General features: G+C 40.8%; 2 protein-coding genes and 1 pseudogene across 4 annotated transcripts; all 3 read left to right on the plus strand.

Annotated features, from left to right (window-relative positions):
* The first annotated feature begins 5,008 nt into the window (after positions 1-5,008).
* Positions 5,009-7,920, plus strand: LOC117258103 (nuclear factor 7, ovary-like). Its single transcript, XM_078170285.1, has 2 exons — positions 5,009-5,329; positions 5,889-7,920. The coding sequence occupies exons 1-2, from the start codon at positions 5,063-5,065 to the stop codon at positions 7,161-7,163; spliced, it is 1,542 nt and encodes a 513-aa protein (XP_078026411.1). The 5' UTR covers positions 5,009-5,062; the 3' UTR covers positions 7,164-7,920.
* Positions 7,921-8,229: 309 nt separating this feature from the next.
* Positions 8,230-14,833, plus strand: LOC117258102 (uncharacterized). Of its 3 annotated transcripts, none has more exons than XM_078170284.1 (3): positions 8,230-8,706; positions 10,590-10,730; positions 12,030-14,833. In XM_078170284.1, the coding sequence occupies exons 2-3, from the start codon at positions 10,623-10,625 to the stop codon at positions 13,566-13,568; spliced, it is 1,647 nt and encodes a 548-aa protein (XP_078026410.1). In that variant the 5' UTR covers positions 8,230-8,706; positions 10,590-10,622; the 3' UTR covers positions 13,569-14,833. The 3 variants fall into 3 exon arrangements, with proteins under 3 accessions (XP_078026410.1, XP_078026409.1, XP_033484489.2); XM_078170283.1 differs by having other exon boundaries at positions 8,232-8,706; positions 10,590-10,759; XM_033628598.2 differs by lacking the exon at positions 10,590-10,730 and having other exon boundaries at positions 8,240-8,706.
* Positions 14,834-15,182: 349 nt separating this feature from the next.
* On the plus strand, positions 15,183-21,905 carry LOC144464198 (zinc-binding protein A33-like; annotated as a pseudogene).
* The last annotated feature ends 50,184 nt before the right edge of the window (positions 21,906-72,089 follow it).

The raw sequence follows: 72,089 nt of genomic DNA on the forward strand, positions 1-72,089 counted from the left end.
ATGCACCAAAAACCACCAGGATGCCAGCGAACGAAACAAAGAGAGTCTGCGGGGATTTATGTTCGAGCAGCCAGGGAACCCACTGTGTCCTGTCGCTTCACTGGAGAAATATCTGTCACTGCTGCCACCCAATCCACCGGCCTTTTATCTCCATCCAAAGCGGAGAAACTACACCGACGATGTATGGTAAGTTAACATGTAACGTCTGTTTGTTTTGTTACAGTGTAGCTTAGTTACTTTGAAACGTTTAGGGGACTTATTTTTCTCTCTCCTAACGGTTAGGTATACTAGAGAGCCCATGGGGGTGAATTTTCTCGGCTCCATGTTGCCACGGATCTGTAAAGCAGCCGGCACCGAGACCATCTACACCAACCACTGCCTGCAAAGCACCACTGTACAAAAACTCTCTGACGCTGGCTTAGAGGCGAGAGAAATCATGTCAGTAACGGGGCATAAATGTGAATCCTCCCTGCAGTCATACTGGCGCCCAAACTACAATGAGAGATAATCCTGGAGCAACATCCTTGCTTCTGGCACAGCGCAATTAAAATGCACCTGTCCAGAGTCAGACACCCCCCTACTAGCAAAGAGGAGTGCTAACATAACACTACTTCAGCAATTGCACAATTAATGGAGATATCCAGATAAATGTAGCTAAATAGTCAACCTGGATAAACGTTATTAAGCTTTAAGCATGCTTTCCACTGTGTTTCTGTAGCTCCTGTGTATTTTTGCGTCCGTCTGTTGCTTGGTGAGGAACTATTTCTTTGGCGGAAGAGTGAAAGAATGATTATTTCTCATTAATAAATTATTGCAGCTCTTATTAATGTGTGTTTATTTTATGAAACCCAGAGCAATTAGCCCCGTGAGGCCATGGTTCGCATTGTGCCTAACAACGCCCCTTAGCCGCCAACAAACCACGGCCTCTTGGGGCTAATTGCTTAAATTCTACACCCTAGATGAGTGGCTTATAAAGTATGCATACGGTACGCTGGGCCTAGGTGTGTTCAGTGGGAGAAAACAAGACTATGTTAAAGGGATGGAAAATATTTTTTGAAATGGGGTTGTATGGAGTACTTATCCGTAGTCAGTGTATTACATACAGTCGATGTCAGTTGGCATGCCCCCAGTTTGGAGAAGCAGGCAGGATTCAGACACTGAAGCTAAGCAATGTACTGCTGTCAAGAGGTCAACAACAAAACATATTTTAATCACCCAAAATTAGTATCTAAGTGTATACTATATTGAGAGCATTATCACTGCTTTACCTAAATGTCAGACATTTCCAACAGGAAAATGAAGCCATTATATCACTCTCCTCAAAGCCAGACTTCTTTGAGAAAAACAAGAGCTAGTGATCTGCCCCTGCCTTGATCAGTTAGTTTGTTTGTGTCATTGTGTGACTTTGGCTTTAAAAGGGTTTGTTCGGATTCACCAAAGTCACACAATGACATAAACTCACTAACTAATCGAAGCAGAGGTAGACAAACATGTAGCAAACCCATTTTGTTTTTGTGCTTGCTGTTTCTCGTTTTGTCCACCAGAGATCAGCTTGCATTGTTTGCAGGTCAATTTTGAAAAAACAAGTACTTTGTGCTTTAGATGCATTTTTTGACATGATTTCTTTAAAATACAAATTCCATGATTTGTGTTGCTATTAAGAAGATGTAATTTCATTCATTTTTATATGTATATTTTTGTTTTGGAGATAATGGTTCCGTTTTTAAACAGTGAGATTTTATTTTGAAGACCATTACTTCCTACTTCCTTCCTGTGTTGTACTGCCGAACAAAACAAAGCCACTTGACTACGTAATGAATGGTAAAACGGTAAAAGTTCAAGGTAAACAAAGGAAAATAAAACAGCAACGGCAACTTAATGATAAAAACGTCGAAGGCTGAGTGTATTTTGGCAAACCCCGAGGAGGCATAAGGTTGGTGTGTGTTGTGCCTGTGGTGATTATTTTCTTACTTTATGATTTGTGTCAAAAAGTATGCTAACTCTTTTGCCCACCTGTTTGGTGAATTGGCGATGTATTGCTTGGTATAATGTTGAGTTGTCTGAGAAAGTACTGTGATCATTTACCATTTATTATGGACAGAAGTGGAAACAGAAATGTGATTGCTTTGTTTTCTTTGTTTTGTCAGTTCTCATGTTGGTTTATGGAGCTGGTTTTGTGGAACAGCAATAAATGTTAAAACCATCAGTCGAGTCTCTTACCATCTTTCGGAGGGTATGCTACAAACAGCTACTGCGCTCAGCGAGCTAAAATTACCGTTTTTGTCAGTCGAGACTGGTGGTTTTGACGAGAGCAGAGATGGGGAACTGAGGCAGTTAAGGCGCTTAAGAACAGGCTATGATGGAAAGGTAAAGCGGTAAAATTACTCTCAATATAGCATACCCTTAAACTGATAGTGAGTTATTTAAGTGGAACTTTTTTTAGTTAGCTAAAAGACATTTTGTGGTTAACCTTGTCCACAGTGGTACATTGCTTATCTTCTGTGTCAGACTCCATACCTGCTTCTGCAAACCAGGGGTTTGCTGATTGACATTTACTGTGGGTCCTACACTGACTAATGGATAAATACCTCATACAACCTCACTTCAAAAAATCCAGACTATCCCTTTAACTTTCAAGTTTCAAGTTCTACACTGTCATGCTCACACCAGTTACAAAGAAGCCGTCAGATCGACAATGTCTGGTGCCACCATGGCGCATGAGAGACCCTCTCTGTCTTCATGATACTGATATTGTAGACTAGAGCACCACATGCTAATGTTATCTCACCAGTCTGCTAAGAAGACACCCTTAAGCCACGGATACAATTAAAGCAGGACTTGATGAACCCAACCCTGACCCTTCATTTTATGAGGGCCACATTTAACTGCCTCTGTGGTGGTGTCTCTATGTCAAGATAGGGGCTCAGCAGGAATCTGGAACATGCATTTCCCCAGAAAATCATAAAAGTTAAAAAAAAAAAAAAAAAAAAAAGTCTCCTGTTTAGAAAGGGGACTGCACAATTGCTTTATTAGTGTCACAATTCAACAAGTAAGCTAAAAGAATTAATGATGTAGCCTATATTTGCAAAAGTTTGCTCAAACTGGTGTCTCACTGATGACTCTCAGGAAATACAGGAGTCTGGACAGAGCCAGGCTATCTTGCATGATACTTGTGACCATAAGTGTGGACAATCAGTGGGGTGCAGAGGTTCCTCTGCATCGCCCATGAAGAGTACAGCAAGAGTCGCATGGATTAGTGATGCAGCTACTAAAATCCAGTAACAACCCTTGCTACATTTACATACGCACTATTTTCTGTCAATCAAATTGGCTGGTGTTAGCTTGACGATGAGGTCTGAGTGAACAGGAAGTAATTTGTGCAGAGCAGAGTGAAATCTGACTTGAGTGTGCAGCGATATTGAACAAAGTGGCTTGAGCGGGAGAGCAAAGGGAACAAACAGCTTTGTGAGCCAGAAGCAGAAATTCTCGCTGCTCCACTCTGCTCACATACAATCCAAGGCTGAGAAGTGAAGCCAATGCTGAAGTGCCAAAAACTGCAGTTCCTCAAATAGCCACTTCAGGCTGGCTCCAAAACAGGGTAATTCCCCATATACCCCATATTAAAATGGCCAACTTTACAGCAGCAAAAAACATGTTTACATCCTGGTACAAAATACCTTCATGATAAGTGGACAGGAGGTGAAATGTTTTGATAACTCCCTCATGTACATTTCATTAAGGCACAAAGTTACAAATGTTTAAGGGTGGGGCTGCTTGAATGACAGGCTTTCTGTGTGGCATCACCACAGTCTCTGAGTCAGATCCACCCCTGGCTCCTCTACAGCTCCAACCTAATATCCTAATATGGTCTCTTCTGGGTCCAGTAAACCAAGATGGTGAACTTGAGGCTTCAGAATGGCAGTCTAGTAGCTTTGTCCATTATTTAAACAGTCTCTGGCTCTAACATACACAACCAGGGGATGGGGTGCCAGTGGCTCAGTTCAAAGGGGCTTGGCTTGGCGTGGACTGGTAGCTGAAGAGGTGCCAGTTTGTCTCCTGGGCACTGCCGAGGTGCCCTTGAGCATGGCACTAACCCCCCAACTGCTTGGTGCGCCTGTCCAAGGCAGCCCCCTTGCTCTGACATCTCACTACTTAACACATGTATAGGTCCTGTTTGTGCATGTGTGTGTATTTCAGGCCTGTGTGTATATGAAAACAGAGTGGAGACAAAAAGAAGAATTTCCCCTTGAGTAATAAAGTATATGAAAAAAAATTCAAAAGGAAAAGAAATAAAGGGCTGTCCACAGCTCAGCCCCAGCATAGGCGGCTCGCCCAGGTAGATAAAATCCAAATTCCAATTTTCACAGTGGGCTGGTAGCCAGCTGCAGCGCTGGGTCTGACCAGCAGCAGAACGTTTGCTGATCTGAGGGGGGTTTGGGTCCATCCGGGATCAGAATATGTATTTTGTGTTGCATCACTGGAATTATTTTGTTTATTCTTTTATCTTTTCTTTTCTTTTCTTTTTTACAGCAGTTCTAAGCATTGGGGAATGTGAGACAAAGAATGTAAATAAAGATACTTGCCTGCTGTTAGTGTTTTCAGGTCACCGTGCTGTGTGTGACAAGTTCAGGTAGGCTGATGATCCTGAGATCTGTATCAGGTGTTTGGGGTTGTAGTAGTGCAGTTTAGATGTGAGGTTAACTGTTGTGCTGAGCTGCATGTGAATAAACAGAACTGTTCTGAGAACCAGCACTTTCAACATATGACCACTAGAGTGTGATGTTACACTCACGTATCTGACTGGATCTAATAATGATCTCAGAAAATGCAAGTGAAATGATTAATATTTTTCCAGTTTGTAGAGGTGACGTGAAATTCTGTTGTGGACTGTTTTTTTTTTTTTTAAAGAAAAAAAAAAAGAAAAAATATCATGCCATAAAACAACATCGGATGACTACCGCAGTGAGAGACACATGGGGTGTGGCTTTTACAGGAAACTGAAACTGTCAGATCAATATAATGCCAAGTCACAGGCTGGCAGAGCAAAGCCAGAAAGTGAACCATGGCGTCTGCTTCCTACTCCGAAGATCTGACTTGTCCTATTTGTCTGACTATCTTCACTGATCCAGTGAATCTTCCCTGCGCACACTCTTTCTGCAGAGGATGTATTACAGATGCACTGAGTTCACAGCAGCAGTGTCCACAGTGTCGGACAGCTGTTCCAACAGAAATAAAAAGTCTTCCAACCAGCCATATTTTAAAAAGACTGGCTGAAAAGGCAAAAGAAGCAGAGAAGATAAAGACAGAGCCTGCGAAGGAGAAAGCAGGGGTACGTTGGTGCTATTTATATGGCAGTCAGTGTTTATGTGGCCACTTAAACGATGTAGAAATTGATCATTTCGGGACTTTGCGCACATCATGTATATCCTTAGCCTAATAGTACACATTTTGTAGTCCCATGTAGCCTAATCTGTCAGGCTTTAATCTCATACATTACACTTTGTGTGCCGCGGTCAGTTTTTACATCCAACTGTAAGCACAGCAGCGTCAAACTATCAGCCATCAGAAGTGCGTCATTATCTGTGGACGGTGTTTGATCAGGCCCAGATTTTTCATCAAAACAAATGTCGGTGTGCTTGAAAAAATAAAGTAGGCCATCTACTTCTTAAGTAGGCGGTTTATAAATGATCCTATATGGTGGCTTAAATGGACTGATTTTACATTTTGCGCACAAGACTGTATGTGCATTTTTTCGAACATAATGATTAAGTTTTTGTTTTTAATATAACTTTTAGAAAAAATAAAATAAAAAGACTGTATCATCATCTTTAAACTTTTGCATTTATTAATACATGTATGTTTTTTTTTTTGTTTTTTTTTTTTTACAGGTGTGTGAGTTGTGCCCTGAGCATGAAGAAAAGCTGAAACTCTTTTGTGTCACAGATCAGCAGTTGGCTTGTATCATATGCCGAGATGGGGAGAGACATGAAGGACACAAGTTTAAACCAATCAAAGAAGCAGCTGCATCTGTGAGACAGGAGCTGGAGAAGGGGATGGAGAACCTTCGTGGTGATATCCCTGCTATGGAGAGCGTAGCCAACACACAGAGGGAAGAAATAAGAAAAACCAAAGCAAAGTCTGAGCAGCTGATGACCCAAATCCACAGACAGTTTGAGGAGATGCACCAGTTTCTGAGAAAGAGAGAAGATGAGATAAAGAATGAGCTGAAATTCAAAGAGCAAGATGATGTTGAGAAAATGAGCAAGAGCTTGAAGGTTATAGAAACAGCATTGTCTGAGCGCAGAGAGCTGGAAGCAAAGGTAACATCAGTTGTGAAAATTGAGGACTCAGAGAGGCTGTTAAAGAGCTGGACTGAAGGGAAGAGCAGGACAACTGCAGAAGATTTAATCAAGCCCAAGGCAAATGATCTCCAAGTGGTGGATAGCTCTCTCTCTCTGGGGCCTTATGAAAGCCACCTGCAGTTCTTTATGTGGAAGGAGATGCTTCAAGTGATCCAGCCCCGAGCAGAGCTGCTCTCACTCAAAAGCAACAGTGCAGATATAGCTGTGTCTGAAGATGGGCGGAGTTTGTTCTGTACACCCAAAAGCAACCAAGCTTCATTAGGTTCCTTCTCTACTTTTGGCTCAGCCACAAGCCAAGCCAGAGCCTCTGCTTTTGCTGATTTCTATGGAACACCCAAAACCCCTGATTATCCTTCCTTCTCTGGATTTGGCCAAACCACAGCCCCTGTTTTTGGCTCCACCACAGGATTTGGCCAAACCATGACCCCTCCTTCTTTTGACAACAACTGTGTCATCCACACAAATCCCAAGTTCACTTCAGGGCAGCATTATTGGGAAGTAGAAGTTGGACACAGGGACTATTGGGAACTGGGGATAAAAGATAATTTCCTGAAATATGATGGCCAACAATATTCCATCTGTGGTCCAAATATAATCACAGAGCTAGGCTGTGAAGACAGACCACGAAAGATTGGGGTTTACCTAAACTGTGCATTGGAAAAGCTCTCCTTCTATGATGCAGACAACATGAAGCACATTCACACTGTGAGCTCAAGCCTCATGTCCATGCCACTGTCAGCATATTTTAACATTAGAGTCACATCACCTGATCGTAACCCTCTGACAGTGTGCTGGTACTGAAGTCAAGATCAGTATCATAGCAAGTACCAGTTGTGTTTTCAGCGTTTTCAGGAGTAGAAAATATCCAAAAATTAGCATCTTCCAAGCTGGATATAAGAGGAGATAAACAGAGTGAAACATCAACAACAACTTCTACTTACGTGATCTTTTGCAGTGTATCAAGTATATGTGTAGGTCTGTCTTCCTATCATTTCTAGTATTGCTTATGCAGGCTACATTATAGCCAGAATAAATGTTGGCATTGTGCATTTCTGCAAACCATGGATATGTAACATTTGTACGTTACTATATAGCAGACATATTGAAACTTAACGTTTTTACGTTCTAGCAATGCTGTGGTTAACATGTGGTTATGTTTAGGCACAAAAGCGTTTTGGTTATGATTAGTAAAAGATCTTGTTTTGAATTAAAGTACTTACTTGGCACAATCGCTTCTAAAAGTACTTCTGGATATATTGACTATTGAGTGCAAATATTTTTTCTCAGGCCCTTGCCTTGTCCCAAACACAAATACATGGACACACACCAGGGCATGTGAGCAGAGTGCATACGAGCTGCAGCACTGGGTCTGACCAGCAGCAGATTGTTTGCTGATGGGGGTTTGGGGCAGTCTGGGATCAGAATATGTATTATTTTGTATTGTATTACTGGATTTCATCTTCTTCCTCTTCTTTTTTCACAGCAGTGCTAAATATTGAGAAATGTGAGATTCCAATTGTGGATAAAAATGTGAATAAAAGATACTTCAAAGACAACAGAGATATACTGTGATGCTGCCTGCTGTTAGTGTTTTCAGGTCACTGTGCTGTGTGTGACAGGTGTCAGGGGACAGCTGCTGTCAGTGTTCAGGTAGGAGAGTTGATCCTGAGATCTGTATCAGGTGTTTTGGCTGTAGTACTGTAGTTTAGATGTGAGATTAACTGTTGTGCTGAGCTGCATGTGGATAAACAGAACTGGTCTGAGCTCAGTTTTGAGAAATGTGTCACGATCTAACTTGCAGTTTCAACATATGACCACTAGAGTGTGATGTTACACTCGCGTATATCTGACAGGGTCCAATAATGATCCCAGAAAATGGAAGTGAAGTGATTAATATTTTTCCAGTTTGTAGAGGTGACGTGAAATTCTGCTTGGGATTTTTAAAAAGTAATTATCATGCCATAAAACAACATCGGATGACTACCGCAGTGAGAGACACATGGGGTGTGGCTTTTACAGGAAACTGAAACTGTCAGATCAATATAATGCCAAGTCACAGGCTGGCAGAGCAAAGCCAGAAAAGTCAGCCATGGCGTCTGCTTCCTACTCCGAAGATCTGACTTGTCCTATTTGTCTGACTATCTTCACTGATCCAGTGACTCTTCTGTGCGGACACTCATTCTGCAGAGGATGTATTACAGATGCTCTGAGTTCACAGGAACTGTGTCCACAGTGTCGGACAGCTGTTCCAACAGAAATAAAAAGTCTTCCAACCAGCCATATTTTAAAAAGACTGGCTGAAAAGGCAAAAGAAGCAGAGAAGATAAAGACAGAGCCTGCGAAGGTATGTTAATGATATTTATAAGGCAATGCAGTCGGTGTTTATGTGGCCAGTTAAGCGATGCAGATGTTGATGATTTCGGGTTTTTTGCGCACATCATGTATATCCTTAATAGCACACACTTTGTAGTGCCAGTTAGCCTAATCTGTCAGGCTTTAGACTCATACATTACACTTTCTGTGCCACGGTCAGTTTTTACACTAAACTGTAGTTAAGTGCAGCGTCAGACTCACAGTATCAGCCGTCAGAAGTGCGTCATTATTCATGGACGGTGTTTGATCAGGCCCAGATCATTCCTTCAAAACAAATGTCAGTGTGGTTAAAAAAAAGAAGAAGGCCCTATTAAGTAGTGAATAAGCCTACGTGATGGCGTAAATTGACTTATACTTAATATTTTGTGCATTAGGCTGTACGTGCAATTTTACCAACCAAGTGAAAAAATGTTGTTTGTTAAGATAGCTCGCGAGAGTGTGTGAAGTGACAGCAGGTTGAATAAGGAAGTTCAGATAGCCTACGTGTTAAACCTGCAGTATTTTTTTTTTTTTTTTTTTTTGTTAAGTCATCTTTATTGCAAAAAGTGGTTTGCAGTTCAGATGCATTGTTCCCAGGTGTACAACATCATTTGGACAATCTGCCTTCTCAGTAAAAGGCGTTAACCTATGGAACACTCTACCCACTCACCTGAAACTGGAGACTGATACAAATGCTTTTAACAGAGGACTAAAAGCATGGTTAAAAGCAAAACAACAATGTTCACATGTATAAATATGGACTTAGTTTAATATTGTTACTAATACCACGGTTGCGATCATGAATTTTGTTTGTTTTATCTCCTACTGCTGATCATATGCTCTGTGATCTTTGAATATTACTGTTTGCAATCATAACATCTGTTTGTTTTATCCCATTTGTTAATTATATGCTTTGTGTTTTTAGAATGCCGCCTATGGACTGGTGTTGAAAATTAGCACGTGTGCTACATACACCTAAGCAAAGGCATCTGGTCTGTCCACTGGGACAGTCTCAATGTATTTGTGATGTCCATATCAAATAAAATAAACCTAACCTAACCTATGTGACTTACAAAGATAGATATATATAATAGTGAACGAACATATAGAATACAAATAAGCACAAGTGAAGCTTTGCCAGGGGAGGCTTATAAGTTATTAAAATAAGCCTCTGTACAACTTCATGGAGAAAATATATAAAATTAGGTTTTTTTACTGGTGAATTTACATTTATGAATGTGGAACTTTGCCAACAGAATTAATAAATTTATAATGAAGTACATATTTTCTTTACTTTGACTTCTATAAAAGCAAAATACTACATTCTCCCACAATAAGGTAAAGTCTTTATAAATATGGTACCTGCAGTATGTTTAGTCAGCAGCTGAGCTTGTTGCAGCTCAGTCGTATGGATCATACTGTTTATCCTGCTTTAATGCCGTTTACATCATTACCTGTTAACCTGTCAGTGGTTTATTCTAAACATTAATACACACGGGCATGCACGTGTGCAGGGCAGCCATCCCTACTGAAAATACTATGCTAGCGCAAGACTATAGGATGAGAAATTAGACACTATGTTGTCATCCATCTGCTACAGTGCAGTAGCAGATAGTGGAACGGGGGTGTGTCAAGGACTATTTTCTCGTTGATATTTCCTCCTACCTAAACCTGACCCAGACCTTACCTCTGACCATAGGGCGCGCTACACATTAAGTGAAGAGAAACACTTTTCAATGGGGGAACAGACTTCTATACAACACCTGTGTGGCTGCAATGTGGTACAGTGACAGTCATGTTAGCACTGTTTATTGTAACGCTGTGCTCTCCCCTTACGTTATATTGCTTCAAGTTGTTTATCTTATATTTACTCAGTTTCCCGTCAATTAACCTGCGTGTCTTTGGACTATGGGAGGATGCTGGAGTACCCCGAGAAACCCCACGCTGACACAGCGAGAACATGCAAACTCTGCACAGAAGGGCTTGCCACTCTTGGTTTCAATTCCCCTACCCCAGGTTCGAAACAGGAACCCACTTGCTGTGAGGTGAAAATGCCAACCACTGCACCACCATGCCACCCACTGATTGTATCCTACCTAAAATTATCCACAGATACAGTATGTATTAACTTGCACACTGCGGCTGATCAGTTTGTCATGCAATTGGTGGTGTTTTTCTGTGCACAATAGACTTTGATCAGCTAACTTTAGGCTGTACCTACACCCACCCAACAGATATGCCATCCTAAAACAGCACCAAGCCTGGGGAGAAGCTCTGTTCCTTCCATTGCTGTAGTTCTGTAACTTAAAAGCTTCACGGCAGGCATGAAAATGAACAGGGTTGCCAACAGAGGGGGATATGGCCATTAAGTAAGGCCATGTTAAGTGAGGCCGTCACTTCTGCTGTAAAATACTGTTTTATTTGTTCAGGTTTTGCGATACCCATTTCTGCAATACCTTCTTCCATCACAAGCAATGGAGGTGAAAATTTAAACAGACGCCATTATCAACAGTTTTCAGAGAAATCATTTATTCAGTAGAAAATATTGTTTTAAAAATTGTGTTAATTCAGTGGTTAATTATCAATTCATTACTTTTTAATGTTTTTTGTTTTTTTTTAAATGCTGTCAAGACCACAAATAAAGTTTTCCTAGCCCCTATTAGCACTGGAGTGGAGACAGGAATCTCAGATTCAAATGTGTCAAAACCTGGTCAAAGAAAAATATCTGGATGGATACTGTATGTATCAGTAGGGGCTTGCCTACCTCTGAAAATTCTTCACTATTAACATAAATAAATTAATAATACACTTGACAGAATAGAAAAATATATTTATGGCTTTTCAGAGGAAACATGATTTTGTCTTCAGAGCTCTGATGGAGGTCAGGACTTTGTGTAGTGGCAGCTACGTGACAAATGGTTTGACGGTAGCCGAAAAATTTGAAATCAGATGTGTAAAAGTAGCATGAATTACTGTGAGATCCCGAATTGATTTTGTCGCTGTGATGGGGACAGTTGATGTTAATTATAGAATATAATCATGATTAATTAATGAAGTTATGCTGCTGTGCCACGTGTGTGATAAATACTTGCAGCCATCACTGAGCAACAGGTGTGTGCACACTGAAACTCAGGGGAAAGAATATATTATAGAATAAAATTGTATTGTATTCATCTGTAACACGTTTCATTACAGCAACTTTAACTGCTTTTTATCAGCTTATATTCTTTTTACATTTGTAATGCATCATGTTTTAGTTGTTGTATTCAAGTTTTTCTATTTCATTGTGTTGTATTTTTTTTTTTTTTTTTACAGGTGTGTGAGTTGTGCCCTGAGCATGAAGAAAAGCTGAAACTCTTTTGTGTCACAGATCAGCAGTTGGCTTGTATCATATGCCGAGATGGGGAGAGACATGAAGGACACAAGTTTCAACCAGTCAAAGAAGCAGCTGCATCTGTGAGACAGGAGTTGGAGAAGGGGATGGCGAACCTTTGTGATGATATCCTAGCTATAGAGAGCGTAGCCAACACACAGAGGGAAGAAATAAGAAAAACCAAAGCAAAATCTGAACAGCTGATGACCGAAATCAACAGACAGTTTGAGGAGATGCACCAGTTTCTGAGAAAGAGAGAAGATGAGATAAAGAATGAGCTGAAACTCAAAGAGGAGGGTGATGTTGAGAAAATGAGCAAGAGCTTATATATTATAGAAACAGCCTTGTCTGAGTGCAGGGAGCTGGAGGGAAAGGTGACATCAGTTGTGAAAATTGAGGACTCAGAGAGGCTGTTAAAGAGCTGGACTGAAGGGAACAGCAGGACAACTGCAGAAGATTTAATCAAGCCCAAGGCAAATGATCTCCAAGTGGTGGATAGCTCTCTCTCTCTGGGGCCTTATGAAAGCCACCTGCAGTTCTTTATGTGGAAGGAGATGCTTCAGGTGATCCAGCCCCGAGCAGAGCTGCTCTCACTCAAAAGCAACAGTGCAGATATAGCTGTGTCTGAAGATGGGCGGAGTTTGTTTAGTACACCCAAAAGCAACCATGCTTCATTAGGTTCCGTCCCTGCTTTTGGCTCAGCCACAGGATCAGGCCAAACGACAGGATTTGGTTTTGGTTCCACCACAGGATCAGGCCAAACGACAGGATTTGGTTTGGGTTCCACCACAGGATCAGGCCAAACGACAGGATTTGGTTTTGGTTCCACCACAGGATCAGGCCAAACGACAGGATTTGGTTTGGGTTCCACCACAGGATCAGGCCAAACGACAGGATTTGGTTTTGGTTCCACCACAGGATCAGGCCAAACGACAGGATTTGGTTTTGGTTCCACCACAGGATCAGGCCAAACGACAGGATTTGGTTTTGGTTCCACCACAGGATCAGGCCAAACGACAGGATTTGGTTTTGGTTCCACCACAAGATCAGGCCAAACCCTAAACGTTGGCAAGGCCTTCTCATTTGGCCAAACCACGAACGAGTCTTCCAGGTCCTTCTTACTTAGAAAACCTGCATTTAGTGTCAATAAGTTCACTTCAGGGCAGCATTATTGGGAAGTAGAAGTTGGACACAGGGACTATTGGGAGCTGGGGATAAAAGATAATTTCCTGAAATATGATGGGCAACAATATTCCATCTGTGGTCCAAATAAAACCACCGAGCTAGGGTTTAGAGACAGACCACGAAAGATTGGGATTTACCTAAACTGTGCATCCAAGAAGCTCTCCTTCTATGATGCAGACAACATGACGCATATTCTCACTATGAGCTCAAGCCTCCTGTCCATGCCACTGTCAGCATATTTTAACATTAGAGTCACATCACCTGATCGTAACCCTTTGACAGTGTGCTGGTACTGAAGTCAAGATCAGTATCATAGCAAGTTATGGTAACCAAGTGTTTTCAGCTTTTTCAGGAGCAAAAATTATCCCAAAATTGGGAAATTTCCAAGTTCTTTATTGCAGGAGATAAACAGCATGAATACATAAAAAGACTTTGAATTAAAACATATTTTGCAGTGTAGGCCTATCATGTAATTTTAGAGGTCTGTCTTTCTATGATTTCTTGCATTGCTTATATAGGCTACATTGAAGCCAAAATAAATGTTGGAAACGTACGTTTCTGCAAACCACAGATATGTAACATTTATATGTTATGTAGCAGATATGAAAGAAAGAAACTTTACTTTTGTGTGTTTGAACTCTGTGGTTAACATGTGGTTATGCTTAGGCTCAAACAATACTTGGTTATGGTTACAGAAAGATCATGTTTTGACTTAAAATACAGCCAGTTTTGGTGCCACAATCACAACTGGAAATCCCACTATGTCCCACTAATAAGCCCCAGTTTTGTTTGCCACTGATGCCTTAGTAAAAAGAACTGATATTGGTGGCACAAATACGGCTGGAAATACCACCAATTTCTGGCTAAAAAACAACAGGTTGTGGTGGCACAATCATGTCTGGAACTGTCACAGATGTCTCACTAAAAAACACCAGCTCTTGGTAACACAATCACAACTGGAAATGCAGCCAATGTCTCACCAAAAACCAACTCGTGTTGTAGTCACAATCATTGTGGGAGCTGCTGCTGATGTCTTGGTAAAAAACAACTGATTTTGGTGGCACAATCATGCCCAGAAATGTTGCCAATGTCACGCTAAATAATAATTGGTTTTGTTATTTGTTGGTCTTGGTAAGATATGTAGGAAATGCACAAATGTAATGTAGCAGTGGTTTGGAGAAACGTATTATGCAAACATTTTCCCCTGGTAACTGGGCTTATTATTGGTCTTGTTGATATGGTGTATGTGGAGTACCAGCTAAATGAATATACATTTTGTTGTCTATATTTGAATGATATGTTTTGTGTTTGTCATCTGATTTTGAATGCTAGGACTTAATTATTTGGGATTCTGTGTGTTTTATACTAATGTACTGACGTGGATCTAAAGTATGTATCTGCCATCTGTATGAGATATTCTATGCCGCCTTCTCACCACTGGAGGTTGGTGTTATCATGTGTCACCAGACCTTGGCTATATAAGCTCTGGAAGATCTCATCAATTTTCAAAGAATAAAAAAATAATGTGACAAATATGTTTAATAAAATTGTATCTGCTCAATCGTGTTGAACATGTCCTTCCACACAGATACTGAGAACCACTGCCTCCAAAGAGAACTCTATTTAATATATCCTCTAGATACTCCTTAGTGCATAATTCTATCCAACCCTTTTTATAAAGACTTAGACAGCATCATTTTCCTAAACATGTATCTTGCTGTCAAAGATTATTTTTATTTCAATCCTTGTTCCTGTGCTCCAGTTTCCTGTTTCAAGTTTTTTAATGTTATTTTTTGGAATTTTTATTTCAGCATTTTCTTGTTAATGCTACTGTTGTGTTGATTCTCTGTGGATGCTAACAAGACTTTCTCAGGGACTAATATTGAATTTTGGGGGGTGATTTAGAGAGCATGAGCCAGAGGTGGGACCAAGTCATTGTTTTGCAAGTCACAAGTCACAAGTCTCAAGTCGTTGCACTTAAGTCCAGAGACAAGTTCCAAGTCAAGGTAGGCATGTCAAGTTGCAAGAAAAAAGGCTGAAGTTCATGTGAAGTCATGAGTCAATGGTTTTAAAGTCCCAAGTTGACTTGTAAGTCTTTTGCAACTTTGATTCCTGTGATTATGTCAAGATCAAAGACATCAAATCTGTGACTTGAGTCCACACCTCTGGCATGAGCTTTAAAGATCTATAAGATAACCCGATAGTTGTCTCCCTGCTGGGTCGAATAGAATCCATTCGTAAAAACGTCCTCCCAAAGTTGCGCTTCTAATACCAATACCTATTCCAATACCATAATCAATATTCTGTACGTTAGATAGCTTGATATCTCACATTTGGTAAGGTAAAAGGGCTCAAAAGTCTACAACTTTGCAAGTCAGATGGGGGACTTGCTCTACCAAATCTAAGATTTGATTTTTGGGCAGCAAAATTAAAAGTTGTGGTGGTTTGGGTTACTAATGATATTACAACTGTAAGGTTGGGCATCAAATAATCAAAATGTGAACATTCAGTTGAACGAAGATTATTTTCAAATACTCCCTTGAGATCAAACAAGGCAAATATATGGACAATAAATACTGCTTGTATGTGGACAGAAAAACAGAAACATATAAATTACTTGTCCTATTTTGCCCAGAAATGTATCATATCTGGGCAAGACAGGGTCTTATCTATGTACATCAACGTATAGTTTCAAATTACATTTAGCCATTTGTCCAGATTGAGGAGGATTTTTGCCTCCCAGATACTGATTTCCTTAGGTATCTACAAATTAGACAATGGCCTCTAGTTTCGCAGACCGGGCAAGGCGGAGGCGCAGCGCACCTGCAGGCAAAACCGCCAAATGACATCACAGGAGCTTCAGCAGCAGTGGTCAAACCAAACTGGTGTCCAGTGTTCCACCCGCACTGTACGTGGCCGACTTTTAGATCATGGCTTAAGGTCCTACAAGGCTATCAAGAAGCCCCTGATCAATGAGAGACAGAGGTTAACCCGGCGTCGTTGGGCCCAGGCACACAAGAACTGGACAGCCAGGAATTGGAAGAAGATTTTGTGGTCAGATGAGTCCAGTTTCCAGCTTTATCTTCCTCCTACTAATGTGAGGGTACGCAGAAGGCCAGGCAAAGCATTATCTCCAGCATGTACAGTACCTACTGTCAAGCATGGTGGAGGCAGTATCATGGTTTGGGGATGCATGAGTGCTGCTGTGTTGGTCATCTCACTGTCTGTGATGGCACATTGAACTCTACCAAGTATTGTACCATTCTCGAAACCCACATGCTCCCTTCTGCACGTGCACTGTTCCATCGAGGTAAAAACTGGATGTTTCAACAAGATAATGCCCCTTGCCACACATCCAAGGCCAGTAGAACTTGGCTGCAGGAGCACAGTATCCAGGTCTTAGAGTGGCCAGCTCAATCCCGGACATGAGCCCCATTGAAAATCTGTGGTGGATTATCAAAAGGTCTGTTTCAAAGCACAAACCAAATAATTTGGAAGAATTAAAAGCAGTAATTCAAGAAGAATGGGACAAGATTAGTTCAAGTTCAAGTTCAAGTTTGAAGTTTATTTCGTTCATGAATGTGTTCCAATAACAAAACCTTTTTTTTTTTTTAACATCTTCATATCCATATAGTTTACACAGCCATGACGAAAGGGAGGCAGAATGAAGAAAATCTTATATTTTCTACCCCTCAACAGTGTGAAAGGCTCGTGGGGAACATGCCAGCCAGGATTAGAGCTCTACTACGTGCCAATGGCAGGACTACTAAATATTAATTTGATGATGTGATGGTTTATTTATTTTTTGTTCAGTTTTGAACACATTCTCTGTTATTTGTTGACTTTGATACCAACAATGTTGAGAACTGACATACTGAAACTGTCAAGAATTTAGTTTTGTTAGTTTTTCTTGTAAACAATAAACAAAAAAATATAATTTGTATTTGTTTGTATCTGTCTAATGCAGCCACACCTTTTGAAACACAAAAAAGATTTTTCCACAAATATTTCATGATAATATTTGAGATTGTGTAAAATTTTAAGGGTGTCCGAAAACTTTTTTCCACCACTGTATATATATATATATATATATATATATATATATATATAGATAGATAGATATAAACATCACATTTGGTGTGAACACAACATAAGTAAGATCTACTAGACATTTATTTACATACATGTGGCTGCTGATTGGATAACACCTCTGATACACCCACCAAATGAGCAAAAAAACATACCTCAATTCCTCACGTACCTTGAGGAATTGTTTAACCTTGAAACCATAGCAAAAGGGGGGCATGCTGTTTCAAGACTGAATGTGCCTCTGTGCTCTATGAGTCTCTTCACAATTCAGGTGAAAAACAAATAATAACAAAAAAAAAACAAATAGCAAATAGTGTCCCACATTAACCACTCTAATACACCTGACAAGACAGATTTTTTTTTTTTTTTTTTACAATTTTCCAGAGGAATCAGAGTTTGGAGTTTTACTTACACTAAAATAAAAGTGTCCCAACAGCTCTGGTGGAGGTCAGCACTGTGACATAGCAACTATGTAACATGATAATATTTAATTATGTTACTGCTGTTGTGCCATGTATGTAAATGTGCAGACACTTGTTGCTCTGTCAGGGCTGCAAATAAGTATTAAACTCAGGGGAAAGAGTTCTTTATCTGTAACCTGTTTCATTACAGCCAGCATCACTGTATTATATCAGCCTACATTCTTATTATGCCTTGGCACAACAGCTGTGGCTGGAGGCATTTTGTTTTTGGGTTGTCCATCCCATTCTCATAAACACTTAAGAACGCATTAAGGGAATATCTTCAAATTTGGCACAAACGTCTACTTGGACCCAACGACGAACTGATTCAATTTTGGCAGTCAAAGGTCACTGTGGACTTCACATCCCTCTCATTCTCATGAAGGCAATATCTCTGGAACGCCTAGTGGGAATTTCCTCAAATTTGGCATAAACATCCATTTTGACTTAATAATGAACTGATGACACTGTGACCTCACAAAACATGTTTTTGGCCCAAACTCAAGAATTCATTTGCTAATTGTAACACAATTTCACAGAAATTTCTAACAGAATAGAATGATAGTGACAATGTTTTATATCCAAAAGGTCAAAGGTCAACTTCACTGTGATGTAATAAGGTTCTGCATAAACACTTTACTGGCCATTATTCAACGCCATTACTCAGGAACAAAAGGGAGACATTTGGTCAGATACTGAATTGGTGATACTAATCTACCCATTTTTGTAACTGTGCTGATTGTATAGATCTTCTGTGCTGCCGCGTTGCAGATGTGTGTGAAGCATTGATGTTTTAGAATATGTAGCTTCTTTGCAGCAACATCCATATTTGAAGCACTGTCACAGCCTAGACAGTGATCCAGTTGGAACTTTTCTGGTTCATAGAGGCATACATGCTTTATTAATACATATATGTTTTGTTTTTTTACAGGTGTGTGAGTTGTGCCCTGAGCATGAAGAAAAGCTGAAACTCTTTTGTGTCACAGATCAGCAGTTGGCTTGTATCATATGCCGAGATGGGGAGAGACATGAAGGACACAAGTTTAAACCAATCAAAGAAGCAGCTGCATCTGTGAGACAGGAGTTGGAGGGGGGGATGGAGAACCTTCGTGGTGATATCCCTGCTATGGAGAGCGTAGCCAACACACAGAGGGAAGAAATAAGAAAAACCAAAGCAAAGGCTCAGCAGCTGACGACCCAAATCCACAGACAGTTTGAGGAGATGCACCAGTTTCTGAGAGAGAGAAAATGAGATAAAGAATGAGCTGAAATTCAAAGAGCAAGATGATGTTGAGAAAATGAGCAAGAGCTTGAAGGTTATAGAAACAGCATTGTCTGAGCGCAGAGAGCTGGAGGCAAAGGTAACATCAGTTCTGAAAACTGAGGACTCAGAGAGGCTGTTAAAGAGCTGGACTGAAGGGAACAGCAGGACGACTGCAGAAGATTTAATCAAACCCAAGGCAAATGATCTCCAAGTGGTGGATAGCTCTCTCTCTCTGGGGCCTTATGAAAGCCACCTGCAGTTCTTTATGTGGAAGGAGATGCTTCAAGTGATCCAGCCCCGAGCAGAGCTGCTCTCACTCAAAAGCAACAGTGCAGATATAGCTGTGTCTGAAGATGGGCGGAGTTTGTTCTGTACACCCAAAAGCAACCAAGTTCCATCACGTTCCTCCTCTGGTTTTTGCTCCAACACAAGATCCCGGCAAGCCAGGGCCTCTGGTGTCGGCTCCTCAGGATTTGGCCAAACAATGACGCAGCCTTTGAACTATGGAGGTGCCATGACATATGCTGAGGACTTACCTTTTATGTCTGCCTGATTCACAAACCATGCATTTAGTGTCAGTAAGTTCACTTCAGGGCAGCATTATTGGGAAGTAGAAGTTGGACACAGGGACTATTGGGAACTGGGGATAAAAGATAATTTCCTGAAATATGATGGGCAAAAATATTCCATCTGTAGTCCAAATAAAACCACCGAGCTAGGATTTAGAGACAGACCACGAAAGATTGGGATTTACCTAAACTGTGCATTGGAAAAGCTCTCGTTCTATGATGCAGACAACATGAAGCACATTCAAACTGTGAGCTCAAGCCTCATGTCCATGCCACTGTCAGCATATTTTAACATTAGAGTCACATCACCTGATCGTAACCCTCTGACAGTGTGCTGGTACTGAAGTCAAGATCATAACAGTATGAAGTCAGTATCATAACAAGTACTAGTTGTAAGTGTTTCAGCTTTTTCAAGAGCAGAAAATATCCAATAATTAGGAGGCCTCCAAGTTCCATATGGAATATATATAAAAACTTCTAACTGTGATCTTTTGCAGTGTATCAAATATTCTTATAGGTCTGTCTTCCTATCATTTCTATCATTGCAATGTAGGCTACATTATAGCCAGAATAAATGTTGGCATTGTACATTTTTGTAAGCCATGGATATGTAACCATTTTACTATATGTAGTGGATATATTGAAACTTCACATCTTTACTTTTTAACATTGCTGTGGTCAATGTGTGGTTATATTTAGGCACAAAAAACACTTAATAATTTGGAAAAGATCATGTTTTGAATTGAAATTCCTGCACTTGGTGGCACTATCTTGGCTGGAAATGTCACTGATGTCTCATGAAAGACCAGCAGGTTTTGCTGTCACAGTCAAACCTGGAAAAACCACCAGTCTTTTTAAAATTGGTGACACAATTGCCACTTAAAAATGCTACAAATGTGCTGGTACTGAAGTCAAGATCAGTATCGTTTCAAGTACCAGTTGGGTTTTTTTCCAGCTTTGTCAGACACAGAAAATATCCAAACATTAGGAATTTTCCAAGTTCCACATACAAGGAGATAAACAGAATGAATACATGAGCAAATTCTTCTAATTACATTATTTTTCTATTATATATTTTTATAGGTCTGTGTGTGTATCATTTCTAGTATTGCTGATGTAGGCCACATTCTAGCCAAAACAAATGGCATTGGCATTTGAGTTTGTTTATTTAGGCTACAATACAGCTGAAATAAATGTTGGCATTGTACATTTCTGTAAGCCATGGATATGAATGCACATGATGTACATATACATATATATGTATATATATGATGTACATATATATATACATATATAGTTGCTCAAGTCTGTCCTAACTAGTCTTATGACATATAATCATCCTTATGCTTATAATCAAGTATAATTACAAACAGCTATGGTCACAGTTGTATGATTCTCACAGCTAATAAAATATTTCAGAAAATATGTAACACTGCACTCAGTTACTCATGATAATTTAAATCTCACGCAGTTTTTATAAATGTTACAAAAAGTTATGTTATGTCACTTATGCACCTTCTAACCCCCTCAAAACATATAAATTATAAATCATGACATGTACTGGTTACTCATTATGTAGTGGTGAATCAGTAAAGGCCCAACTAAGGGTGAGAATGGATCCAGTCAGGGAGGGACACAGGATGTATTGGTCAAAACAGGAAATCATTTCCACCAAACAGTGGGAGAGGCCAGTGCTTGGTCAGAAATTGAAAAGCAGGAAACCCAGTGCTTTTCTAAGGGTGGATCACTCCTCACTCAAAGGAGGGAGCCAGGCAAATAATTGCCAAAGTTACCAAGCTCTGTCCTAGACTGTAACGACGTCTGTTGAAGCATGTGACATGTATAGCAGCAAGCTAGTTAGAACTAGTAGCTGCTGATGATAAGTGTTGTGCATCTGTATGTGTATGTACCTTGTCTTTGTCTCTTTAGTTGCTTTCCAGGACAACACGGTTTACTTGTAACAGTCATTTGTGGCAAATAAACCTGCATGAGGTGAACAATATCTCTGTCAGAGTTGTCTTTGTGTCCTTCTTTCACAGTGGCCTACTGAGTTCATTTCACTTTCATAAGTTAGAAAGACTAAAGGTTAGAGCCTAATTTGATGGAAAACCACCACAATATAAACTTGTTTCAACAATGCCATGGTTAACGTGTGGCTATGTTTAGGCACAAAAACCATTTAGTTATGGTTAGGCAAAGATCATGTTCTGAAATAAAATACCCACTTTTAGTGGACCAAGAAATGTATTTCTCACTAAAAAACAACACCAGCTTTTGGTGGCAGAAGCATGGCTGGAAATGTCACCAATGAGTTGCTGAAAAACAACCAGTTTTTGTTGCACAATCAGTGCTAGAATGCCGCTGACGTCTTGCTAAGAAAACAACTGGTTTTGGTTGCACAATCAGCGCTGTCATGCCGCCAATGTCTCACTGAAAAACAACTGGTTTTGGTGGCATAATTGCTACTGGAAATGCCTCTGATGTCTTGCCAAAAAACAACCGGTAATGGTGGCACAATCAAGGTTAGAAATGCAGCAGTTGTCTCGCTTAAAAAACAATCAGGTTTGGTGGTACAATCTGGGATAAAAATGTTGCTAATGTCTTTTAAGGAAACAACCAGTTATGGTGGCACAATTGCCACTGGAAATGCTGTGTACATCATCATAAAACACCAGGTTTTTGTGGCACAATAATGGCTGTAAAGGCAGAGAGTGTTGCTGGAAATAATTAGAATTTTGTTTTCTAAATTTGAATGGTGTGTTTTGTGTTTGCAATCCTTGAATGTTGTGACTGCATTATTTGTGATTCCTTATGTTTTAATGTACTAAAGCGGCTGGACATGTGTGTGTCTGCCATCTGTATGAGATATTCCACGCCTCTCTGTCACCACTGGAGGGTGGTGTTAGCATCTGTCACCAGACCTCAGCTGTGTGAGACTGGGGAACAGCAGTCGGTCTCTGGCTCGATTTAATCAACTTTAAATGAATAAAAAAATAATCTAACTGCAAAACATGTTCAATAAATCTTGATCTGCTTAATCATGTTGAACATTTCCTCCCACACAAATACTGAAAACCATTTCTTCCAAAGAGAACTCCATTGAATATATCTCCTAGAAACTACTTAATGAAGAATTCTCTATCCAGACCTGTTTATATTTAAGATGGTTTAGACAGCAGCATACTCTTTAACATTTCTAATGCTGTCAGCAATCATATTTATTCCTATCCTTGTTTCTGTTGCAACAGTTGTTTCAAGGCTTTTTTAATATTTACATATATATATATGTATGTATGTCTATCTATCTATCTATCTATCTATCTATCTATCTATCTATCTATTGTGACATCTTCATTTGAATATTCTCTTGTATATGCTGTTTTGCTGAGACTCATGAATCATGACTAAACATGGAGAGGCAGGGTTTAGTTTTTATTCACCACATAGCTAGAATAAACTCCTCAAAAACTGTAAGTCTGCACCAACTATCACTTATTTTAAATCAAGGTTGAGGTCTTATCTGTTTGCTGCTGCCTTTTTAAAAAATCAAATATTTATTAATTTCTTGCACTGCACTGCAATTTTTATTATTCAAACACTTTTATTGATTTTAACTGCAATGCAACTTCATTAAACTCCATTTTAGATATTCTTTTCTATCTTTGCACCTCTTGTCTGCACTTTTGCTTTTTCTAATTGTGATTTGTTTAAAATTGTAAATCATTTAGTAATTAGTTTTACCTTTTATATATTTTTTTCTCTTTATTCTTTTATTATAAATCTATATGCTTCATTATGTTTTATATTTTATTGCTCTGTACAGCACTGTGAATTGCCCTGGAGTATGAGATGTGCTATACAAGTAAAGCTGTCTTGCCTTGCCAAAGAGCAGGACTGATGGTAGAGGTGATGTATCCCGCTGTAAGTAAGGGCTAGGGAGAGGACCTGGGCCTGGTACAGTTCACCAGTCAGCAGCCAGGGGGCAGCAGGTCACAGTGTCTGCTACCGCGCAGCCAGAATGGAATCAGAGAGGTCAGTTAACTCTGTGCACCTGCTGAGCCACTCACAGTGCAAAACGTCCACACACAGTGGAGGAACTTATAGCAAAAACATCAATTATTCGCTGGCTCCATTGTTTTTTCCCTTGTCTAACACTTACGTAACATTTTGGGTTTGGGACTGTTGGTCTTTACTGCTCTTTTTTTTAAAAAACAAACAAACAAACAAACAAAAAAGAAAAGCCATGAGATTATTTATTTCATAAATGTTAACTCATATCAATGAATAAAGCAACACTTTAAAACATATCACATATATATTTTGTACTGTATTCATCATCATGACTCAAAATATCCTTAATTTCTTTGGCTCCTCAACATTCAGCCAAACCAGAGCCTCTGCTTTCAGCTCCACAGAATTCTGCCAAACCACAGGCTTTGGTTTTGGCTCCTCAGGATTTTGCCAAACCACACCTTCTGGTTTCGGCTTCTCAGGATTCAGCCAAACCAAAGGCTTTGGTTTAGGCTCCTCAGCGGGATTTGGCCAAACCACACCCTCTGGTCAAGGCTCCTCAGCATTTGGCCAAGTCAAAGCCTCTGGTTTTGGCCTATCAATATGCCAAACCGAATCATCTGGTTTTTGCTCCTCAGCAGTTGGCCAAATCCAAGGCTCTGGGGCTGACTCCTCAAAATTTAGCCAAACCTCAGGATTCTGCCAAACAAGAGCCTCCGGTTTCATCTCCTAAGAATTCCACCAAACCACAGGCCCTGGTTTCAGCTCATTGGGATTTAGCCACACACATTCGGCCAAACCAGAGCTTCTGGTTTTGGATCCTCATGAATCGGACAAACCGGAGCTTCTGGTTTTGGATCCTCATGATTCGGACAAAACCAGAGCTTCTGGTTTTGTCTCATCAGGATTCTGCCAAACAAGAGCCTCCAGTTTCGACTCACAGTTTCCACACCATAGACTCTAGTTTTGACTGGTTGGGATTCAGCCGAACCAGAGCTTCTGGTTTTGTCTCATCAAGATTCAGCTAAACCAGATCCTCTGGTTTTGGCACCTCAGGATTCAGCAAACCAGAGCCTTCAGTTTCAGCTCCTCAGGATTCCACCAAACCTGAGTCTTTGTGGCACATCTTTCAATCAGTCAAAAGGATCAAGGTGAGTTGCAAGTCTTTTCTGATTTTGTTAAGGCAAGTCTAAATTTATCAAATTTGGAACTTGAGTCCAGATTCCCCATGCACACATTGCCAGTTCTTAACTATTGACACTGTTCTGAGTCAGGCTTGGATGGATCTATAGCTCCTTTTACACAGAGATCAGACTACAGTGTGCTATGTAGTTTCTTCTTTATGCTGACTTTACATTTTTATACAGAACCAGACAACAGTGGTATAATGCTGCCCCAGTGTGTGATTTTAGACAGCATGCTGGCATCACAGAGGCAAAAGAGGCCTGATGGGTGTGACGTGTAAAACAACAGCATCGGCCTCCCGTGTGACATATAACTTATGCAAAGGCCACGCTTTCTAAACAATAAAAATGGCATAACATGGCAATAACAATCATTTACCATCCCTGTTAAATGCCGGCTGATCCTACATTCTGCTTGGAGGGTAAATAGCTACTGGACTTCACTGTCTCCTCAATTTACAGATATTTTAGGGCCCCTGTTTTTCTTCTTTAAGTTAGCTGCTATCTGCTGCTACCTGCTTTTTAAATCCTCTGCAGTGGTTCGCACACATAACACGGTTTCAAAATGTCAAACCCATCCCGCCAATGGTCCTGTCCTCCTGGCTGTCCCTTTTACACTGACCTTGATTTGGTGCTATTACTACCTTTGCTGCCATGCTTAAAGATGAGACAACTCTGTTCCCTTATTCTGCAATTGTATTTGGCTTAATAAACATACAAACAAATACCAAACAAGATTAATGACATTTGATATACATTTAATTCAAGACTTAAAATTTTGTACAGCACTGCATTGTTTATTTGAATGAGGGTATGCCAGAGTAGACTGTACCCATCCTCAAATGACATGAAACAAACATTGTTTTCCATCATGTTTTTAATTCTTTGAGGTTTTACTGGTGCTTTTTGAATTAGTCTATGTTGTTTTGTTCCATCCTCTTCTTTTGCAATTTTTTTAGTGGCACCTATTTGGAGTATTAGCTCCACCCACTTTTCATCTCAATTCCTATACTGACAGTGGATGGGAAGGTGTATTTATTCACATTTTCTTTTGCAGGTTTTCTTATAATTCAGTTAAAATTTTACACAAAATTTGGATGGAAAATTGATGAATGACTTTAACAATATTCTGTCTATCTCTTGTTCTGACTTCCTCTATGGTTCCTCATCACTTTGTATCCGTAAGGTATCCTCTCTCTTCCTGTTTAAGGATGTCATCTACCTTTTGTCCTAAACTTCATCCTAGCAGGCTGAATAAAATGTTGCTCTGGCTGGTCAGGATGCAAGATCCAGGGTGGCCTAGTGCTGTATGCTCACAGCTTACTGACAGCCACATCCTTCTCTAACCTGTGTGCAAATCCTCCAAGAGGGAACAAACTCCAGACTTTGCATTGGAGTACTAAGAGCAGGACTGATGGACCACAGAGGTGATGTATCCTGCTGTAGGCAGAGGCTGGGGAAAGGACCTGGGCCTGGTACGGTTCACCAGTGAGCAGCAGGTGACAGTGTCTGCTTAACCCTCAGCCAGAGCAGAATCAGAGGAGTCAGTCAACTCTGTTGAGCCACACACAGTGCGAACACATCCATGAAACATCAGTTTTTTGCTGCCTCCATTCTCTCTCAAATGTGGAAATGCAGTTCATTATTACATTAATATGTAAGCAGTATTTTTAATGATGAAGCTGGTGGAGATAAAGCTTAACAATAAATTGATATTATTTGCATTGCACTGTTATTTAAGAGTAATAATTTAGTCTGGTGGCTTTGAAGAGAGCAGTATAACAGATATGTCTGGTTAAACATTTTTTGGTGAAAATTGGAGATAGCGGCTATTGTAGGGGTGCTAGTGAGGTTAAAAGCTTGTTTCTTTCTATATTAACCTTTGCCTGATGAGTGCCTTCTAATGTCTGTGTTACTGCATTCCATCCTCAACAATGAAACAGTGATAGCTTTCTTCATCAGCGGATTGATATTAACTGTGATCACCAGTGTTACTTTGGCCTTAGCATGCATTTGCCAGGATGCTAGTTATCTCTTCATTATGTAGAATTGCTGATAGTAGATTCAGACTGACCTACAGTACTCAGTGGGCCTCATGAAGCAACATTCTCAGTCAACTCCAGATGCACCAAACGTTCTTAACCATCCAAATGTGTTCATATCCAGGTGTGCTAAATGATGAATCCTACTTGATCAAAAGTCGCCTATTAGCACAGGATACACCACCTAAACACTGTATAAGGGCAGGTGTGGTGCTGTGTGCAAAGACTGGCACATGATCAAGAAGGAAAATCAAAAAAACAGATACTAAAAAAACATTTATGCTGTCTGTGCTATATCAGCAGCAGTGATGGAGGAAGTATACAGATCCTTTATTCAAGTAAAAAGTACTTTGACCACACTGTAAAAATACTCTGTACAATTAAAGGTCCTGCAAAATGCTACATAAGAAAAAGGATGGGTGGCACGGTGGTGTGGTGGTTAGCACTGTCGCCTCACAGCAAGAGGGTTGCCAGTTCGATCCCGGGTGTGGGAGCCCTTCTGTGCGGAGTTTGCATGTTCTCCCCGTGTCAGCGTGGGTTCTCTCCGGGCACTCCGGCTTCCTCCCACAGTCCAAAGACGTGCAGATTGGGGATTAGGTTAATTGATAACTCTAAATTGTCCGTAGGTGTGAATGTGAGTGTGAATGGTTGTCTGTCTATGTGTCAGTCCTGCGATAGTCTGGCGACCTGTCCAGGGTGTACCTTGCCTCTTGCCCAATGTCAGCTGGGATAGGCTCCAGCCCCCCCGCGACCCTCAAGACGATGAAGCGGTTAGAAGATGGATGGATGAAGAAAAAGGGTGTAAGTACAATCAGTAAAATATGTTTGATTATTAAAAGTTAAAGTACTCGTAAGTAAAATTTAAATTAATTTAACGAATCACAATAGTTTAAAGAAAAAGCAAGCCCTCATAATTGAGACGCTGCAACCATTAAATGTTTTCTAATTAACTGATTGTTTCAGCTGTATTTATGATGGCTTGTCTGCAAAAATCTTAGATTGTAAAGTAAGTAGCAACTTAAGTTATCAAATAATTGTAGTTGAATTTAGTGTACAATATTTTCCTCCGGAAATAAATGTGATTAAAATACCCAAAGTACAAGTACCTCAAATTTGTAGCTAAGTACAGTGCTTGAGTGAAAGTACTTAGGTACACTCCACCACAGGTCAGCTGATTTGATTATATGACATTCATGCATTTTTTTAATGTTTCTCAAATCTGCATTGGACAACATGGACTGTGAAAATTAGATCTTTTTTCTCTTATTTGTGCTCTCAACCACTCAAAAATTTTCTTTTCCCCAAGAGAGGAGCAAAAATAAGAAAACACTGGTGAATCCCAGAAATCAGTGGGTACTAACACAATAAGAAGAAATTGTGGATACAAACAAAAACAAGAAAAGATTTGTTGAGATATTGTTTCTCACATGAGGGCCACAGTGTTAGACTTCTTGCAGGAACATCTCTGCGGAAAACACAAGATGGCGCCAGTGCCTTGACGTCAGATTTCATTCAGTATTCTCTAGTTTGACTCAATTTTTTTATTTCATAAAATCTGTCATTTCATACATTCAAATTGCATTCCATATACTCAAACTTAACATTTTTACATGTGTATAGAAACAGTGAGACAAGGCAATTGTGGATTCACAAAGTGCAACATAAATTGAGGGGCTGTGTAATTTGATTTTCATGTATGTGCTTTATTTTTGTGAAAAGGTGGTAATGTGAAGTGATGGGGGGCAATCTGTTTTAAGAGAGTAACTAATTAAATGAATGAAAGGAGAAAAAAATAATGCTAGTAGTTATGTGAGGTGAAGGCTTCCTGTGAAAATACCAAATGGCTGTGTGAGAAACATTCCTAGCATTTGCATTGTAATCTTAAATTGTATAAGTAGCGTTAGACAGAGTTAGTCAAAAATATCACTCTTTCTGAAATCAGGATGGATGATATAAAAATGATTTTAAAACAGGATTTTTTTTCTGTTTTGAATGTACATCAGATGCACTAAATAAATTATAAATACACTGTGACTGCTATGCTCCCTGTTTAATACCGGCTGGCAACGCCAATGATCTGCACCACCTGAGACCTATTTAAAGGTTCAGTGTGTAAGATTCTAGAGGATTTAGTAGTGAACTGCAGATTGCAACCACACTGTGCACCCCAATTCATCCATGACACAAAATTTTAATATAAAGTCTATACAAATGCCCTGGATTGTCAAAATGACATAAAAACTCTTCCCTTGTGAGCTTGACATAATTTATTTATGTTAAGTCAACAATTTTGGAGTTTTGAGTTAATCTGACTTAAGTTTATAAAGCCAAGTTTCCCTGATGCCATGAGACAATGGCCTCTAGTTTCCCGGCGCAGCGCAGGGTGGCGAACCCCGCGCAGAGCTAGTTTCGAGCAGCGCAACCCGCTGGGTGTGGCGGCGCAGCAGGGGGAGGTGTCGACAGATCCAACTTGGCGCAGTGACAGTTTTGAACCAAAAGGCTTCACCGAAGGTGCACTAAAAGCTCGCCAGCTGAAACCAGGTCTACTGTCAGCGCAGGCGGAGCTCAGCTGGTGTAAGTCAAAGTTTGGCTGACCGGCGGACAGTGCGCACACGTCACCAAAACCTCACAGGCAGGTTTCCAGAATGTCAGGCACATTAACGATGCAATAAATACCCAAAAAAACACTATTCAATGCAACTATCTGCAATCAGCACATAAATGTATCTCTATATCGACTGCCCCGTCACATCTGATGTCAGATCAAAGGGGATTGGCACCGTTTGGCACGTTTGGCATGCGTAATGGGAACCCAACCTGATTTGATTAACACAGCTGCAAACTAATGAGTTCACATCCCTCTCAGCCAACCACAAACAGCCACAGCATCAGATAGATAGTATATATTCAGCATCTGTCATCCTAGAAAAGTCAAAAGAAAAGAAACAGAGTGAGACTGCGAGAGAGAGAGAAAGAGAGAGAGCGCACGCGCACAAGAGGAATGCTGTCAACAAATTGTAAGTTATATTCAGTGTCTTAAGGGTTTACGTGCTTCATGTGATTGCCTATACAAATGTTAAAATGTTCTTGCTTAACGTGATCTACAAAGATGGAGTACATTATTGCGAGGAGGAGGAGGAGGACTTACGCAGAGAGGGTGTACTGTCAAAGGACATCCTATTTGGACATGACAGAGCTGGAATGCAGGTGGGCCACACGAATAATGACTGGAATACCGCTGTGTCCAATGTAATTGTCATTTCATGTAGTACTCTTTTTCATTACACAGGAACAAATTACATCTACCCCGCGAGGTGGTCCAAGTGGTGACGCGCATCGTGGCCTCTGATGCGCACACCGGTGGCACCTGTGCTCAGAGAGCTTTTGTTTGGCCCTTCTTCTAACATCATTGAACCGTTTTTTGCACTGGGCAACGGTTCTCAGTGTATCCGGGCAACACTGATTTACAATTGTGGTGACCTCCTCCCAAGCTACCTTTGCATCATCAGCCCGTGGAGGTCTGCTCGCAGTTCCGTATATTCGGACACTGTGAGCTTGGACCTCCCGGACCAAAACATCAGTTTCCTCCTGGGAGAAGTTTGGCCGTCTGACGCTGCTGCGCTCCTCTGCCATGGCGAATTGAGTAAACTCTCATTACGCCTTCACGCGGCGCATTTAAGGGTGAGGAGAGGGGCTCATTTGATTGGTGTGATGTGTGTAAAACCCACTCCACGCCTTCTCTCCTCCCTCTTTCCGACTTGTGCAGGTAGGAGGGATGGAGGTGGGAAAGAGGAGTAGCTGCGCCAGCGCGCACGGTGTGCCAAACTTGCAAAATCCTTCTGGCCACACCCAGTTGGCGAAGCGCAGGTGCGCTGCGCCTCCGTCTCGACCGGTCTGCGAAACTAGAGGCCAATGTATTTAAGGTCGTAAGCCGAAGAGACTGTGTTTAAATGTGTTCTAAATCACTCACGTTACCCATTACACAGTGAATAATGTTTATGCATTTCACAGTGGTTCTAATGGATTACAGTTAATGTTGTGGTAAAAGACATTTTGCACCATGAGTTACGTCGTATACAGTTAGTGACCTCCCACTTGTGTGGATATCTGGGTGTCTGACATAAAATTGTGCTGCGTTGAAATAAAGAGCACTTTCTGGTATATGGTAAATGTGTTTTTGCTCATTCTACCAACAAAAACCTGAGCTTGCCACAATATGCTTTTGTATTCAATGAAATGACAATAATGTATGTTTTACAATGTGTATGTGACATAGAATTAAATGCTTAAACAATAAAAAAACGTATGTTAAACTAACATAAATTCCTGTCGGACAAGGGTCATGTGACATTTATTTTGTATATGTCAAAATATTGTTTTGTGTACTCAAAACGTATTTACTACTTACTGTATTGTGCTAAACTTAAAGTTTCAAGTGCAAGCTGTTTCCAAAACAGTTTAAAGTTGAGTGAGCAAATTGGGGTTTACAGTGCAGGCAAAATTCCTTCAGTGTTTGTTGTTCAGGAGGTTTTTACCGGGAGCTGAATTATCCACAGAGGCCTCTTCTTCTCCAAAACAAACAGACCCGGTGATTAAAACCAGCAAAACCACTGAATAAAACACTTTCATGTTACAAATTTCTCTAACAATGGTTGGCATACTGGTGATGGGAAGCTTGCCCACCACATGCTAATGTGAGCTCACCCTTTTTCTGATCCATATATTCAGGAGGTTTTTACTTTGAGCTGAGTTCTCCTCCTGAAATGGGTCCTGTTATTTAAGTCGGTAAAAATACTGAATAACGCAGTTTCATGTTATAAATCAGTGTTTTATCTGATGCAGTTTGCAGTTTGCTGATGCTTGTTCAGGCTTCTAACTATAGTGGCCAATGCAAAAGCATGAATAACCCTATATCTGAGCCAATATTTGGTTTGTCTGTTCTGGGCTACTGTAGAAACATGGCGATGCAACATGGTGATATCCATAAACTAGGACCCACACCTTATGTAGAAATAAACGGCTCATTCTAAGGTAATGCAAACACTATGATTCTTATTTTCAGCTGATTATACGCTGAGGTAAAAATATTTATTATATTGTGTTCTATATCTGCCAATATCTACCTCTAAATCCTACACGATGGACCTTTAAATAATAAATTTAAATAATAAATTTAAAAAGAAAACAAATAAATACAGCATGCAAATCACATGGTGCACATGTTGTCCATACATTATGCAGTTATTGCTCTATATCTTAATGCAGAAATCTGCACACATAGTGGCTAAAGTGGCTTGAGCTGTTGTACCACTTCCCCTGCAGTGCCCCTCAGAACCAAATTAATAAATATATTTTACCATATTATTGTAACGATTAATGACACAACAGTTGTTAAGCTGCTTCTGCCTTTATTCTGAATATTCTTACAGAAAATTATCACTGTAACACCAAATAACATGCATTGTTAAGACAATATCATCAAGTGACTGGGCATTCAAACTGTGTTGCTGCCTGCTGCTGTCACAGTATCTTTTCTCAAGCTGACATGGAGTTGCTAAAACATTAGCTTGAGGCGTGTGATCATTCCTGCACGCTTTCACATTTTCTGGTTTTCATCTACCTACCTGCCTCACCATTAAAATAGCCTGTCTCCGGTTGTTTTGTTGAAGTTAGAATTAGTTTCGAATTTATGGTCAAGAAAAAATTAAAAACATTTCTCCTGGAAAGCAATATAAGTAGCCTATTATCAAGCGGCTGGGGCTCAGGAGGTAGAGCTGGTTGTCTGCTGATCGGAAGACTAGCTGTTTGCTTCAGTCCACATGGTAAAGTTTCCTTGGGCAAGATCCTGAACCCCAAATTGCGTGGGTCCATGTCATTGGTCTGACAGCCCATTGGTCCGACATCCCATTAGTCAGATGTCCCGTTGTTCCGATATGTGATTACACTAGGCTATACTGTAGGCCTATTTGTGTACCATAGAGGATCAGAAAACGCAACAAAAGTAGGCTACTGGTCGAGATACAAGTGTCATAGAGAGGAGAGAGTGAAACACCATAACCACCTGTTATTAACTCTGGGGTCCAGGTTGTGTGGGGAGCTCTCCGCGGTGCTGAACGGCTCCCGGCGGGCGTATTTCTGCCTTGATGGTGCGCCGCGACCGGCTCTGGGTCAGCTGGGAAAGGCTTGAGGCGGAGCAGGCTCACAGCTTATGTGTTTGTCACTTTCTTTTTCATTTTAACCCACACCATGATCTTTTCCTGACCCTAACCAAGTGTTTTTTGTGCCTAAACCTAACCAGACCTTAACCACAGGGCATCATGATGATTTCGGAACGGACTTTGGAACAATGGATTTAATATGGTCGGAACAATGGGCTGTTGGACCAATGGGCAGTTCCCAATTGGGTGAGTGCATGTGAATGTAAGCTGAGTAGCTGCTGCACCTCGTATGGTAGCTTCGGCCACTAATGTGAATATCTGTGGGAATGGGTGAATGTGACATATGAAGCTCCAGCAAAAGTTCAATCAGGGAGAAAATACTTTTCATGCACAGGCTGTACGTTTTCTTTCTCACCCTGCCATTCACTCCTCGCACGAATGCTCACTCTCTGTCTCTGGCTGTCATTGTTTGGGGCTGTCAATTGAGTCATCAGTTGTTCTTCAGCTGATTTACAATCAATCAGTAGCACAGTGACACACTTTCTCTGTCAGCCTATCATCTGACTGCTCGTTATTTTAAATATGGCTCTTTCTGTACTGTAGTTCTTCCTTGCTGCAGTCGTGCACACCCTCCACCTCCCCATCACCACCTAGTCTTTACTGATTCATCAGCCTCATACCAACAGTCAGCAGCCTCCGAGTCATCAGCCGCCACCACCACCAATGTCTGGACTCCATGGGAATATTTAAATTGCTGCCACACAGATGTCCCACAATCACAAAATATCTCCCTCTGGTGTCCAAGTGCCAAAGACTTAAAATCTTAATCAGCACAAATTATCTGTTACCTTGTTCTGTTACTTACCGAAGACAGCCAATATCAAAAGCATTATAACGCATGTTACTAACGTTTCATAACGTTAGTTTCATTAAATTTTGGAAACAACAGTATTGTTTTTGGAGAAAACAAAGGCAAACGACGTAAATTTAGCTAATATTATCTCTGGAATTCCCCCAAAAGAATATTATCGGTTTAGTATTAAAGCGCAACATGTGCGGTGATGCATGTAGCTCGGTCGAGAATATCTCTGGCTGCGTGTGCGAGATGGCTGCAGCGACGGAAGTCACAGAAACACACATCCTGTTAACGTTAGATCTGATGCGGCATGCGGGTTCATTAAAATGTTATCAAACTCATATAATAGTTTGTTCTCAGTCTCTGATTGTTTTAATCGTGACAGAGTAGCTTATTAAAATGCTTTACAGGCGATCTGTAGTTTATGCTCATGGTTCAACCTCCATTTGACATTGAATTCCCATGTAAATCAGCATCATGTCAGTTTGCTGCAACAGACCAGACATATCCCCTCAACTACATAAATGAATTGAAAACATCAGCCTAACGGTCAAACGCAGAGAAAAGAAATACAACACAACTGCTTTCATCACAGATCAGTCAGATATAGTCAGGGCTTCACATCTGTACAGATGTTAAATCAAGAATCCTCACATCCCACTGACCACAAGTCTCTGTGATGCTTAATACTTCAATAATGAAAACAGTCCAATGTTGATATACAATAGACTATGTATATTTTATGATAAATGTATTTCTTCTGACTGCTAAACGTCACCATCAGTCACACAACATGTGTTCTGTTAACAGAATAAACCTTGAATTCAGACAAATCAAATCAAACTCTCTCCCACTGAACTAAAATTAAGAGTTTATATTAAACGTCATATTGTTGAGTCAGCATCTAAACCAGTCAGCTGTTAGATCAGGTGAGGGCCAAGCGTTTCCCATCATGCCCTCAGTCTTGTAGTTGGTGGAGAGCAACTGCAGCACCTGGCTCTAAAAACTGCGGCTCCCTCGTTCTCGTGAGAATGTCACTGTCCACTTTTGCATGATGTCACTGATGAAGTTGGACACAAATCCAGCTGGCATGCATTGTGTGGCGATCGCTGGTGTTTGAATCTGAGTGGGCCTGGCTCATCTCAAACAAGCCACACCCATAGATCAAAGCCGTGGGGGGCTTCCAAAATGGCGGCATGACTAGTCCTAACTTCACTGTGCTCTCACCACCAAATTTTTATTTGAAGCATTTATTGGCTGTATATGAGAAAGTTAAGTTGGCGAAGATTATTGAAGTAGCTCGTCGTTATTTTCCGGCTTGATTTTGAACTTACATCACACAAAGTCCGGTCAAAAAAGACTGAATGAAACTAGCAAGGAGGGAAAAAGTAGCATGCTCACTAGCCTCTACTACCATGACCACAACTACAGCAATGGAATAGAATACAACCTGCAAGTAATTTTCAATGAAGAGTTTACTCCTTTGCCTGTGACACCAAGTAAGCCCCCAGTCTCCAAGAAACTTGCATCATCTGGTGCATACTGACAGTGCTTTAAGTTCCAATGAAGCCATTCACTCTTTGGCTAAAGTTATTAACTCCAGGAATTATACAAATGGGAAAACTATAGAAACTTTCCATAGTGAACTAAAAGTCAAGAATGAGAAGATTAACTGAATTGGAAAAAATAAGTGGAAAGGAATGAGAGATCTACCCTGATGAATTGTGTGTCTATCTTGGAACTATACAGATGACGGTAAAACCCTAGGCTCTGCGGTGTTCCATATGTGTGCAAAGGTGATTAGTATATGCCAGGCTTCCTGATGCCGTAGATGTTGCACATCAAGGGGGGAAACATTGCCAGGATGACCAGAGGCCCAGCGGCATCATTCTAAGGTTCATCTCCCGGAGGAACAGGGATCCAGTCTGGAAAGTGGCTAAAAACAGCACTTTTCTTCAGAGGGACAGTGACCCCCAAACTGGGAGAGTGGCTCCGCCTCCGGCAGATTCCAGGAACAACATCTGAAGCCTCAGTCCAGAAGTGTGCAGTCCTAGGAACAGCTACCTCTTGAAGCTCATTGAGAGAATGCCAAGAGTGTGCAAAGCAGTAATCAGAGCAAAGGGTGGCTATTTTGAAGAAACTAGAATATAAAACATGTTTTCAGTTATTTCACCTTTTTTTGTTAAGTACATAACTCCACATGTGTTCATTCATAGTTTTGATGCCTTCAGTGAGAATCTACAATGTAAATAGTCATGAAAATAAAGAAAACACATTGAATGAGAAGGTGTGTCCAAACTTTTGGCCTGTACTGTATATACATTAGGGTTGGGAACGATTAACTGATACGACCGAATATTCGGTTTGACAAGCGAGAGATACTGCTGCGTCGTTAGCAGCCTCCTCAATCGATACGAATCAGCCATGAATCCTTAGATGAATTGATTGTAGAGTCATGGATCGGGTATCGCGAGACTAGCAGTCGGCTGACTGGCTTTAACAGTTTGCATCTCTAAAACAACGCGAGAGCCGGTGGCATGCTCCGTAGCAGGCATTACTGACAACGATAATGGATGTAAACATCAGCGCCAGCTTGACCGGTGGAGCTGAGGAACAGAAGCTAATGCTGGTTAGATAAACCAAGCCGCAGCAGACACTAAAGGCGAATTCTGCCAGTTGTGTGTTGAACGGGGGGTCACAGACACAGACAGAAATAGGCTACGTATTCCTGTCAAATACGGCGGCCATAGTGATCCGCCGCAGCGACCGAGAAGCCCGGCTCCAGGTCCAAGAAGTCTTTGTCGGTGTCATGACTGCCCAAAGATACCTGAACAGCCAAGCTGTGGCAGCACCAGCACACAGGTATGTGACGTGTCAGAGGAGAAATGAGTCATTCACATTTCCACAAACCTCACCACACTTTAGGGACTGTTCTTTACTTGTCAGGGGAGTAGGGTGGCTGGTTGATTTTGATTTTATTTTTTTATTTTATTTTGATTCCCCCTATGTTAATTACTTATTGATGCTGTTTTTGCAGTATGAATAAGTCAATAAGTAATTTATTCCATTGAAATATCATTGATGTATTATAGAAAAGTGATTTATCTTTTTATAAATGACAAACACAGAGTGTAGCAAACACAGAGACATAGCCTGACATGCTGTCAGTGATAAGCTGCTAGTCATCACAGTCCATGATATCAACTAATAACAGGAGATGTCAGATTCTGCCCCTACATTGCATGTTATTATTTTATTCTGCTTTATGTTTATATTGTACAGCGTTATGATAAACTTTATTCCAGACTCAAATCCATATAAGATACATACAAAAACACAGACAATGTGTGATTTTGTTGTTGTTTGACTTTTTATTTTATTTTTGCCAGTGCCATACAGCAACAATGCTTGGGGATGTGGTCTTTTACAAATTTGAAAATACTGTAAGAATGTCACTTTCATAGAATTGGCTTCTTTATTTTATAATGTATGATTAATGTCTACATAAACAAATGTTAACCATAGAATCGTATCGAAGCGTATCGAATTGCTCTGTATTAAAAATATATCGTTTTTGAATCGTATCGCTATGTATCAAATCGTCTATCACAGAGAAATTCCCAACCCTAATATATACACACACATATATATATATATATATATATATATATATATATATATATATGTATATACATATAATCAATTGTGATGTCTTAATGTCTTGTGAGAGTCTGGGCCTATGATTCTATGAGTGTACCAACATCATAAGGAGGCACAGGGACATTACAGTGGGCGTTGGAGAGCTCTTTCATCCTCCATTGGGTTATTTTTTCATGAAGTCTATGACTGAATATTTTCTGATGATTTCCGCTTTCAGAGAAAAAAAAAATGAACACACTTTTTTTTCTCACTTCATAAGTTACATGCTATAGTGCTAAACATACCCAGATAGGATAATACTTTCCTGTCTGAGAGAGTGGGGTTCCTGCTAATGGAAATTATTTACAGCCAGTTACTGATGACAGACTTGTTTAAGTCATCAGATTTTTTTCCCTCCAGAAAATAAGAAAAGCCATGCAGCCATAACAATATGGAAGCAATAGAGATTGATGATTTGTTTTGAATGGATCTGCAAAGTCAGGAAAAAAAAAAACACAACAAAAGAAGAACTGAGTTAGTAGCTGGAGAACAGGCAGTGGGCCTTGTGTTTTGTGCTGGGACACTCAGACCTGGGTGGACACGTAATTAAACCAGCTTCAAAAGCTCACCTTGTGCATTATACTCTCTCACTGCTGTGTGAACGCATGTGGGTTTACAGTGTGTGTGTGTCTGCACGGATGTGTGTGAGAAGTGGTCTTATTGTACCTCTAAGTCCACAGTAAGCTACTTCATTTGTTCTGTAAGAAACTGCTGCCTGGTTAACCATGATTAATACGTACTGAATAGTTATCTGCGGTTTCGGCTGTGAGGCGCCAGGTCTACTGTTGTGAACCAGTGCGGTATCTTCATTAATCAAAGCGGGAGCTGCTGTCTAGTTAGCATTCATCATGGGCTATATTATGATATTCAGATGATTCAGTGAAGAGGAGCGTGTGCTGAGCCGGCCTGGACAGAGACAGGGGGAGAGAGCGAGGGAGCGAGAGGTGAACCGGCCGGAGAAATCAATGCATGTGGGGAAAGGCTGTTCTCAGCAGTAAGAGGTTCGGAGCTCAGTAATCGAGTCTTTCTCTGCAGAATTAATGAGAGGGCTTTTCATGCCGTACGGACTGTGGAGATCTGTCGACATCCAGCCGACACTGGCCTAACAACGGAGGAGATGGTGATGTAGGGCCAGGGACAAAGAAGCAGGGGAGCATGCGGCAGTGGCCTGCTCACACACAAAACCACATGTGTATTCAGAAGCACACACTGGAGAAGACAGAGAGTAAGCAGGGACAAAATGGAAATCAGTATATTTACTCAAGTACTTCACTTACTTTATTTCCATGGTATGCTCTTTTTGACTTCCACTTGGCTGCATTTTGAGGGTAGATATTTACCGAGGAGAGGTCTTACATGATACATAACAGTTTATATGATATGATGTACTGATAAAATAGTTAAAACTACCACACCACAATCCCCAAAGTCATTGGAAGATATAAAGATGTGGATAGCAATCAGACGACCTGCAAGAAAAATGAGTGATGGCAAGGCAAAGCAGGGGAAGGTACTGTCAGAAAAAAATCTTGCCAAAGTACATAAACCATTCATCAACGTTCAGGTTGTTCTCTTTTGGCATTCATACTCACCAATTGAAAGTCATGCACTATAATTTGCATGTAACCCACGTAATCACGCGCCAGGAGGCTGTGGTCACGTGACCTATGCACTGCAGGCTGTCCTCTGTCTAATGACAAGAGTGAATGATAGAGTCAGGTGACGTAATAAAGAGCTACAAAGTTAACATGATCTCACGTGAAATGACCACATCCTGTTGACCATTACCCATGGTGTTGCAAAATTAACCCCACCCATTGCGTAATGTTGTTGAACCAGGGAATTGACCTATGGCTAAGTCCCGCCCTCAAACGCGATGAGCCAATTACAGTGCGTATAGCCATTCCCATACACTTTGACATTCTCTGCCTGGACGTGCATTGAAATGCATTACAAAAAGTCAGTTTTGTTCTGTTTTATGAGCTTTTTCTGAGATTTGAAGTTTAAAAAAAGTATTGTTTACACTTTAAACCACATCTCAACCGAGAAAAGTGTCTCCTTTGGATAAAGTTGTGTGGTAGACCACAACATCACCTCAACGTCAATAAGATTAACAATGATGTCTACATCTGTTTTTAGGTAAGTGTTTGAGGCAACATACTGTCACTTTCCTGGAAAGAAATATAAAGTTATCTTTAAAATCTCTAGCTAACATTAGCTAAAGTTAGCCTAACGTTAGCTCCTAGCTGCATTGTTCATCATGTCACCTTGTTTGCTGGGAGTTCATTAGCCTATTTTGTTCTAGTTTTGTACTTTGGTGATTGTACATCATTGTTGTCCAAAGGGCTCTAGTTAAGCTAACGTTAACTTCTGGAGCTTAGCTTCATTAATTTCTCTGTAATTGCAGAGATAACAAAGGTTAGCAAACGTTATGCTGAATGATTCATTGTAAATACTGTAGCACCAAACTAACAGAGAGACACTCTTGGTAAAGATGGCAAAAAGGCTGTTATACTTTTCTCATATTCTGACTTAAAAACCTTAACTTCAGTGGCACTTTAATTTGTTGTCTTTGATGGCGATGGCAGCGAGATGCGGTTCATAAGTGTACACTGTGACCTGTTAATTTTGGCTTGTAATTTAAGTTTTTCATTGACCGTCTCAACAATAAAATGATGAATATATCCCTCCAATGTGTAGTTTAGGCCCTTTTGGTTACTTCTCAATGACATCTGATCGTTATGTCCCCAAAAATCATCAATTGCCTCCTGCAAAATGCCGCGTACTGTGACACCTGCCATAGCGTGGGTCACTGAATGTTGATAGTTTGTCCGAGTGAGTGGAGGGGGGCGTGGCTTAGCCATAGGTCAATTCCTGGGTCCATCATGACAAAAAATGACTTTGTCATTGGCATAAGTAGCTAATGTTAGGATATAAATGAACTACATTCCAGTCACATGACTTCAGCATCTCCACCACAACAAGACTGTAAAGCCATGATCGGCGTTATGATGATTTGTAGTCTAATTTAGCCATTTGTTGGCATGTGGCCTTTTAAAGACACCTTAAAACTTCAGAATTCAAGAGTGTGGTATTTACGTAGTTCATTACATCATGTCATAGAAGAAAACGTGAAAAGCCCCTTAAGCTTGTGTTGACCAAAGACATAATTTCAGACATCTAACCAATAACCCATTGACCTCAAGATGAGGGGACAGGGAGTGCTATAATGCTAACTCATTTCTGATTTTACTACTCACTCTTTCACCACTGTGTTTCTGTCAGGAGTTGGTAGAGACCAAAAACAGAGCTGAACGGACAGTAATTACTGGACTTAGTATTATCAGGTTGCCAGAGTCATGACTCAGAATGAATGCTAATGTTGCTCCGTCACTGCTGGATGTGTAAATAGGCAACTGTTTGTTTAATATATCAACTTAAAAGGTGATGTCAGTTTTTTGTTTCCAGCTCCTTTCTGTTGCTGCCAAGTGGCCAAAAAATCAGTCATTGCAAGTTTTAAATACTGCCCAGTAATAAAACAAATGAGAATATACCACATACTTTAATTACAATTTTCTGATAAAACTCGCATTGTTTCCTGAAAAAAAAAAAAAAATAGGACTTTTACTTGGAATATTTATTTTGTAGAGGATCCGAATTCTTCTTCCCCCACTGCAGACACACACATTCTTTCTAGTAATCAGTCAGCGCAGTCCTCTATCAAACACAGCTCTCTTTACTGCTACAGCTATATTGTAACAGTTGGAAGCTCACTCAGGTTATTGCTCCATCTGTAAAAACAGGAGATGAGGAGACTGGGGGAAACTTTACAATATTTCTTTATGAGAAGCATGCACTCATGTGCATTACGTGGCGTGGATAATGTGCTGTGTAAAAGCAAAGGATTGCTTACAGTTGAGTGATGTAATGCTCCACAGATAATCCTGTTTAGGCCTGATGAATATCACAGTCTGAATCCGTCCTGGGCATCCGTCTGCTTTATTGGGCAGAGTGAGCGTTTGGTGTTGGTACAGTGGAGCAGAGTTATAATATCTACTATATGAAAAGTGTGGAGCAATATTTTTAGAGGCAATGTAGAAGAAGAAAAAGTCATGATGAAGTCAGGATGACTTCTCTTGGTCCTGAATTCATTCTATGTCTCGGCTTCCTTCACTATCAGGGTCCAGGTCCTTTTTACTTTGAACACTAGAGGGCCCACTCTGCTCTCTCTACTGTCTCCTCCCCAGTCTGTCACCGTCAGTATGAGATATTAGTTGTCCCTTCGAAAATTGCCAATGATTTCTCCCTGTTCTTTGTAATTAAAAGGCTATTACTCAGAGGAGACAGTGGCTGCAGTATGTATTGGTGCAGGCTGTTTGTATCGCTGCTGTACACACTTCTTGACTGTTAACTGGAGGGGTAAGTATTATTACTTTCACATTGATCTTGGTGACAGATAACAGCTATTCTACAATAGAATTGTAAATGGAGAAAGGAACTGGAGACAATTAGCTGAGCTTGTTGTAGCTTCAGGAAATGTAGAGGTAGACATACAAAAGATAAACAGGCCTTATACAAACCTGTTTATCTTTTTTCTGCTACCTGTTTCTGATCGATGGAGTGTTTTCCACCCTTAACACTGTGTGACACGTACTGGCAAACTATCACACTGATATGAGTTTAGTTACGAAGAAAGCGGTAATGTGAAAGAAATAAGTGTTTTTTAACATTATAATTGTTTTCAGTTTATGCAAGTAAAATGTGATAAAATAGCAAAGATTCAAGCATGTAGTGGCCCAGATGTTGCTATAAAAAAGGAATGAGGGCTCAGATCGCTTCCTTATTTGTGTTGTTTTGGAGATGCAACAGCATTTGAAATCTTGCCAAAAAAATAACAGAAAAAAATGAAGTAATTAATCTAAGTATTGTAAAGACATGAAACATTTGCACCAATATACAGTTTTTTCATTTCAAATTCAGAAAATTTGTCACCATGTTGTCATCCCTGAAAAAGCAATTGAAATATTCATTCAATTCATTAGGACTATATTTATCCCAAGGGAAATTCTTGTGCCTGAGAATGCTTCAAGTTACAGTAACACTAAGCACAGTCACCACAATTTAATGTTCAACAACCAGAACAACCAAAAGGTTCCCCGGGTCAGGGTCACTCACTGGGCCCAGTTTTAGAAACAACAGAGTATTAAATATCTGGCAAAATATTCAAATATACAAGATAAGAGGTGTTTTCAAGGAGCAAAAGTGAAAACCTGTGGGTTAAAATTGAAGTAACATAAGTACGGGAGTTATTAATGAACTACAATGGTGTAAAAAGCAGACTGCGCCTGATAATTAATGTTATATTGAATATGATATAACAATGAGAAATAGTAGAAAATAATATTGCACTACACATATTGTGCATATTATTATAACGAAGTAGTTTTTCTTTTCACTGATCAATATTCTTTTAATATTAGTCTCTACCAGATGGTTGAGATGTCATTTTAGAGCAAAATTGCTCTTTTAACAATTTACAGACATTTTTTTAAGTACACATTCTGAAAGACTCTCCTCTTGTTTGGGAATTTCTTTGCGGCCTAACAATCTACATGCCCAGTCAGGAACAACTAATGCAGTGCAACTAATTTTTCAACAAAATATCATAACTCATCATGTGCTGTTTAATGGATGATGAACACCTGGATCTACAATTCCCATCACGCATCTCTTAGCATCTTTATCAGACCTTAACAACGTGTTAAATGCCCACATCTTCCAAACTAAATGCCACCAGTTTGCACTTGTGGCTCTTAAAAATGTGTAGTCATCATTCCCAAGATGAGATAACCCTGATGGCATCACTATGACATCATCACGTTATTTTTTGGGAATTACGAACGCTCCTCCAGAACCACAAAACAATATAACACTGTTTTCACAGGCTGAGCATATACTGCCCATGATGAGTAAGCTTATTTTGATAAGTGAAATAAGTGGACTGCCTGTACTGTCAACTTATGTGCACACTAATTATTTATTTATTCATTTTTTTTTATACAACGCAGATGCATGTTTGTCTTTGTGGAGAAAAGGATTTGTGGATAGTTAGAAACACAAGTGTCTGTGAGCTTTTTTCAGTCATTCTATATACCTTTATATGTATATATAAAGGATGAAAGGTTTATAAAAAGGGAAAGGAAAGGAAAGAATGATTATTAAAGCAATTACATAATAAACATAAACAAAGTAAGACATGAAAAAACACAAGTTCTAATCAAGTTAAGCAAAATATACAATCCAGTTTTCAACATAAAGAGTCAAGTGAAGACCAGAGTGGTCTTGACGCAGCTCTAGTAATACACAAATAGACATTTATTTTTTTATGAAATTATCATTATTAATAATAACACATCAGGCTCATATAGCACTATTCAGACTTCCTCAAGATATTTCAAAGTAGGATAAAATCAAGTAGATTTAAAAAAAAAAATGTAAATACTCCATCACTAGTAAAAATACTACATTCAAAATCCTACTTAAAGGTCCAGTGTGTAGCATTTAGGGACATCTATTTAAAACTATGTTTTCATTAGTGTATAATCCCCTGTCACTACTAACAATCATTGTGTTTTCATCACCATATAGTCAGCCATGTTGTTTCTACAGTTGCCCAGAATGGACAAACCAACCACTGGCTCTATGGGCTATTTGTGTTTTTTTTCACGTCAGCCACCGCGGTTCTCTTATGCACTTGGCACACAGGAGAAGCTTCAGTTCTGCAATCTCACCGCTAAATCCTACACAGTAGACCTCTAAGTAAAAAGTACACAAGTATTATCAGTTAAATGCAGTGTTGGGAGTAACGCGTTACTTCTATAATGTTACTGCAGAGCAACGCCGGCACACAGTTCCGTTCATATGCACAACTCTCTCTCCACTGCTGCTGTAGCTGACCGACACACTGGGAACCAGCAGGTTGGTCTTCCAGCTCTGATGTTTTAATTTGTGCTCATCATAGTGACTGACTCATTTTCATTTTAATACAACATGATAACCACTGTATGTGAATGCATGAATGGGTCAGACCCACGTAGCACTGGATTTGAAATGAACTGAGTTACTTTCCAACACTGACTAAATGTATTTTTCAGTTCGTCAAATACAGTTTACCCTCTGCTTGCTCTAAAGCTTACACACTTTCTATCATCCACACTATTGTTCATTAATCAACTGCTTTCTCCTATCCTTCATTTCTCCTTCACCTCCTCTCCCTGTTCCTGTGTGGTCCAGTATAGAGGTGGCCTCGGCAGATTCTCACTACCAGACGGACGGTCACACAATGCTGCACAGGGGCACAGTTTCACTTGTGTTCCAGGTCGCCACAGCCTCGGCCACAGCCAGTGACTCTGACACCAACCAGGTGAACGTGAAAAAGGCCACGAAAACATCACAAGTTTGATCATACATGCAGACATACACATCAACATCTTGAAGCGTCCTCCCTGAACGAGACTCTCATTCCAAGCGTGGATAAGAGTGTCAGCCAGCTTCCTTAAATGTAAAATGTAAGCTATTTGACAGCCAGGTATCAGACTGATGGATCAGAGGTTTAACAGGCTTTATTGTCGGGGACTGCAAGATCTGGCAACAGACTCCTAATGAAGACGTCCTGGGATGAGCCCACAGAGACAGAGCCCATAGAGAGGACATTGATCAGAACCACCAGACTGAAGAGACACATTACACAGACTGGGAAAGGTAAGAGGGTAGAATGGAGGAATTCAATCGGCTGATTAAGGCCGATGACTTCATTCAGTTTGTACAATATCTGTGTGTGTGATCTGCCCCTCCCCTCACTCTCTCGTGTTGTGTGTGTGCGCGGCAGGAAGGCGGAGGTTATCCTTAAACTTATTAGAGCAGGTGCAGTGCATTGAAAATCCATTCAGTGTTGCTGTCACAGCGATTCTCTTCCATTGAATTAAGAGGGGTCAATCCCACAAATCAAGAGATTACGCTGCAGGGAGATAGAGGACTAACTGCTCAGTGGTGTACATACAACACACACACAGTCTTACCAATGTAGGCCTGTGTGTAGGCCTTAGCTAGAGTGTGGAGTCAGAAATAGACTTTATGAACATGCTTTTATTAAACTGCAATCATGTTAATTTTTTTATTTACATTAGAAATATATTTTTAGAAAATGTACCAACACTTTAATAAAGTACAAAATAAAATGGCTAAAAACATTCATACAAGGTTCACTTGGTCACACTGTCTCTCAAACACATTTTCATTCTCTCTCTCTCTCTCTCTCTCTCTCTCTCTCACACACTCACACACACACACACACACAGTAAACCCTGTCTTGCGTGACCATGCGGTGGTTTCGCTATAGTCGTGCTGGCAGGAGGAGAGGTGGTTGTGATTGTGCTGAGTGGAACGATCTTGAGTTTGGGGACCTTGGCATTCATCACACACTCACACATCTACACTGCAGTAGCCCTGCGGCTCAGCCCGCTTTAATTATTACACGGCCAGCTAATCAATAGCAAAGAGGCTAATCCTATTTCATCCCTTCATATTCATTTATGCCGGTGTCAGATTTAAACTACCTGCGCCGTAATTCCCATCATCTTGTGTACGTTATGAACGTGTGTGTGTGTGTGTGTGTGTGTGTGTGTGTGTTTCTGCATATGCACATGTGCTGCTGCTGGTGTGCATATTAGCAATCAGTGTGCGCCGGATAAATGTAGGAAAGTTTTCTGGCAACTTTGTTTGTAACTCCTCTACTTTGCATTTATAAGCAGTATTTAGACACTTAATAAACTTTTTATAACCTGGCCAACAAGGAATATGTGCCGGCAGGAAATTCTAACAACACCTCAGCAAATTCCCGCACATTGAAAAATTCCATATGGGTCTGTAGTTATGTAGTTATTTGACGTTATAAGGATATTTTTTTTATTTTTGGTCAAAACAATCTAAACCCTCTAAGGTCAAGAAGAAAAAATACACTTCTTGTTTGGTCTTAATTTCTTGGTGTCATCTATTATTTGTTAGGACATTTACTTGATATAGTTTGTTTGCAATCACATAACTACTATGACGTGTAAAATTCAGATGGAGGTCAGGACGTGTTACAACCACATAGGCCTACTGCGTGAATTGGAAATAGAAAGTGGCTCTATAAAAGCATTAAGTGAATCTACAGGTAAGAGAACCTACAGGCAGCAGTCAGCATCGGAAAATCAAAACTCATGTTGGATCCATGCAAAATTAAGAAAAGTGATTTTTCCCACATCTTTAACATTTTTCCTGGTGTGGACATGATCGATGGTAAAAATTAGCTCGTCCTCCAGACCTCCAAATGTTCCACGGCCAGCCTTTGAAAGCGTACAAGAGTCTAGTGGACTGTAACTATTTTGTGTGCAGTTGGCTCTACAACTCAAAGACTGCTGTTTTGTTTTTGGACAGGTGAGTAAATATACTTGACTATAACTGTCTTTTATGTTTAAACTCTGTACATGGATGCATTACTGTCAGGCTAACATTATTAGCTAATGTTAGCTAACTTTCACTGCTATTTTCTATGTACTCAACTGTTCCCAGAGGTCTGGGGAAATACTTATAAATATCTGAGTTGAGATAACTTGTCACATCACTTTGTAATCCAACTCAAGGTATGTTTAATACAGTGCCTTCACATTTATGTTTGACATTAGTTGACTCCGCTCCTCCAAAATGAAGACAGAGGTTCTTTCATCTGCAGTTGTATCTCAGTAAGTTTTTTTTGTTTGTTTTTTATTTCTCCCATTTACATCCCACTATTTTCAGGACTTAAAGAGGCCTTTGTTTGTTCCCTATTTGACTGATTGGAACAGCCATAAACAGCACAAATCATTTGTGCAGTGCTGCTTGTCTTTGCATTCAGTTGCCTGTCCATCTGAACAATGCATGACATCATATTCAAAGAAACAGTTCTTTAAAGAAATTTGTATTTTATATTTTTTGGTTTCATGATGGTCCCCCTTAGTTTTTCATTAATCTAATGGAATACTATTTGGCATAGTTGGCATCTGTCTGTGCCATCTGACTGTATATGAAGCTCCCCACAAGTGAAGCCAAAACATCTCCAAAGCCCCCTGGTGGCTGGCTGCAGTACAGGTGATAAATCCTGCCCCCTTAAAGGAAATGGCCACTTTAAAATGAAAATATGGAGCATATCGTATCGGAGTATCGGAGGATAACAGCTAGCCTGAATAATGGCTACACTTGAAGTGCATGGAACCCACATTTTGAAAATGTAATAAAACTCCACTAATGCATTTTAAAAACATCAGAACGGCTCGTCCGTTGTAATCCAAGTGCCCTGAAGCCGTGGCATGCAAAATTGACTTGAAAAGACGTGATTTACTCCACTTTTATAGCATAATTTCTCACCGTGGTCAGTTAGCCTGCCCTGTAGGAGTGCTGTGTTTACATGGCAACTCGCGCGAGACTCGAGAACTAGCACCACCACTCGCCAGATCAGCTAGTCTCGTGTGAGTTGCCATGTAAACACAGCACGCCTGCAGGGCAGCTGAATGGGGGTTCAGTGAGAAGTTAAGTTTTAGCTGTGTCTTAGCATCATGTATATTAAGACATTTTCATTTGGCTTTAAAAAAAATCTTAAAATGGTCTATCTGCATACTCCAATCAGCCACAACATTAAAACCACTGACACAGGCACTGACACCCCCCAGCAGAATATTGTGCCATGCCATACTGCAAAAACTGCTCAAGAATGGCCCAAGAAATGTGACAAAGAGCTCAAGCCATCAACCTGGCCTCCAATTTCCCCAAATCTCAATCTGATCGAGCATCCATGGGACATGCCAGTACCCCAAAGGTCCTGTGTCCATGCCTCCCCAGATCAGAGGCAAGTCTGATCCACGGTGGGGCCTCTGAACTGTGGAGGCATGGACACAGGAATTTGGGGGTGTCCTGCAGTGTCTGACACTGGGGCGTTTGCAGCGCATCTTATTAGTCCTATGGTTTGTGAGGTGGGAGTCTGGATCGTTCCACATATGCATATTTTGATTGGGACCTGTAGAATTTGGAGGCTAGGTCAATGCCTTCAGCCCTTGAGTGGCCAGCACGATGTTCTTCTGGAGTGCCACTGCCATCAGGTAATGTCATTCCACTTGGGGAGGTATTTACTTGTTCTGTCAGTGGTTTTAATGTTTTGGCTGATGGTTGAATAAGTTCAATGTATAACAGCTGTTTATACAGCCTGTTTTTGCGTGTATGTTCATTATTTCTCTGGAAAAAAGTCTGATACTGTGATTGATAGTTTACAATAACATTAAGAATTTCAGACTACTTTTAAATCTATATTCTAGTTTGGAATAATTTAGAATTATTGGGCTATAGCCTGCAGGACAGATGCATGGGGGTGGGGGGGGGGGGCTTACAGTAGGTGACAGTGGCTACTAGCTCATGTACAGCACTGTAGGCCCAGGTGTACTGTACATACTGTATTATATCCTGTCTCCTCCCTCCACCTCCTCGGTTCAACCTTTAATTGAACTCTTTGAGGCTGCAGCATCTCAAAGGACTTCAACAGTGTCTGCCTCAGCGCTGCGTGCTTCCCAAATTATTCCTACAGCTATGTCTGATGCTGTCAAGGTTTCAATTTACTGTACAGGGCTGACCCCTCCATTGTTCGTGTAATGAAATACAGTGCTCAGCTGTCAACAGTGAAATTTTAATCTCATGCAGTGTTGTCACTGAATTTCTCTGTTGGCTTTTGGAATGAAATTGAATTGCTGCTGTTACTGTATTAGGGTGCTAACTACAAGGGGAGTAATGAATGTAAAAACACTCAACCTTCCCTCAGTATATTTAATGTCTGTTGAATGTGATAAACAATTTCTGAATGTATTGACAACACTGTGCTTGACGTGTGCTTATGTTTAGGCACAAAAGCCACTTGCCTTGGGTTAAGAGAAAATGTTTTGGCTCAGATACATGTAATCAGGACTATTTTACTTTAGAAATGCTGTTATTATTTGTATGAAATGCACACTTGTAACATATGCATGGTTTGCAGTAGTTTACAATACTGCCTTTTTCGTGGCAGCTGAACAACAACACAAATACCAACTACAGTCATAAAAATGACCACACGTAATCAACAATTAAAAAATCATATTATTTTCCTGTGGTATGGACTTTACTGGGTTGGTGCTGGATGCTCTGAAAGATAAATTGCTTGGTTCCTTTGCTGTGTGTCTTTGCTTTCTCATTGCAGAGCTGCAGACCTTATGCAGAAATGCAGCATTCTTGTGCACTCAGTGTGGAAACTATTGTACGTCATAGCCTGCGAATCAGTTGGCGCTGTCATTGTGCAGTCTGCATACATCAAACTTTGTCATACCCAAGTTTATTAGATTCATGTCGCACAGTGTACCACTAAACTTATAAGATTGCTAAAATCTCTGTAGGAGGCTTAAGACAGAGCAGTTGGTCTGATGTTGGCAGACCTCATCAGCTCACCTCTTTGCTTTGCGCCTCTTTTCCATGTTTTTGCAGCACAGCACCCATATAGCATATCTACACTCACCTACCCCTGACACACATCTATTTTTGACTTGTTTCAATAGCTTTTTAGTTGATAAATCACTTTATTTGTTATTCTCCCACTTCCTGTCCAGCCAAAGAGCTGGGCTGTGACAAAACTGATTGACATATGTGTCAAGTATGATGAAGAGGCTACAAGGAAAGTTATGAGGCACTCTTTCACAAATTTACAGAAGCCAAATAGAGGGAGGAGGAGAGTGGCCCTGATGAGGGAGTGATCTGGACCACATCCAAATGTCTGACTCCTTAAGTGTTTCCAAGATTAGAAACCAGCTACTCACTTTTTCCCTCAGACTACTCAGTCTCTTCTGGTTCATTTCCCTGTCATCACACACACACGTACTCACGTGTGTGTGAGCCTTTCCTTTCCTTGCTGGTGATTTGCACACATATTTAGCTGTAGACAGAGATAAAGTCAAGACAAACTACTCATTGTCCCTCAAAGACACGCAGATGATTTTACTGTAATTGCTTCAAGGGGCGCTTTTCATATCATGTGAAATATTGCAAACCAAAACGGCTGGTTTGCTGTGATCTATAGTACCAAACACAGAGGCACAGTAAATAACGGCTCGGAAAGGCCTTGGAATGAGTCGCTTTGCCTCACTATGTAGTTTACAACACTGTGCCAAAACACACTTGTTAAACACTTGAAGACAAAGGGCAGAGAACTATATGTAGATTATGTAGACATTTGTTTATCTAAAGAGAGCTGTTTTTCCTCTGCTTGGTGGTTTATAGTGAAGTTGCCACAGGGGTGATAGAGCTGAGGAAAGGAAGAGTCAGAGAAACACTGAAGAAAATGAACTCACATGAACAAACAAACTAATTCACCAACGCCATGTCCGTGTGGCATCTTGACTCTGTCTTTGTGTATGTGACCTGTAGTCACCTAGTGGTGTGCAAAGCAGATAACAGCTCAACCGGTGGTTGAGGAATTAAAGATAGTGTTCAACCCTGAGGGCCTTTAAATAGACCACACTCATCACTGACCGTATCTCCACTGGCCTCTTTACACAGCATGACCCCCAGTCTGTAAAATTCAACCCCACACCCAGGCCCCTGCTCTTTGTCCACAAGGTGATAAGTGGAGACTGTAAGTATACCATTAAATACCATGTATTTTATAGCAGAGGTTATTCAACTTTTCAGCCCGTGACCCAAATAAGAAAATTATTGTCTGGCCCCAGGTCTCAGGCTCATTAAAATATATTGGTTTTCATGACATCGAGGGACCCACTGCCAGCTATAGGCCTGTGACCTGTTTTGGTTCCTGATGTAAAGTTTCAGAAATTAAGTTTAACGAGATACTTGACTGGCTATTATTACGGTATACAGTACATTATCATGCTATAAATTTTTATTGTATTGGATCATCAGGTCAGATCAGAATGAGAATGAAGCACATTAGTCACTCCGAGCTCTGTTTAACAGACAAATGTTACTGACACACAGTGGTGGAAGAAATAATCAGATCCTTTACTTATGTAGAAGCAATAATATCACAGTGTAAAATACACCCATTTAAGGCTGACGTCACGATGACATCATTTTGTTAGCTGGAGGCAAAACACGACTCGCCACCACAGGGCTGTAGGCTACATAGTAGTCTTAAAAATGTTGTGTTATTGTGTTACTGTTTGCACGAATAGAAGGAGTCATGGCTAAAAATTTAAATTTCATTGTTCACCAGCCACCACTGCTCGTCAGCAACAACAAAGACAACTATAAATGAAATCCAAAAAGATGAAAGGACTGGACGGAGACGGTCATCATAAATGTCCACCTAATCAGAAATTGGGGAGGTATCAAGAGGAATATTGGTTTCCTCTATCAAGCCAACTGTTAAGTGCATTAGCTAACGTTAGCTTCGATAGCAAAACAAACGAGGAAATTGTTCAGGTGTCGCCCTCCTCTGTAAGATTGGCATTGTAATCATCCCACCTTCAGCAATCCTGTCAAATCATCCATCCACTGAGTGAGAGCACATGGGTCGCCCAGTCTGCACTGATCAGAGATTACATTTTCAAGTAACACTCGTGTAGGGTGACCATATTTTGATTTCCAAAAAAGAGGACACTCGGCTGGCCACGACATAGCCTACTTAAATGATACTCGCAGTTTACTCAAAGATGCCTTATAATTTTAATATATTTAAAATGTATATGTATGGATAGAAAATTCAGTTATATTACAAAATAATATCTCTCAAAGACAGAAATTCAGATACACATACACACACTAGAGTGTGGCGATCCGAGCCCGATGGTACCCGACGGGTCGGCCGGGTTTGGTCAAAAATGTAACTATAAATTGTATTCGGGCTCGGGTCGGATTCGGTCAGCTTTCAGTGAAAATGTAGTGTAAAAATAAATAAAATCCTGTCTGTCCTGTTTATTGCTTGGGCACTGTTATTTACGTGACAACACCTGAACATAACACACACAGACACACATTGGCTGTTTGTTTCTTGCCTACCTCTCCCCTCTCTGGAAGTCTCGGACCTCCAGCCGCCCGCCTCCACCTTGATTAAACGCTGAAAATAAAATAAAAGAGGGAGCCAGGTTTTTCCTATTTTATCTTATTTTGTTTTATTTCTCCCTCTCCTCTCGCTAGAAGCGTCGGACCTCCCGCCTCCCGCTCCCGCCTCCCGCTCCCGCCTCAAACACGGAGGTCTCACTCTCCGCTGAGCACGCCAGGCCTGTTAAATAGCCTGTAACCGTTACAACTGTGTGACACAAACTCAGTGCTTTGGTCATTAAATAATGTCGGGCTCGGTTCGGGTTCAGACAGAAATATGCGGCCCGTGCTGCACTCTAACACACACACACACACAAACACACGGAAAACCGGACATTATCATCAGTTTATAAAAGGCCCCCGGACGCCCCGGACGGGACGTGAAAAGTGGACATGTCCGGGCAAAAGAGGACGTTTGGTCAGCCTACACTCGTGGTCCCAGAGAGTGAGTGACGTGAAACGGTGCATTTGTAAACTCAGTCTTAGGGGGGCGATCACACAGAAATGAGACGCTAGAAACGCGGACACTTCAAAGACGCTTGAAACGCTGGAAGCGCTTATTCAATGCGCGCAAGCCCTGGCGTCTGACACTCAAAAAGTTGAAAATATTTTAACTTTCCAGCATCTACGTGTATCTAAAAAGAAGCATCTACAAAAACACCGTCTAAAAAGACGCTTGAATGCCAGTCAGACGCGCTGTATCATAGGAAAACAATGGTTTTACTGGCGTCATGTTTCTAGCGTTTCATCTTGGTGTGATCGCTCCCTTACGCTCTACACTAAAATGAGGGTGTTCTATTTTTACATGAATTAACAAAAGGTTATGTGAATCACACATTCACTCTGCTCAGCGCTCTGCTGCTCCAAGAGTGCATGTGTTTTGCCTCCAGCTAAGCCCTGCCCATCAAAAAACATCACACTGTTTACTAACAGTATAAGGGTCAATTACTCAAGTAACGTCCAGTCGGGGTCATCCCTATGTTTCCCGGGTTCTATGTTTCCCGCTTACACAAAAAAGGTTATATGTTTCCCACTTGGTTAAGTGGGGAACATAGAACCCGGGAAACATAGATACGCTCCTGTCCTGTCTACTTGAGTAAAATGATGTAAGTATTACCAGCAAAATGTACCAAAAGTAAAAATACTCACTTTGTTGAATGACCAATTCAAGGTCCAGTAAGATGATAAATAATCTTATGTACACAGGATGATATTTTGTACACTGAAATTATTATCAGCCCCGTCTCATAGAAGTACATGAAATTGACAAAAAAGTCTTAACAACACATTACATGGTGGTGGGCACAAAATGTGTTTGAATTACCTGCTGTCAAAAACAAAAGCAATGCCAATGCCAAAGTTAAAGCTAAGCTCTCTTGGATCACCCAGAGGTTTTATAAGATCTGCACAGTCTATGCCAGTGGTTCCCAACTGGTCCAGCCACAGGGTCCAAATTTCTCCTAAGTCATTAGTTCAAGGTCCACACAGTTCATACGTCATACTTGCGTTTGGCCATGTCGGTAAGCTACTTTGCTGTCTCTGTTAAGCAGCTGTCTGTTATTCACTCACTTCACAGCAGGAAACGTCACTTCAAAAGAAAGGCCTGGTGATGGAAATTCACTGTACTTCACTATTGAATGTGTTTCCTCCAAACTTGACATATTCGCAAGTCACTTATGGTCCATTCAAAATGGTCTTGCAGCCCACCAGTTGGGAGCCACTGGTTTAGAGCCATGCCCCACTGTTAGATATCTGACCAATACTGCCTGCTCCCACAGAGTGTGTAATCTGTTACTGTCCATTTCTGCAGAGTGTGTATCAGCTCCCGCCCGCACCTGCAAACATTCTGACCATACGTGCCTGCACAATAGATTGACTATCAATAGATCAAGTCGTTTTCTGTCCTGCAGGAATTACATATTATTATGCTGTGGTATTAAGAAAGATATGCATACCTACTGGTAATGAGTAGCGAACTTACTTTCTAGTGCATAATTACATTCATTATTACAGATATTCTGGTGTCTTTGGAATTCAGTGTTTTATTATTAATTGTAATATTCCTGAGAAATCCATCCAAATGTCCGACTTGCCTTGCTTTTCTTTTGTATTGTAATGTCCTGCTTTTATCTTCTTTTCCACTTCAGTTGTTGACATCTCCATCCTTCATGTTAATTAATATCCCGGACCTGCACATTTTTTTTCGACCGCCTGCTCCCAAAGACAAAATGGCAAAGAAAAAATACACCTATTCCATGAAAATTCCATTGGGTCCTTTTTGATGAATCTTCATGTATGATTTTACTATATCCATTTTTTTTTTTTTTTTTTTTTAATTTTGGATAAAAAAATGTAATAAATGAATAACCATATTCATCAAATTGCGTGGTAGTCCATCTAACATTCCACTCGGAACTACAAACGTCAGCCTTCACAATTTCATGGTGATCTATCCAATAGAATAGATAGCTCCGGAGATATTTTTGTCTGGACCAGAGTGACCATAGAGCCATTCCACAGTGTCTGTCATCTGTCTCACACTAAAACACACTTAATCTTGGTACTTCCTGTGAACAGGAAGTGCATAAAGTTGTTCCGCAGTGACTTTGAGTATAATGTGCTGGCATCATACAGAGGGAGTCGGTGCCGAGCTATTGAGCGCTGCATAATTTATTAGATTTCACGAGGGTGATTATTTCAGATTGAAATAGATGTGATCCTGAATTGTTCTGCTCCATTGCTCAGTGTGAAATGAGTAATGAGCCTGTGGACTAGGGATGGAGCAGGCTGGACAGACAGACCGGAGACATAAAGTCAAGGAGCAAAAGCACAGGGAGACACCGGTGCATTGAATATGTGCTTTAACTTGGCACCAATAGTGCTGAAAATTGAGATATTGTCAAGGAGGTTTTCAATCATAAATCGACTTTTGCACAGGCATGGACATTGCTGCAAATGACTAAACACCTTGGCACTCTACACCCTGAAATAAAAAGATGAAATGAAGAAGGACTGTACTTAGCTGGACTGGAAGAATGACACCTATTTACACTTAGAAGACTTAAGTTGTGTCAGACAAAGATGGGAACTAGAAATAAAAGTGAAGTTTGCTTCTCTTTGCCTCGAGGGTATGTGCATGTGTGCTCCATGTGCAAACACACTGAGCTGCTCTGTGAATGAGTGGATGTGAACGGGACAGACGTGCAGCCCGCCGCTGCTGCAGTCTTGTCACAGGCACACAGGGAGAAAGAAGGGACACAGGGAAAGTAATGGGCACAGATTCTTCAATTTAACTCCCTATCGATTTCTCTTGTCTCCACCTCGCTGGTATCCCGGGCCTCTGCTGCAACAGACCTGACAGACAGAGAGGAACTGTGTCTCAGCATCAGGAAGGAGGAGTTAGCAAGAGACGGGAAGTCTGTGTCAGCCTGTGTGTCTGCCTTCAACTACTTCTACTGGCTAGGTGCCATATAGCACAAGAAGATGTGAAATGCAATACTCCATGATTGAATTAAAGGTATAGTGTGTAGGATTTAGTGGCATCTAGTGTTGAGGTTACTGAACTTAAACATCTTCAGTGTGCCAAGCATGTAGGGGGGCCAATGCTGAAACACGAAACAGTGTTTTTAATGAGTGCACGCAATGTTCAGCTGGGTGAATAATAGTAGCAAACTCAGGGAGGGAGTAATGCATCTGCACATCTGCCAAACAATCGTTTGTTAGAAGCTCTGTTTTAAAACCAGAGAGGAAACAGAAAGCCTGGAACAATAAAATGATTCTGCTAACATAAAAATATATACTCTTTTTACATGTCTTTTGTCCACGTTGTAATAATTGTTTTTGCAAGATCTGATTGGTCAGTGGTTGGGGTGTCCACTCCTCTTAATTTAGCAGGAGCAGGTTAGCTCTACAGCATAAGTTACAAAATCACAATGGTAATTTATCCTGTTACCCCACTAACCCTAATCCTGCTTTGTAGTAAAGGCCTTGGGGCCAAATTATCTGCAGAGGTATCTTCCTCCCCCAAACAGACACGATAATTATAACAGGTTAAAACACTGAATAATACAGTTTCATGTTAAAAATCAGTGTTTCGCTGATGCTCTTCGGCAGGGCTGACATGAGGAGGCACTGCTGGCTGAGCTGTCTGTGGAAGAAGACCTGCTCTGTGTGCAGATATAAACGGCTTATTCTAAGGTAACAAAAACAACAGGATCTTTCGCTTCAGGTGATAATTCTGTGATGAAAGCTTAGTTATGAATATACACACTGGATCTTTAATGCCACATAATTTATGTTTGGACTTGTGGTGTCACAATAACACTGGAGATATATTGTCATGCCATCTATTATCCAAAGAACCAGTCCTGACGTTTGAGAAAAGGAACTTTGTGAATAAACGTCTGTGGAGTGTCAGCTGATTTATCAATTTGAAGGAATTGTTCCTTTAAGTGTTCTCTAATGAGGCCGGCTCTAAATCAGGCCTGCTTCTATGTGATGAATATAATGTCATATTTTGAAACTGAAATAAAAGCTTTGAAAGGTTCAAATTCAGTGTTTGAAAACTGGAAATCTAATCAAAAGAGTTTTGCAAGATTGAAACTAAGTTCTAAAAGGCTTGTTTACCATTTTGGTAGGTTGAAAAAAATAAAATAAAATCGACTTTACTTTGCATTTGAGTTTTCCTTCTTCAAAACTGCAACACTCTTTTTACAGTGTTTCTCCAACACATTTTCTAGTTTCAAATTGCTATTGTTCTCCTGGTGTATTTAGTTTGTTTTCCAGGTCTGAAACCATGTAAATGCTGATATAAAAACTGGTGCCAGTATGTTGGGAAAAAAAAGTTTTTAAAAAGTTGAAACTTGAATTTTGAAAGGGCAAATTTTCATATTGAGAGATCTGCTCATACAGTTGCAAGCCTCTGAGTCACATGATTTCTGGCAGCATAGTCTTGCAGCTTGGTCTAAAACTTGGAAACTCCAAAACTGATAGTCTGGGAAAAAATGGCAGGATGTTTTAAGATCTTTTCAGTTTTAAAAGTTCAATAAGCAAAAAACCCTTTTGAAAGATGGCTGAATGGAATAAACCTTCAGTATCTCTGAAACTGATTGAAGCAGAGAGAAATTTTAAGCAAGATTTGAAGAAATGGTTCACAAATAGTCTCATAATAGAGATCTTGCAAAAACTACTACAGTATTGTCCATTTATGTCTCTTTTATTTTTGTAGGTAATCATATGGATATTCTATTTGCGCCTCTGGCATCTTGTCCCCCAAGAGGATCACAATGGAAATAAGCCTGCAGCGATCTTGTGTAATTTATTCCTCAACAGCTGTAGATGTATGTGGTAACTGTCTTCAGGTGGAGCAGTTTTATGTGTATTTTATGATTGTCAAATAAAGCTTTCTATCTATAACAAGTTAAAATTGGATATCAGGTATATTTTTATATTTCCTATGTCAAGTAACATGTTACTACCCACAATTAAATGTTTTAAATGTTCATTTTTAAATGCAAGACCCCCAACACTGACTGCCACAATGTGGCTGCACGTCCACCATATTGGAGGGGTCAAGTAACCTACTGCTAGCTAGCCAACAAATACAATGTGTACTGGAAAATAAAGACTTCTTTACAAAATGTACTGCAACTTGTTTAATTCTGAACTGATTTTCATTAAATTTGAAGAAATAAAGCCCTAGCATGCTTGCTAATGGGGCAATAAGTTTACAGTGTTTTAAAAAGATGTATGGTATTTTTGCTATTGACTTCTGTCTTAATCACTTGTCACGGACGCTTCAAGTCACCTTTCTGTCAGCTCTGTTTAATTTGTACTAATGCTGGTCATGTCGAGGTTTTCAAATGTAAACAGCAGTAAACATTGTAAAAAAAGATGGACACCAGCTGAGATAGCATTCTGCTAGCCATTGTACAGGCATTCTGGACTATAATCTGGACTACCTCCATGCCGCATCAGTTTACAATGGGATATCAGGAAGTGTAATATCCTATGATTCACCAAATCTCTCTCTCTTTTAGAATGGTTGGAGGGATTTATACTTAGATCTGGGGGGTTAAGCTGGCCAGACACTGTCTATTTTCATTATTCTTGTATGTTGTGTCAACTCGCACTACACATTTTAATTGGCCTTTCTGCATAGCCAAAACCTGAGACGTATATACTCAGACTTTACATATCAGTTGCCCAGCCACAACATCGAACATCAGCATGGATCTCCCAGTGGCTTTTGTCCATTTATAATTCCAATAAAGTTTATACAAACAAGATAATTACACTATGAACAATGTTGATAAAAATATTAAGGTAATTATATGTGCCTTTCTGCAGGAACCGAAAGGGCAGACAAAACAGTCTATCTTTTAAGTTTCCTATCTCAGAGCTCAGTCAAGACCTCAGTCAGCATGTAAAATACTAATGCAATGATATAAGGAAAAGCTCACTACAGTTTACAACAGATCTTTTGAGCAGCCAAGTAGGAAATTGGACTGTGTAACTACTGCTAGACGGCTTACCAAAATTTCTGACATACCAAAACTCTCTCAATCAATCATTTTTATGAATCATTTATTGATCATTAAAGCAATTAATCAGACATTGTGACACCCCTGAAACTAAACGTCAAACAACTACAATCTGCCAGAAATTTAGCTTGATTCTAAAAATAGTCAGGGGCGAATCTGGCTTGATGATCCGTACAGTGTGGCCGAGCCTTACGTACAACACGGAGGATGAAAGGTAATGGTGCAACGCAGCTAATAAGCTGTATGTCCATTCTGGACTCTCTTCTTCCAGATGTTAGCAGTGCCAAGACAAGTCTGAGTTCACCAAACTTGAAATTCATGCAGATTTACTTCATCCCTGTGAGTGAATCCACTGATCGCTGTGGGTCCATTGAGACTGAAATATCTAGATTGAGAAACACAGAGAGGAGTAAAGTTTGATTCTCAGTTTTTTGTTGGCCTCTCCTCCCCCTTAGATGTGTTGCCAGGTTTGCAGATGGGACCTCTCCCTCTGTGTCTTTGTGTTGTGATGCCAGGCAGATTCCTCAAGTGCTGCTGTGGGACAGGTGTTGGGAAACAGAAGCCACAGTGGGAAGTCTTGGCATTGCCCCGCAGACTTACCCTGAGACTTGGCATCGGGCGAAACACTCCTCAGTTGCACACCAACACTGTGCCAACTGTGGAATCCCTCATGATCCTTTTTCCCTTTGCTCCACTCTCCTCTCTCTTACAGCTATCAGTCACTTTACTGTCTGTGCCAATGCAAGTTTTGTCTGATATATCCAGGGATGTACAGTAGTAGTAATTAAGGACGGGTAAAGTACGACCTCCAGCTGGTAATTACCATAAAGCAAGCACCAGTAAGCACAAGAACTATTTCTCCTCTCTCCCAGTCTTAATAAATAATCACTTATGTAATGAATCTGCAAATTAAAGTCACAGGCCTGTAATGGTTTGCAGGCGCCAAGGTGGCAATGGCACAAATGCAGATTTAATGCTCTGAATTTCCATGGAACATATGGCTGTATTTTAGCAGTTACTTCTGTTTGATTATTTCACAGTTGCAGATAATACATCTTGAGCCACGATGGGTGAAGCTAAGGTTTTTGTTCATGCAAATCAACTACAAGGCCGTATCAGTTTGGAAGGAAGTGGTATAAAAGCTCATTTACACTCCCTTTTCGTACAAAAATACATGTCTTAATTTCTAACATTGTATTTTCATACTTTCATGCATCTTTCATGTTGACATAGATCCAGCCAATAGATGACACTAGAGGCCATAATCAAAAGATTTTGACAACAACAAATGAGGCAACGATGGAGGAGGTCGTAATGAAGCATCTTTTAATGGAGGCAGTATTGTAGACAGCGGTGGTCTGTGAGGCCATTAAATCCATTGCGACATGTGGACAAAGAATTCTGTTCACTATATTACCCTTCACTCCACATTTTAAATGTCTTTGTCATCTCCTAGGGTCATGTCTTGCTTGAACTATGCTACACTGCCCTCACAATCTCTGTTGGTACTGCTTTGTTTCGTCCATATCCACAAGTTGTAAGAAAGTGCGCACAAACACAGACAAAATGAACACAGAGGACCAACAGAAAGCTCCATCCGTGTCTGTATACATATCTAATGTTGAGCATACATAAACCCTAATTAGTCCATCCATCCATCCATCCATCCATCCATCATCCACCTATCTGGGGCCAGGTCATTGAGTCAGCAGGCTAAGCAAAGCATTCCCAACATCCCTCTCCCCAGCAAGGTTTTCCAGCTTTTTATGGGGGATCCCAGAGCATTCCCAGGCCAGACAAGATATATCATCCCTCCAGCATGTTCTGGACATAGATGTATACGGAACTGGATACAGTGTTGCAGACAGGGCCCTGTTTATTCCTATAAAAGTTGCTCAGAGGTGCATGAAGCAAAAAAAAAGCTGGATATCAGGAAATTACCTGGGTCTTCTGCATCATGGGACCCAAAGACCAAGTGTGCTAGAGACTTACAGCTTAGCACTCCGCTAACTTTGAATGGATCAAATCCTGATAAGCGAAATGAGTCATTTCACAGGGGTTGAGACGCTTCACTGATTTACAGACCTCTCTTTCACAATTTAATTTTATGGGAAAAAAAAGTCTTTTTGGGACTCATGGCATCACGTAATGGTGTAATTTCACTTTTGGCCAGTATGTAAAATCGGCTTCAAACCCAGCACTGTTCCTGGGGCTTAGTTCTAGGTGTACCCCAGGGCCTTCTATCAGATGTTCCCAAAAAACCTCTAAAGGGAGGTGCCAAGGAGGCATCCTGATCAGATGCCTAAACCACTTCAAGTGGGCCCTTTCAACACGAGGGACCAGTGACTCTACTCCGAGCTCCCTTCACATGTCTGAGCTCCTCACGCTTTCTCTGAGGCTGAGCCCAGCCACTCTACAGAGGAAACTCATTTTGGCCACTTGTATTTGCAACCTCATTCTTTCGGTCACTGTCCAATACTCTGATCATAGGTGAGGGTTGGACCATAGATGGACCGATAAATCGAGAGCTTTGCTTTCCAGGTCAGCTCCTTCTTCACCACAACGAACCAGCATAATGCCTGCATCTCTGCTGATGCCGCAATGATCCACATGTCCAACTCCTGCCCAATTTTACCCTCACTCAAGAAAAAGACCATAAGAAACCTCAACGTTTTTCACTACGGTCAGCAATGTACTCCGAATTCGTATAATTCGTAATTTGTATAAGTAACATTTTACTCAACAAAAAATTATTCTGTTAAGGGTAGTTCCCCTCCTTTCAGAATAAATGGTAGTCTGACTGCTCCAACACTCTCTATGTCTCACTGATTTCCCACCATCCTTGTTGAGGCTTTGCCCACCAATCAGTTCTGTTAATTGCAGTGCAGCAGTTAAGGACCCCGGATGGCTCACATTATCTTTATTTACCGGCCTAATTGTCACACTGATGGCAGCCTTGAATGGAGCTATGCAGCACTGAAGACTGATCACTCACTCAAATGAAACACAAGACATCAGGGACACACTAATGTATAGAAGGATGTAGGAGGGCAGGGAGGGTGTAAAGGAAAGAGAAAGCGGAAAGAGTAATGACAGAAAAGTTTACAGACTAAAATTATGAGTTTAGTGAGATGATAAAAAAGAGCAGGAGGAGAAGGAGAAAAAAGAGAAAAGGGGCTGGTAATGTGTTTGCTAATGATGCTGTAGAAAAATAAGTTGTAGTTGCTGAGTTGCTGCAGTAGTAGAAAAAGAAGCTAGCAGGACAGGGAAGTGGAGTCAATTAGTGCTCATGGAGATGTGGTGGGATGCCAATAAAAGACAAAAAAGACAAGAGAAGAAGGACGAGAGGAGAAAAATGGACTTGGTAGCAGCAGACAGTAAGGAAAAGGCAGCCAGCAGCCACCACTGAAGGCTGAAGTATTAATCTCCCCCAGTAAGAGTAGTGAGGTGGCTATGCATATTAGCACTGTGAACAGCAGCACTATGGGCCTACATGTCCCTATTGTGCCACAAACACACACACACACAGTTAGACACACATGCCAACACACACTCATACAGTATGAGTACCATTGATTTCAATCTTTCTTCCCACTGCTAATTTCAAGGTGCTTTGTCTTTGTCTTCCTCTTCATGCTTATTTAGTGTGTGTGTGTGTGTGTGTGTGAGACAGAGAGGGAGAGAGAGAGACTAGACGGGATCATCCCCAAAGTCCCACACACAATCCTGCAGGTCCCTGTCAGGATGAACAAAACTAATGAACACAGCTCATGTCAGTTTTATTCTATATCCAAATGCAAATTGAAGGAGCAAGAAGGAGAGGACACAGAATATAGCTGTAAGTTTGAATCAGTGGCAGAATCAGAATCAGCTTTACCGGCCGAGTGTGTGTGTGTGTGTGTGTGTGTGTGTGTGTGTGTGTTGTGCACATCCAAGGGATTTGATTGTGTTTGTTTGCATGGCTCTTAATGTATACTTACACAGAGCCAGACATAACAGCTGAGAACAAGAATAACTAAAGCTGTACAAATAAAGGAATAGAAGAACAAATGATAAGTTATAGCATAAACAATGTGCAGGATTTAAATAGTGACAGTACATGATGATATCTACATGTCAAAAAAGAGCAGATTTTAAACTTTAAAATATATTCTATGAGGAGCAGGGAATTGTTGGGTGTAACAGTGTCATTGGGAATGTATGACTGATTCAAGAATTCAGCAGAGTGAGAACTGGGAAGAAACTCCTGAAAATTTCTGGTGGTTTAGGCATACATTTTTTTTGTAGTTTTTCTGTAAATGTTGGAGCCCCCAGAAATGTTTCATAGGGGTGGCCGGATGGGCCCACTATGAAGTCTTGGAGTGGAACACCAAAACCAAAAGCCATAACCGAATTTCAGGAATTGTATTATCATGTCGTTGTATTCTATAGACATGTTGAAAACTATGTTAGTATGCAGAATTAAGGAATCTCATACTGATATACTTTGGTTTCTTATTTTACAATTAATACTACGAATTATCTGATGTGCACTGACTAACACCAGTACAATTAACATTTTTTTCAACTTTATTTTGCTTAATCTATCTATCTATCTTAATCTATTTATACTCTTTTACTGCTTCATCAATCTCAACACACACACACACACACACACACACACACACACACACACACACACACGCCATTCAACACCCTCAACTTACACTGTGCCAATATGCCTGCAACACCTAATTTAAAAAAACAGACAGAAGAAAAATGAAAATGGCCATGCTAGTTGTTCCCTTGCCAAACTTTTGCCTACATTTGGAGTATTATTTACCCCCCTTCCATTCAAGCTATACCAACATGGTTGGTGCCAGTGGATGTCTTAGGATGTCTAGTTTCACAGATAACACTACCTTCTACCTAGCTCAAAAATGCTTCAGCTGCAGCTGAAGCGGCTACGTGACCCGCCCACTGGCTATATGACTCACCCCATTAGCCTCCTTTGCTCCTTGATCACGCAAGACCAGTGAAAGCACGTGAACACACATGAACGCAGTACCCACGTCTCATGGTTTCGCGCAAGCGCGCACACGTGAACGCGGAGCACAGAGAAGCAGTCAGAGCTACAGGCTACAGTGAGGCTAAAAACAGAGTTCAAATGACGTTTTTCCAAACAACTTTTTATGCCGGGGCTTCAGGACACTACGGACGAGCAGTATGGAGATATTTTGTGGTTTCAATTATGTGTTTTTGGACGTTTTAATCTGGGGCGCCATAAGCCACCATTAGGTGGAGTTGTGTTGCTACCCCCTCTGCCCTTGGATCTCCGCAAGTGTTGTGAGGACTCTAAAACTTCACCTGAGCCTCCATCGGCATATGGGTGAGTAGATAATGGCTGAATTTTCATTTTTGGGTGCACTATCCCTTTAAGAAATGCTAATTTAGCATTTAGCTTATTATAAAGTATCAGGTTCAAACAGAGGTGGTTAATGTTAGGGTAAGCGTAAAGGGAAGGGTTACATCTTGTTTCTCATAAGGTGAATCACATCTTCATGTAAAATGAACTCTGAAGTGTGTAATTGCTATGTTTGGCCCTATTTGTTCATGACAACATTGCGTTGTAGCAAGATTCAAATAACCATTGCATGGGCTTGTTTGCAGGGGGCATGTTTTGTATGCTACAAATTTAATTTGTCTGCAGCTATTCATGTCTCGCTGTGGGGCAGCTATTATATCAGGGGGACCATGCCCCCCTGGCCTCCCCTTGGGGGTGCTACTGAATGTTTGAGCATGTCTGAGTGTTTGAGCTTTACTGCGTGAAATGCCTGCAAAAGAAAACCATCAAATCTTTTATTTGTTGTCACTACTGAGTGAGGCAGAGAGACACTTTTCTTGATACTGATATATAAACTGTATATGGAGCTCATTGCACCGCAGCTTAGAAAACACAACCAAGTACATCTTTTTTTTGGTCTATTTGCTTGTGTTTACTCACTTTACAGCATTTTCCCCCAAATGTTGTGCAATGGTGAAAATGTTTTTTGGCTTTGCATGTGATTTCTTAAATGAGAACTACACTCATTTAAAAAAAATCCATGCATGTTATCCCTATGATCTGAGACAGTGCAAAAATATTAGTAAACATGAACAAGGAGTGCTAAAACTTAAATTTGAGATGTTATCATATGTAAAGTCTGGAACCAATCCATAGACAGTGAGTTGGTATAGATGCCGCATCGCTCTGAACCCCTCAAGATGAAAAAACTTGAACTCAGAGTGGAATTGTGCCCAACGTTATCTCTGCTTCTTTCCCATTGTCTAATCAGATGATTTGAGAGGCAGGCCTTCAGTGGGGGTCACGACAGCAAGTTTATAGTTGTTAAACAATGAAAAACTGGTGGTACTCCCCGTGATCCACCCTCTTTTTTAGGGTCTCATGTACCTACACAGATCTCCGTTTCCCTGAGCCTAACAAACTATTTGCTGACAGCCTCTCACCCTCAACCAGAGCTACAGCAAGTACCCTCTGCCTGTCCATTTTATGAACTAGCTACTAATTACTGTGAAAATAAGCAGATAGTTTTAACTAGCCAAAATAAACGGTTGATTGATTACACAGGAAGGTTAGAGTAAGGAGGTGATGGGGTGGTTGCCTTGCAACAATGAAAAGGCGCAACAAACATTTTTTTTTTTTACTCGTGGCATTCAATTAGAAAAAAACAAAGATGAAGAAAAGGCAGTGCAGTGCATATCACCATGCAAAAGTTTACACTTCCTGTGAATATAATCAAATTAATCATACTGACAAAGCAGTGGTATTTGATGAGTCGGGATGGGAACATGTTGGTGGAGCAGCTCCAGACTTCATACTTGATGACATCACAAGTTTGAAACTTAGTTCTGTGGTGTCTGGCTTTGAGAGAGAGTAGAAGGGAGTTCACAAATACACACTCTACAGTCTACATAGATACATTCGTAACGATTACATAGTTGTTACTTGTTCTCTGTCTCTCTGTCTCTCTCTGTATCTACCTTCCTTAGCTGTCTCTTCGTATCTCTCTTGTCCTGTAACAAGCTGTGTGAGCGACTGAGCGCCCATTACTCTGCTAACTGCCTCCTCAGAAGCCCAGCACAGCAGACACATGCTGGCAGTTTATACCACTCTGCCAGCCAGGGGAGGGGGTCCATGTGTGTTTGTGTGTGTTGTCACAACCTGACTGAAAGGCTGCTGTGCTGTCATGACGCCGCCGACTCTCCCCTGTGCCCCACTAACGTCCTCTTTACCAGCAGCAGAAAAATCCTCTTTGCACTTTCCACCTCTTCTCCTCTCCTCTCCTCTCCTCTCCTCTGTTCTCTCCTCTCCTCTCCTCTCCTCTTCTCTCCTCTCCTCTCCTCTGTCCTCTCTGTCCTTGCTAAATGCATCTATGAGCATTACTGCTGTTGCGGCTTTCTTGAAGGTGGATGTTTTCCTTTGGTTGAGTGTCAGAAACAGTGACAACCACTCTGGGGGTTTTCGCACTTATGAAAAGACACACATACGCGCACACAACTCGCGCACATCAGAGTGTGTGACGGAGCTGTCTGCTCCCTCCTGTCGCCTCATTTGTTTCTGCATCAGGCTGCTCTCAGAGGAGGCCTCGCTTCTGCCCTTGTCAGCAAACATCAGCTCGCTCTTTCTACTCCTCTCACTCTCCCTCCTCCTCCTCGTCTCTTTTTCCTCTCACTTTCACTTTCTTCTCCTCTTCTTCTTTATTTCATCGCTCTCCGTCTCTCCGCACGTCGCTGTTTATTTCCTCCTATCTCCCTTCACATCCTCCTTGCTCCCCTCAGTCCATCTCCTTGCTGTTCCAATAAGGTAAATCTCTTCTTTATTAATCTCTTTGCTCTCGCTATCTCTCCTCCTGTTCTTGTCTCTGTGTTTGAGGGCGTCAAAGTCGGTGACAGACGAAGATACGGGCAAACCTCGAGTGCGTCTGAGGGCATCAAAGCCGCAGACACTGAGATGCATCACAGATTTTTCTTCTCTGAGTAAACGACAGAAACACCCTGCTGATGTTTCTGTTTGAGGGCTGTGGGGTGTGTTTGCCGGTGTGTGTTTGAATGAGTGCTGTAGGGTTCTTTCTCCACAGCAGAGCAGTTCAAGTGTGAAGGAGGGTCAAGCCAGAGCAGAGCAGCTAGTAAGGTACGAGACAGGGTGTTTGTGTGTGTTTGTGTGTGTGTTGGGGATGGGGCCATTGCTGGGGGAAACATACAGGCAAGAAGGAGAAGTGAAATTTACCGCTTCATCAAGTCGTCCAGTCTACACCCCACATGCAATCACTCACACACACACACACACACAGGTACACACACTCACAGGGCACATACACTACCTGCCCCAACTATCCATCTAAGTACTTTATTTTATAGCTTTTACCAGGAGTACTGCTCCCACACATTTCCAGCCCTCCCTAGTTTCCTGCTCTGCCACGCACAAAGTGGAAAGACAGGTCAGCCATATCTCTTTCCCCCAAAGAAGTCATTCATCATCATTATTATATTTCAAAGCTGATTTATTGTCATACCACACTTTCTTACCAATTGGTCATCCATACTGAAACAGAGGAGCTGACATTTGCTCACAGTCTTTTGGTGACTTATGTTCAGACTTTTGTGTTTGTTCTTTAAAGGAGGACCAAGATGTGTGACGGTTACCTATTTGAATCTTTTAACTTTCAACATTGGTAGCGACATTTTTGTTGACCAATATGCACAGTTGTCTGTCTATGTGCACTTAATTTCTTTCTCCCTGTAATTCTATATTGGTCAGGACCCTTCGTTACATTACACATTCCTGAGCCTGTTACCCTAACCTTAACCATTACAACTAAATGCCTAACCCCAACCCTTACCTAAACCTAACTCTGACCCATTCTCGGAACCCATCGGCTATATTCGGCGTCTGACTTCCGGCAGACGGCGATACAGCCTCTGGGGGCAGACCCCCGATTTTTTGGCATTCCGGTTTGATTTGGGCGGAGGAGGCGAATTTCAGTTTCCAACTTCAGTTTATATATAAGTAAATATGCTGAACCATTGCGATGGATTCAGAGTTTGCAGTGACACCAATTATGTTCCGCCTCGTTAGTTCACCACACCGACCGTTTAACCTGGCAACAACTGCAGCCGGCTCAAACGTGATTGGTCAATCTCGCGCGGACTACAAACAGCCTAGCACCGGAAACCAGGGCTCTTCCGCTCTTCTTCCGGAGGCAAGATCTCCGGGGTTTGCCTACAGACTCTACATTCACTGAATGTAGAGTCTGTATATAGAGACTAACTCTGACCTAAATCTTTAAACCAAGTTTTAACCCTTAAGCAGGCCTTTGAAGAAATAATGTCCTCCCTTTTCAAAAATGTCCTCATTCTGTTGGTTAAAAATGTGCTGACTACTCACTATGTAGCAAGTACAGGTACCTACACACAGGTAACAGCATGATTCTCTATTTGCTTTATGTATCTTAAATAACTTGCCCAAGGACGTCTTGTGGTAATGGTGATACATAATTATTGAAAAACCTGTTTTATTTACTGTTTAACACCATCACTGAGTGCTGATTCCCCACTCCTCTTAACCAACCACTGTAAGCTGCAAGTTATGATGGGCAAAAATGAACAAACAGCTTGTTTTGAACCACGCTTTTAAGTGTACAGTATGTAGTGGATTCACCTGTCTAAGATCCTTAGGAATGCTTAGGAATACCCGACTTTTCCCATTCCTCCTCTTGCTGTTATCGTAGGCCCCTGCTCACTCTGCCTGCTATGGTGAGTGAACCAGAAGCGGTTAAATCAGAATCAAGACGAGACCTTCACCAGCCAAGGCCAATCTTGCATTTGAATGGTCGTTCTACTGGCTTTAGTGTGTTCATGAGCTTGAAGTTGTTATGTGCGAACAACAGGGATGCCACAATAAAAAGACATCAAGACAACACATTAATGACAAAGAGCAAAGGAAACAGATCAGATAAACCATGAAATATGATCGAGAACTCAGACAAGATTATTCAGACACCATATGAATGCAGCACAGGCCTGCTGAGGAAACTGGGATGTTCGCTATCTTCTCCTGTATGAACAACAGATCGTTGGTCCGCTTACATAGCCTACTTAAAGTATATACAAGTGCGATGCTGAATCAGTGCATTAGAGTGAATATTTATCAGCTGAAACAACGACAGCTGTAGGATTGCAACAGTATGAGATTTTCACAGTACAATACCTGTTTCAGAAAATAACTAACAATTTCATGGTATCACGGTATTATATATATTATTATTATTAGTCAGAATGGAAGGGTTATTTTTGGTTGAACAAACGCTTTATCTTACTATATAATGATGAAAATTCTGTCTGTGGGTGTGTCTGTGTCTCTGTTGCACGTTTTTCTCCTCATTGACTTGGTCAATCCATGTGAAATTTGGCACAGTGGTAGAGGGTCATGGGAGGATGAGGATGAAGCAATATTACATCAGTTGCTTCAGATAACTGTTGCTATAGTGGGTTTGTCTTGTTCTAGTGGTGGACGTGGTTTGTAGGGGCATGTCGTGTACGCTACAAGCTGTAAGTTTCTTTACTTTCACTTTTACTTATTTTATTCTTTCCTTTTAGAAATAATCTTCTCGGTCACCAAAGGTAATTCTACATCCTCTACAACTCAAATTATCTGTGGTGTACCCCAAGGTTCAATTTTAGGTCCAATTTTATTTTCTATCTACATGCTTCCGCTTGGTCAAATCATTCAGCAACACAACGTATCTTTTCATTGCTACGCGACCAAATACAGATATACCTTCCCCTGACACCTGATGATCCTAGAAGCCTAGCTGGTTTTAGATTGTCTTAGTGATATCAACTCTTGGATGGCACAACATTTTCTTCAACTCAATAACTGAAAATCAGAAATCATATTGTTCAGTCCCCCAAACACAAACACCACTCTCATTGAAAATAGCCTTGGTCCACTGTCTGCTAATGTAAAACCCACTGCTAGAAACTTGGGAGTACTATTTGACTCTGATCTCACCTTCGAACCACAGACCAAAAAGTCATCCAGTCTTGTTTTCTCGAAATTAGAACCATCTCAAAAATCAAACCAATGCTCTCACACTCAGACCTAGAAAAAGTCATTCATGCATTCATTTTTTCAAGACTTGATTACTGTTACCCCCAAATTTCACCAGCTGTGTGTTGGTTCCGTCTGCGCTCCGGAATGGCAGCGGAGCCAGTGCGCTTCAATTCTTGATGATGTGTGTGCTTCCACCAGCTGCGGCTGTGCTGCGTTCCGGCTCTGTCACAGCTGCGGCGCTCCAGAGCCCTCCGCAACAGATACGCAGGACTTCTGTTTTTGCCGGACACCGCAGCACAACACAGCAATTCAGCACAGAGCAGATCGTGTGGGACAGGAAGTCGTGCACAGAAACAAAATAAAACATCTGGTTAATTTTCAAAATAAAATACAAAGTGTTCACAGCAGATCATATTTCCCTGCACTACACCTTGAAAACGTCATAATGGTCGGAGGCAGGCCTGAAGTCAACAGGTGAGAGGTTATCAGACATCATTTCACCCTGTTGACACCATGGACGGGGAGATGTTAATCATGGAGGTGCACAGAGATGTCTTCCTACTACTCCTCTGGTTTTCTGGTTCTGTTTATAGAAACTACATCTTGTTATATTGCAAGATTATGCGTGAATTTGCGAGATCTTGTGAGTCCTTGTGACTCCCGCTGCCCAGTGGAGCTGCACCGCTCCACACAGCAAACGCAGCCGGTGGGTGTTGATGGATGGTGGAGCACGCAGCGGATAACCAGCGCAGCCGTTCCGCAACGGACACGCATCCAGTGGAATTCCAGCGTAACTCCCTTCTTTCCGGCATTAACCAAAAGTCACTGTCCCGCCTCCAACTAGTTCGGAATGCAGCAGCTAGGCTTCTTACTGGTCTTACTGGTTTTAATAGACACATCACATCACCCCAATCTTGGCTTCTCTCCACTGGCTTCCTGTTCAGTTCAGAATCGATTTTACTGATGACTTTTAAAGCTCGCCTGGGTCTGGCCCCTAGCTACATATCAGAAATGTTGTTTTATTTCATTTTATTTTATTTATTCATTTATTTATTTATTTATTTATTTATTATTTTTCTTTTAATCGTGAAGCTCCCCCGTTTCTGCTTTTATTCTTCTATTTATTTGCTTTCACTTGGTGTGGTCTCCTATCAGCCCATATTGGTTCTATTCTTATCTGTATTATTTATTTATTATATTTTATTTATTTATTTATTTATTTTCATATATATATTTCTCATTCGTTTGGTCTTACTCTTATTTGCCTTTACCATGACATTTTGGTGTTTAATTTTAATGGCCTTGCCCTCTATTTTTCTTGTTTTATCCAATTCGATCTTGCCTCTGCTTTGCCTGACTTTTTGTTATTTGCCCCTGAGTATTCCGCTTTTTGCTTTGTTTGTCAAAGCACCTTGTAAACTCTGTTTTGAAAGGTGCTATATAAATAAAGTTATTATTATTATTGTTATTATTATTTTAAAGCAGCCAGACAGGGGCAGGATCCTTTCTCTGAAAAGAGTTGAACACTGTATTTATGAATGAACTTCAGCTGGAGGAGAGACATGAGTATTTTCTTTTAAATGATGTTTCCCTGAAGCGATGTGTAGTGTAGCCTTGTGTGTGTGTGTGTGTGTGTGTGTGTGTGTGTGTGTGTGTGTGTGTCTGTGTGCACGTTTGTATCTACCACACCGCCAGCTGTCTTGATG

Source organism: Epinephelus lanceolatus, chromosome 8 (genome assembly GCF_041903045.1).
Source record: "Epinephelus lanceolatus isolate andai-2023 chromosome 8, ASM4190304v1, whole genome shotgun sequence".
Classification (NCBI taxonomy): Eukaryota; Metazoa; Chordata; class Actinopteri; order Perciformes; family Serranidae; genus Epinephelus; species Epinephelus lanceolatus.

What these genes read in the sequence shown, in the direction of transcription:
- LOC117258102 (XM_033628598.2), top strand. Translation starts at nt 8,362, where the DNA reads ATGGGGTGTGGCTTTTACAGGAAACTGAAACTGTCAGATCAATATAAT. An exon ending in TAAAGACAGAGCCTGCGAAG is followed by an intron (nt 8,707 to 12,029) that starts GTATGTTAATGA and finishes TTTTTTTTACAG; the next exon opens with GTGTGTGAGTTGTGCCCTGA.
- LOC117258103 (XM_078170285.1), top strand. Translation starts at nt 5,063, where the DNA reads ATGGCGTCTGCTTCCTACTCCGAAGATCTGACTTGTCCTATTTGTCTG. An exon ending in CTGCGAAGGAGAAAGCAGGG is followed by an intron (nt 5,330 to 5,888) that starts GTACGTTGGTGC and finishes TTTTTTTTACAG; the next exon opens with GTGTGTGAGTTGTGCCCTGA.